General features: G+C 36.8%; 1 long non-coding RNA gene across 2 annotated transcripts; it reads left to right on the top strand.

The window, feature by feature from the left end:
* The first annotated feature begins 30,787 nt into the window (after positions 1-30,787).
* On the top strand, positions 30,788-70,314 carry LOC106901158. Of its 2 annotated transcripts, none has more exons than XR_001414260.1 (6): positions 30,788-30,884; positions 32,560-32,663; positions 44,498-44,554; positions 49,985-50,057; positions 65,488-65,629; positions 69,275-70,314. It is a non-coding gene; the product is annotated as an uncharacterized LOC106901158 (long non-coding RNA). The 2 variants fall into 2 exon arrangements; XR_001414259.1 differs by lacking the exon at positions 69,275-70,314 and adding an exon at positions 66,862-67,883.
* The last annotated feature ends 1,775 nt before the right edge of the window (positions 70,315-72,089 follow it).

The raw sequence follows: 72,089 nt of genomic DNA, 5'->3' as shown, positions 1-72,089 counted from the left end.
ATATGAAATGAAAGTCCTGAATTTCTATTGCTAGTTTTATATTCATGGCCATGAGAACTTCTCTTTACACTAAGCAAATGAATGGTCAAATTAAAACCATAGGTTGGTTTTCAGTCTGAAGAGTCTTAAAACATTTAGAAATACACTATTTTACAACTTCAGTTTCTTTCTCTACTTCATATCACAGCATTAGGAAACCTTATTTTAGGTTGAGAAAATTAGTTAATATTTCAGTTTTCATCTGTTCCATCTCTTCTATAGAAACTTCCACAATATCTTCTTCATTTTATTAGATGAAAATTATAAAATGCTACTGAAGTAATTATTTTGTATTTGACTGTTTATCAACAGTACTCACAAGACTGTATGCATTTAGTTTATATTTTGATGTAATTAGATACCAGGCAACAATTCCCGAAGACTTGTAAATTATTTTAGTATTCAGGTCATTTCTGTCTTGCATGTAGAAGTAAAAAACCCAGACACTCAGCAAAGTTTTAATAAAAACAAAGTCAAAAGGTAAAAGGAGGGAGCTGCTGTGTCAATGTATTTATACCGATATCACCTATGCTTTTTACTTATTTCTAGTTAGCTGGCACATTCTAACAGCATATTGCCTCAGATTTGTATGTGCATTGCTGTATTTCAGGGAAGTGTATTGTAATATATTAACATATTGATTATATGAGTTTAAAATATGAAAATGGCATGTTTTATCTTGTGCATATTTATTAATATAACAATAGGTGTGATGCTACTTATTATAGTATTGTCATTTTTACCACTATAGCTAAGGATTTTTTCAGGATTTACACTATGATTCCCTATTTTCAGGGGCTTATAATTCATCAATAAAACTTTTCCCCGGGCTGAAGGTTGACATGAAAATTCTATGTTCAGGATCATATATTTTGCAACAAAAAGGACACTGTAAAATCAGAAATCATTTTACTGGGGGATTATTTTCCTTTTTTATTATTTTTCAGAACATCTGGTGGTGCTGAAGATGTTATAGAAAAATATCAGTTTATTTCTCCCCACACTTCCATTAATTTATATGCTAAAGGCAGCTGAATCATACTTTATGTAAAACTCATATAATCCATAACAGGTACATGTTGTCACCTCCATTCTCTTGGCAATTCCCTATAGGGTACATATATTCACTTTCACTGCTCGAGTTTCATGCACTAGAAGCATTTTGCTATGTTCTGTAACTTGTAAAGAGTAAGAATGAGATGAATTCACAAGTGTTTGATTTGCCTGGGACCAAACAACTGCTGTCCATTCATTGAAAAACATCCGAAGTAGAGATGAAGAGTTGAGGAAGAAGTAGGAAGGGAACGTGAGATATGAGGTGAAGCATCTGCAGGCAACACACAGGCAGGAGGCTTCCAGGGAGGACACATGACAGCAACTGCACAACGAAATGCGTGATTTTCTGAAGTGATTATCTGAAACTAAGGCAAAAGGAAACCAAGCTGCAGTAGATCAATAGGAATGATGATTAAGCAGTTTCCCCGATTAGCATACTTAAATATTACTTAGACACTTGCACACAATTTTGAACAGCATGTTTCATTGAACTGAATATGTAGATAAGTATTCGTTCTTCTCAAATTGGAGTTCATACAATAAAGTACATATTAAAATCAATACTGGAGTATATGTTCAACTCATCAAAGACATACAGTGCAATCTGCCTCATTTAGACACCATAGACACCACATAGACTTTTACATTTGAGGCAAACAGTGCATAGAAGCAAACATTTCCAGGGCCCTAATTTAGGAGACATTTTGCATTTGGCATTAGTCTGATTTACAGTAAGGTGACTATCACCTTAGAAGTAAGAATTCCTCTATTCTGACTCTGAAGGAAGCCTAGGATAACAAACTCAGATGCAAACACTATAAGTAACTCAAGCTATGTTAGAAGACACCTACTTAACATTGTAATACAGAGAACACATGGTCTGTCATGCCTCTTGCTGTCATAGCTACCACATCATGGATCTAAATTATTGAGTTTTAGAAGCATGGAATTATGGATTCTTCACCTAAGCCAGGGTCTCTTCAACAAACTACTTCACTGAGGTCTCACTCCCCAGTTACTTTTTTGCAGTGTAAGAGAGATACACTACTCTATTTGCTGCATCTTTTCTTCAGTTCATTGACTTCCAGCCTGGCAATAAAATTAAATGAAAATTATATCCACCACAAGGCAGGAAAGAGGATGCCTCTTCAAGTGCCTTACTCCTGAGTCTCTAGCATCTCATTACTTCCTTTGTCCTTTCTCTGCATATACCAGTTGTTATGGAAAACTGAGACATATATTCAAGGTAAGAGCAGTGAATAGTTTCACATGTTTTCTAAGTATGTGGTTGTTCAAACTGTCAGTGTACTAACAGAAGTGGCAATTGATATCTTCATAGTCACAGCCTAATGATCTTAGAGCAAGCAGATTCTACGGATGGTGTTTAACACTGAAGTTTGTAATATAGATTTTAGATTCACTGCAGTGACAATAAAAAGATAAATGAATATTTAAAAAACATGAGCATACAATATGCAAATCAAAATATTTACCTTAGATTTCTCCTTCGATATGACTATATAAATTAATTTCTACATAATTATTTTAGATAGAAAATAAAACCCAGATGTGAAATTATGTGAGCTGTTAGCAAGGAAACAAACAAAGATACTGCATGAAAGGAATGATTGTGTTCTGAATTTTATAGCAACATTAACATTAACATTGTAGCAGAAAAAAAAAGGAAGAAGGAAGAAAGGAAGAAAATAGAAAAGCAACCTAGTTGAATGCCATTGTTCTACTTTATGTCAGTAGTGGCTGTCCATTTTATATGAAGTATCAGTATAACTAAACATTCATTTCACTAAAATAAAAGTAATCAATAATGGCTGGTGACAGAATGCACTCATTTTCTTTTTTATGGTTTCCTAAATTGATGTTGTTCTTTATATTTCTAATACAAAGAACATCTGTTTTGAATAATATCCACTGGTGTTTGAATGCCTCAAACTGAGACAATTGAAGGGAGTGAATTTTCTATTAACTTCAGAGCCAAAGTTAGTGCTGCAGTTAGATTCACTCATCAGACCCACCTGCCTGTATAAATGCAGAAATATCCACAAAGTCTAATCCTTGCTTTGAAACAATAAATCTATTCTTTGGAAACAGCAGAAAAAATCCACTCAAATATATACAACAGGTCCGATTTTCCCTTATCAAGACCTAAAGACAGTAAGGAGACAAAAAATGACCCTCCAAATTATTCTGAAGTATACAGCATACCCTGTCTTACCATTCATAGAAGCGAACCTGTTTGTAATTAGTTGATATAGTCAGAAAATCCTGATCCTATTTGAACTTTATGTTACAGTTTGGTAGTCATTGTAGAATGTAATGGTTTTAATAACAAACACTATTCTTATTTTTCACCACATCCCCTGCATTGATCTTGCTGATCATCCTAGCTAATCAGAACCATGGAATACGTGACCACAAATAGTATCAACAGGTGTAATCTGAAGTATACATACAGAAAGCAAGTGAACATGAGGGCTGAAGTCTTGAATTATAGAAGAAAGCTAACACTTTAGTCCAGGGAGATAAAATTATCTGAGGAGGAGAAAATTCTGAAGCTATTCTCCTTTTCTGTTATAGCGCTTAGAGGCAGAACAAGACACTTTTAACCCTTACATTTTACAAATGCACAATGAAAGAGCAATAAAATATCTTCCTCATCTCCCATATTCCTGTTTTACTGTAAATTATACTCTCTCATTGGAGAAGTAGTAATTTGGAATTAAATCCATGAAAAGGTTTAAGTATTGCAATGGGTAGCATTGTACTGACGCTTTAAAAGAATTTTGCTGCCTAGTGGAACCCTCCCATCCCAGCTCCAGTACTTAGGCTTTCCATAAATGCCCAGAGAAAATTCAGTTCATAGAAATAAGGTCCATAATAAATAGGAGCTCATTTCTAAAGATAAGATCCATAAAAGAAAGCAAGTAGCAAAAGGAGACATTGAGGTACCTAACAAGACACAATGAAAATGGGGCTTGAACCCAGTCAATTCAGGCCCAATTACAGGATACCATTCAGAGTACTCCTGACATTGGCTGCTTATTCTAGCCTTTCTGACAAAACATGGCTGGAAGAGGAAAAGTTTTGTTTTCTGTCCTTTTTCTCGTCTGTTCCCTCCAAGCTTCCACACAATACAACAGCAGCTTATAAAGAAATCAGTTTCCATCACTACTTCCTGTTGAAACTTCCTGTCTTTTCTTTCCCCTATGAAATAAAGACATTTTTGTTGGACCAGCAAACATAAACAGAACAACTTCCTTCCAGTGTATAGCAGCCTCCTTTGAACAAAGAGACCAGGTGCCAGTAAATGATCACTGCTCCGTGTGAAGTATTCAGTAGAGCAGATAATCAAAGATTCTTTCTCTATCCACTAGCCTGTGAAGTCATGCTTAAATAATGAATACTGAACATGTAATCATTTTCTACTGAGTGAAATAGCTAAGCCAGAAGGGACTGGAGTGTTGTTCTTGCCTCACCAGGCTGCAGAACAGAAACAAGCCTGGTGTTAACAACACTGGCACGTGTAGTAGGAGACAAAGATGGGATGGCTTTTTACATGGGACATACCCAAAATAGGGAAAAATGCCTTTCTTTACTGATGAAGCTGGAGTAAACACCATATCCTTTGTGACAGTAACATACTTTGTGTCAGTCAGTAAGTGTGCTATGAATGTCTTTTGAACTTAGCCCAGCACACAGCGTCGAAAAAGGAACAGATATTAGAAGGTTAGAGGTTAGAAGACCTCTAGAGGTCATCTGGTCCCACTGCCCCGCTGAAGCAGGGCCACCTAGAACCAGTTGCCTAGCAGGTTGCTCTAGTCAGGCACCTAAAGGGGTTTTCCAGATAGTTTAGGAGCTTATATCCTTTTATGGGTTAGTCCCACCCTATTAATCTTTTAAACAAATGTCACATACCAGTTGAAATAACTGTCCTCCTATAAGAGGATCATTGCATTGTTCCCAAAGGCAAGAAATAAAATTAGTAAATATAAATGAGTCATATATCAGTTCAGAAATAACAAATACATAGAAATAATTTATTACTATTCCTTCATTTTCTTTCCCAATTCCATTTGATTTCTCTCATCCTAACAGATGGTCCACCAATTTGAAGTTATTCTGTTCAAATACACATGAATCATTGCTGAAAAAACGTTGGTGTGAAATGAATTAAGCATTCATTGATAATCTGAAGCTGAAATCTCTTCCTGTCCCCTCCATAATCTTCTGTGTTTATGTACTCTCTCCTCCAAATTCTAGGGTCAGAGTTTTGAACTGATCTTCTGACCAATGGATGTAACCAATGCTTTCCTCAGAAAGAATCATGAGCAGGGAACTGTCCAGGTGATTGACATGATAGCAGCACCTGAAATGTTGTGAGCCTTTGAGGAGACTTAATCACAGGTGTGCTGACACTGAGGCTATCAGACAATCAAAAATGTCCTGAATAGCTACCTTGCAACTGTGCTGACCGGAACAACTCTGACAAAGCACAGCACACCTTTTGTCGCAGCTCCTGGAACAATACCTGCAGCCTCCTTGTCTGTAGGCAGCCAGACTCCGTGACCATAGCTTCTACCTGGCTTTTTTTGGCTCTCCTAGTGATTGCGAGAAGTCAGTCCAGCTGACTGCTCCTGGTGCGAAAAGCCCATGCCTCAGCTAGATTGCAGGGACAAAGAAGCACACAGGCATTTAATAATGGCAAATATCTATAACAGTGGTGATGGTAATAGAGGTACTAATAATAATATTTTGAACAAAATTGATCTTTATTAGAACATGAAAAAATAATGGTGCTTGGAAAATACCACAGCTGACTTTGGTTTTCAAGTATTTCCATCTTTTAGTAGCTCTTTAAACCTTCTGTCCCTAATTTGTCTCTCATATCCATCACAAGCCAACCTGCTTGGCAGTTCAACTATGCCTTTATGATAAGTTCAAAGTGCTGCTTCTTGCTATTCCTTGTTCTTCTAATCCCAAAAGGTCTTCATGTTGCATGAACCTTTTAGTATTCCTGATGAATGAATGCCCTGGTTCAATAAGGGGTTTCAAAGCTGAAAACTTGTCCTCAGCTGACAGAATTCATGTATTTCATTTTGCTATCTCCATTCAGCAGGATTCACTATTCCAGTGCTGGGAGGCAGCGAGGACTCTCAATCTGATATTCCACTTTTCACCTGCTGCACTCAGTGGCTTGGCTTGGCTTTGCTTTGCTATGCTTGTTTGCTTGCTTCCTTCAAGATAATTCCAGAACAATCTTTTCTCTATGGCTAGGGTTTAATAAGTGGACTGTGGGAAATAACAGATTAGGGACAAAATTGTGTCAGAGACAGTGCAGTACTTCAAGAATAGTATATTGTATATACATAGTATATATAGTATATTCAGTATATATATATATACAGAATATATATAGTATATTCAGTATACTGAATTTAGACTTAGTGGAGCCTTGGAAATTCCCCTCATTCTTCTGTCTCTTCACAAGCTCAGTCTCTCTTTATAAAACATTGTGATTATTTTTTTTTTTGGGGGGGGGGTGTTGTACCATCTAGGCACCATAAAGAGTGTGAAATGTAGACTGTTTTTTCAAAATATATTTTAAAAAATTATGAATATCGCAACATGCCAATATTAGTTTGCTGAAGCTGAGCTCTAAGGAGGTGCTAGAGCTGCTGTCGTGACTGGGGGGGGTTCTTTTAATTTTTTTTTTTGTTTTTGTTTTTTGGGGGGGGGGGGTGTGTGTTTATATTTTTTTATCTTCCCAGAAACAATGGAGCTTTCATTTGAAGACAACAGCTCAGTAACTCATTATGTAGTATATAAACTAGAAGGGTGAATCAATATTAGCAGGGGAAAAGTAAAAAAAAAAAAAAAGAGACCAGCCATTTTATAGTACAAACTACAAATAAAAGAGATTGAATCACCATTATGAGAAATATTTATATCTAGATTTATTTTCATTATATCCCAGCTATTTAGAAAAAGATAAAAAATATGTAAATCTATGATGTAGGAGAAACTGGCATGTTCTTAGTCAAGAATTTTCCACTGTTACTAGTTTGGAATTCTCAAGACAAAATAATATGATCTGCTGGCTCAGAAAGCCCCTAAACTCAATTTTTTGTCTTTCAGTCTTTTAAATGTAGTGATCTGTTGGATATCTTTAGAATATTTTTTTTTTCCCTTTTGGTGTGAGAACTGTAGGAGAAAGAAACAGTTAAAAAAGGTGATAGAATATCCTGCAGTAATAATTCAAAATGGTCATTTGAACATAAGTGAGGATTCATTCAGACTGATATACTCTCTTCGTTTGTGGTGACTCCTAAAGAATGCAATTAAAGAGGCCATAATATGCTTAATTGTGTTATAGTACAGCAGTAAGCATTTCACATCTGTTCCCATAGCAACAACAACACTGCAGAAACAAGTTGTTCAGGCTACAGTCTGTGTCACATTGGTATGGGGAAGCTCTCCTGGGCAGGGTAATAACTATAACTTTCTAGGTTTCAAAATACATTGTTTAAAACTGTGCTACTAAACAATTATGTTACTTAAGAAGAGTCTGGTGTTACCAAAGAAGGAAGAACTACAGATGAGATATACACAGTTCTATTTGTAAAAAGAATTTCGTTTTTCTAGTGACATCACTTTAAAGAAAAACAAAATAATTTTGCTGGGTATAGACACAGTAGAGGTTTTAAAATAACTGTTGAGTTGTGATCACCACACTTTACCTGGAATGCTGTAATAAATCAGAAACAGTAGAAAATTAGAGATGACATTTTGGTTTAGTTAAAACTGCTTTATCCCTTGTAGCATTGCTATTTTTCTATATGTAGCTGAATGTTTATTAGTGATTTGCTTTTAAGAGTTCAGGATTTCGCGATGTACAAGATAAGAGAATAATCACTTTCCCTTGTTAGACTAATTATGTGAACAGAGGTTCTATTCAATATTGAAATTCTTTCCTCAAAAAATAAGCATTTTATTATTGTCTTACCAAATGTTTCCACTATGTTGTATTAGAAGTGAACAGAAAAATTGTTGTGTGAGGGAAAAAAAACAACAAAACACAAACATAAAAGTGAAAAGAATATGAAAATATAAGGACCTTTTTCTGCTTTCTTATGTGGAAATTATTCCCATGAAAACTGCTGGGATTAGTTGGACTACCTAATAGTTCAATAAAAAGTACTGAATTAGAATACTTTATCTTAACACATTTGTTCCATGGTAACAAACATAATAGTTAAGAATCCAAAAGTGTTTCAGATATAACCTCTTATTTTCACACCTGCATAATATTTTAAATTGTCCCTTTCAGGGGAAAATTTCAATATTGTTCTCCATCCAAATTAGCTTATTTTTGTTTGTGGGTTTTTTTTAGGTTCAATGATACTCCAGCCAGCTATCTTCAAGTCAAGGAAGAACATGTTTGTCATTCCAAGAATATTAATTGCATTTGTTTTAAAGCCCTCACTAGAAACGACTGAAATATGAAGATTTTAAAGCTAAGTCCAGGAGGGAGTTGAATTTATCCTGGCAACATAATTAGGCAGGTCAACTGGCAGCCTTGGGACTTGCTCCATCCAGTAGGACATTTTCATTAGGGCTACTACCTTTCTTAAGGAGATTTGAAAAAGTCATAGAGACAGCCAGTTGCTGTGATGGAAAGCAGCTGGGATTTAGAGGTGTTCTTCCTTTTAGAAAGCTGCATATTTCAGGGTTGTAGCTGGGCTATATCAAGAAGAAAGCCTGACTCTTAGGCAAATTTTCATTTTTTTCAGTTCCAGCTGATCTGCATAAGCATCTTTATCTTCAACCTACTGTATACTGCAAATCCTGCTCAAAAGTGCTAACTCACTGAAGGCCACATCTTCAGAAAAGGACACTGAATTATGAGCTTCTGTTTATATTTGACCAATATTTTATGGATTTGAAGACCAATGAAGCGTTATAACTTAAGATGCTGTAATTATTTTCTCTCAGATGATGAATTCTGATCGAACAGGGAGAGGTTTTTTTTTTTATGCACACTAAAATGTTTACAAAGAGCTCGTATAAAGGCTATGTATAGATTGCCTCAGCTAAGAATCTATAGATTGTTTAAACTAACTCTGCCTTTCCTTCCTGCCATACCAAGCAGGGTGAACTTAAACCTATTACTTCCAGAACAAACCCTCTGTTCTGAATTTGTGATAAATCCAGACTTGTCCATTAGAATACACTGACTTTCCAACTCGCCAGATGGTTACATTGATGTGGGGGATGTGAATACAGGCAAAAGGAAAATAGGCAGTTGCTCTGGTGGGAAGGCTGGAGGAATTGCAAAGGCTAATGGTTCAACTTCTTAATGCCAAATGCAATCCACTGCTCAGAGGTAAGTCTCTGGAGTCTATACACAATATACAGAGGTGGTGAGATTCCTGAGGAAAGGAGTCTGAACCTGACACTCCAGTGTGCGGGGAGCCACATAAGCTGCCTGGCTGTTCATGGTGCCCTGGTTCAGTCCCATTTCCTTTGTTCAGATATGTATTTACACGTCGTTCTTCAGGATCATCTTTCCATGGCTTTAGCCATAACTCTGTGATGGAAAGAACACACCATTGAAGATGTTGCTTTATGGTTGTGTCAGGTTCCATCCAGGAGAACAGAATCTTTAAAGGTTGCTTTTAATTACCACCAGTGATTCCTGCACTGGAAATTTTTCAGAAGACACAGCAAAGCAGATTTTCATGATGAGTATAAAAAGCAGTCTTCTGACACACAGCAGCCCCTCCACCAATTCCGAGCCTTCTGCCAAACCGCAGAGTATTAAAGCTGTTAAGGACTAAGATCTCCAGAATTTTTTAACATGCATTACTTTTTGAAATGGCTGAACTACTCTGGCTAAGCTAAAAAAATAAAATAAAATAATAAGTTTGTTCTGAGGCAGGCACTTGGGACATTAAAAAGAAATCAGTCTAAAACATACAAGTTTTATAAAGTTATAATGTAACTGAAAATGTGGCAGTCCAATGGGAATTCTCCAGAAGTTATAAAAGTATATTGCACAATCAGCTCCTTCTTTTACTCAGAAAACAAACGAAAATAGCTGCAGAAATTTGCTAGGAACTTTGGGACATTATAATACCAGATGAGAAAGTGGGGAGAAACACCAGCTAATAACAGAGGACAGAGGAAAAATAAATTTCTTTCACAAGAAAAGTAAAAAACTTAAAATTGTTATTGCAAGTTCATATTGTTAATGGTAAGTTGCAGGAGAAGTTGTTGATAGGGTCAAGAGAGATTAATGACAGTAGACAACTGAAAGAAGTGTGTTCTTTGCCAGTCAATACAAGCTAAAGGATTTGCTGAATAGGTGGGGCTGATAAAAAAAGTTATTATCAGCTTCATTTTCCCTTGGTTCTTAGAGAAACCCGCTACCTCAGTACTTCACCATTATCTGTGTAGTGAAGGCGAGATGAGATTCAGGAGAGTTTATGACTTAGTTTTTCAGCGGTAGTAGTCAAAGTAAAAGGGCAAGAATTGAGCTCAGCATTTTCATTTTCCACATGGGACATTATATATTACATTTGCATTTTATATGTTGCATGCAATTTTCTGAGCGTTTCACTCCTGACATTTATGCCATATGAGATGGTTGAGTATTTGTTCACTTGCATTACTGTTATCACTTTTAAATTATGGTAGATTCTTGCTGACAGGAAGATGCAGACTTTAACATAAAGCAAGCACAGGCAAAAGAGAGAGAGGATGAGAGGAGGGAATAGGGGAAAGAAAAGCAGAAATAGGAGAAATGAAGTGAGGGAGGGAAAGAGGAATGGAGGTAACATTTTTAACAAACGTTCATTCCTTGTTTGTTCCCTAACTTTTTATGTAATGACAAGCTACTTCAGAACCCTCAATCTTAGTTTCTTATCTTCAAATGGCAGATAACTAGTTAAATCAGTTAAATAACTTTCTCCAGTACTTTGAAAAACTGAAATAAAAAGCAGCTTGTACAGGAAAAAGAAAGAAAAATATTTTCATATTTCTGCCAAAGAGCTTCTTTATATCCTTCCACTTGGATATGGAAAAAGCTGTTCCCTCTTACAGTAGAAGGTTGTTGTGAGAGAAGTCAGAGCCATCTGTCTGGGACACTCCTGTTACCTCAGTGTTATTTGCCTCAACTTCAGTCTCTAACAACCTCTGTTGTTTTCCTGACTTCATATTTCTATGAAACTGTTCCTGCATAGACCTTTTCTGGATTTCTTTCTTTCAGATTTCTGTGCATAGAAAGGTATGTTGGTAAGGTAAAAAAATTTATTATTTAACTTACTAAACCTTAAAAAAGGTAATGTCAATTCTAACATATTTTTGGTAATGCTCTCAGGAGGTATTAGAAGAAATGGAGGAAGACAATTTACTAAACCAAGAGTATCTGGAGGTTTTTATAAGTCCACAGACTGGAGAGTGTGACGTGAGTCACAGGGAGTAAAGAGGAGGGGAATGATGGTGCATGGAGGTGGCTCAGCTCAGTGAGAAGTGTCCTTGCTCCAGCAAGAGGAAATCAGTTTCCGCTCACTCTGCTCAGGTGCAGGAGGTTGTCAGAGACATTCACATGATGAACAACAGATCTTTTAATGAGTTTTCTTATGTAGATTTTATTAGCAATAAAACCATTACAGTTTCACAGTTTGCTTCATTACAGTTTAAGAAATATTTGACAGTACATGCCTTGTTGATGTACTGGTTCTTGGGAAGCCAATGAATTTCTGTATCTGTTTGTACATTAGCAAAGATAAAATCCTAATAAATGTTAAGACAAGTGCTTAACTTTTGCTTTCATACTGTTTAAGATGAGGCTACGTAACCTTCCAGAAAAGGCAGAGAAACACGTTCTGTGCTGGATAGCTAAACTCTCCGCTAAATTCTTTTAAACATGAACAAACAAAAGCTGTCTGAGATTTTATTCTTAAGGTAACAAATGTATAATAAAAATGTTTTCCATTTTTAAAATATCGCCTCCCTGCTTCGGAACTAACAAACCATTTTTGTAAGATTTGTTACTGATTACTCTATACTGGGCACTCAAGCTCTTAAATGTCATATTTCATGTCCCTCAAAAATCTTGAAATTTATATAATGAATGCATTTGGGATTCTTTTTCATTCTCTCAATGTTGTCTGTTTATAAAATAGAGAAAATACGAAGAGATCAGTTTGATTAAATCACTCACCCTCCATAGAACTCAGAGGTCAGGTTATTAAGAAGGAATTAAGAAGAACTATAGCACAGATGTGTAGGCACAAAATTATAAGGAAAATCAGGATGTAACAAGAATAAGAGGCAACTATTAAGCAGCAAAAAAAGCATCTTTCAATCATCCTACAAAGATCATAGTAGTCCAATGGAAACAGAGGACTGAGGAAAGGCTTGGTCTGATACCAAACTACAAATCAATGGTAGTATTAAATGGTCTTTTTGTATCAGTTCTCACTACAAAGATTTACTGCCATCATATACCAGCAACATTTTTTCATATTAGTCACGTATTAGCAACCAAGCAGTAAAAATGCAATGTTAAATAATGAAAATAACCATTTAAAAGGGCTCAGAAAGTATGATATATTTCTAGTGATTTGGGTCTTGTTTAAAGGCTTAAAGCACTCTCAGAACTACCGGCATTCTCTAGAGACGAGTAAATTTCCAGACAACTGGAAAAATGCAACCTGGTATTTACTTTTAACAGAGAAAACAACTGAGGAAATGCCAGTTCTGCTAAGGATATGAAATATGTGACAGAGGGTCATATGGTACACAGTCAGCAATTTCCCTCTGGTCTATACTGGAAAGCAAAACAGGAGTAAGGCCAGGAAGTATATAAAGATACATATATATAATACTTTTGCTCTACTCAGCATCTTCCGGTCTATATTCCATTGTTAGACACAGGTAAGTGTGAGAGGGCCCAGGAGCAGTCTGCATAAGATAAAGCGTGAAGGGCAAAGGAGTAGTTACTCAATTTAAGTGCTATCAATGGTGCCTTTCTTCTTTCATGCAAAGAAAATAGTTATGATGCATGTAAAGGCACTGTTTTGCTGTTCCATATCATAATATATACATGTTCACAATGTTTCTTCTGGTAGCAAAGCAGCTTAAAGGCAGGAAATAACTAATTATACAGTTTAATCCAAAGAAGAGGATGGGGAGAAATTTGGGGTCAGATTTATCTGGCTAAATACAGAAGTTTACTGTGCAAATTACATTTTGGTTTGTTGTTTAGACTCCATAGCTTATGCAGACAAATGGTTCTTCTTGTGCAAATTGAACTCATCCAGATGTAGATGTCTAAAGTAAACCCGATAAACAGTTCCCTAGAAGTGTCTCTTTTACTCCATTGATCACAAGGGTAAGTTAGAATGAGCGTCTTGGATATATATACACGGACATTGGAGATACAAAAAGAGAAATGAGAGCATTTCAGCCTTGGGTGTCAAAACACAGGAAAAACAGCAGCAATATCACATGAAAGACAAATGGGAAAAGCTTTATAGTTTAGAATGGGATAAAAGTTGGGCTAAAGATTTTTCTTTGTGCTCTTCCTATTTACCTGGAGAGGAAAAGAAAAAAGAATTGCCACGTTATTCAGAGAAGAGCAGTGGCTTTTTAAAATCAAAATAGATTATTCCAAACTGATTCAGATGCAGGAAACATAGAAAGTTGTCCTGAAGGATCTTCAGTCATCACTTCCCAATGCAATGTGTGGTTTTATAATTTATTTATTTTTTTCACTGCACTAGGCATTAAGTTGAGCAGTGAGGGAAGGAAAAGGATACCTGATTCTTAGGGGGGGTTGAGGCATAGTGTAACAGCAAGTTAAAAGCCATAGTCTGTATACTGTGCTACGGAAAGCACTTGCCTGCGTACTGCAAATCCTAAAAATTCCCTGTGGTTCTCTGACTGCCTGGGTCTACAGTGAATCCCATAAGTGCATTAGGGAGTGCACTCATTCCCTTTTCACTTCTCAGAAACCACAAGTCACTGAGAATTTTTTTTTCCATGGCGCTTGAAGGGATTGCATCAATACCATTTACTGTACCAGAATGCACATTAAGAGAGTGCTCCTGACCTCTGCCTTAAGAGGTGGCAAACAGTTAAGGAAAAAGGACAGACACTAAAACTTGCAGAATTCCCCACTACTCAGCAAACCTTTGCCTCCCTGACTTATGAAAAAGCAGACTGACCATCTAAATCATCACAAGAACTCCCTAACTTTCTAACTCAGCAGTCACAGAATGACTATTAAATACACCTCTGGGAAACTTAAGGTTTATTGATGCATGCTTCATGTGCATTTTAAGTCCAGCTTGTGGTACATGTCTAGAATATTGAGTGACGGATGTGCTCTGCAAAAAATCTTCAAGACCTAAGTTTAATTCTTAGGTGAAGGCTATTATGAGAGACAAAGATTTGCTTTTCAGCATGATCAACTAGAATCAAAGGTAACATCTTGTCCATTAGCAGCCTGAAAACTTCTCTGAGTAAAATGCATGGTTGCAGTTTCCCGTCACTGCCTTTTGATGATTGTAAGTAAAAAAGGAAGAAAGAGTTTGGAAAGAATGGGAAGAGTCTTTTTCTTTTAATGCAGGCTTGGACCCACAACAGACATATCATGCTATCTAAATATTTAGATAAATATAGATTAAAAAGTTCTATAGAATTTATATGTTTTATTTGAGTTTCAGGTCAATATACTGTTTTGAAAATTAGACATTGCTTTAATTGTACTGATTCCTAAGTGAGAGTCATCCTCCAGTCTCTATTAAAAAGAACAGTCGTTGAGTGCTTTGCTATATTCAGAGGATAATTTATGGTTTGTGTGCCACATGATGTCCCAGCCGCAAGTGCCAAGCAATGTCTGCCACTGCAAGGTTATTCTCCACACCAAAAGTATGCTTATACATCATCAACGTGACAGAAAGGCAACTGTTACGCAAGACCAATATCATTCCCTTTTAAATATGCATCATACACAGACAATGACAACCAAGAAGGACTGACAAAGAGCAGACAACAAAGCTATTATTTGGAAGAATGTTAACAAGTGTCTCTTCTTTTCTGGTTTTTGTAACACTCATAAACATGGAGGAGCCTATGCTCATTCCAAGACATTCAGGTCTGGGAAGACTAAAGTTTCTTGGCCTCAAGTGCTGAAGCATTAGAAACAAATTTAATAAGAAAAACATGCTTGGGTGCCAAAAGCAGTGTCAATGCAGATCCACATAGGGGATCTGGTCTAATGTGTCATGTTTTATATCAGACACAGATATACGCTGTTAGCACTATTTCTCAGTTTTCTGCTGTCTGCAGACAAAATACAGACATCTAGATCCACAGCGAAACAGATAAACATCAAAAAGTCCAATAGCACAGAGCTCTAGCTTTTCTTTAACAGAGTTTTCTTAACTTCTTGCTTAACCTCTCCTGTCTTCTGCTAACTGTCTTAAAAAAGTATAAGGAAGAAAAGAAACACGTAATAGACAACAAACTTGTTTAACAGTAGAAGAGAGTGCACAGTCGTACCACCATATTCTTTATTCCTGAAATTTCAGGGGGAAGAAGTACATCACAAGTTGGCACAGGCAGTATATGAACATTATAATTCTTCAATCCATACTAAGATTAGAACAGTTGTGACTGGTGTATTGACTCTTTTGTGTCAATTGTGAAAGTAAGAGTTGAAACAGATGACACTGATGGGTGTTGCTATGGGCACATTTGACAATAAACATGTCATAATGGTTCAAGTTCTTGAATGCTGTCAGTGGCATTTAAAGTTACATGAGTTTACTGATCCACTGGAGTAACAAGCAGTAATGCTCCTGGATTTCCTCACAAGAGAAGTGAAAATAAAATCCTTAAGCATATGCATCATATTAACTGGTGCTCAGATGACACTACAGCCAATTTTTAAGAAGATAGGGAATGGGAAATAGTATGTTTAGTGAATAGTGAAAACCAGCAAATGCAAAAGCTTCAGGACATTGAGCTAGTCCACAGTGTGAGGGAGGGGGAGGACAGTGATATTTTATAGTATGTAGATGTGGTTTTCCCTATAAGCTGTCTGAATGCAAGAACCAAACAAATTTTGTAACTCTGGCAAAAAACAGGATGAGGAAGTTCTGACATATAACAACATTTTAATGGTTGCTTCTGGCTATTGGTCTCTCTTGTGTGGTTATGATGCCCTGAAATCACACAATAACACTCTTTCAGGAGTCAGATTCCAAGGCCTTGTTGCATATCACCAGCTAACACTTCTAAGTTAATTTTCAGTGGAATAAATAAGTAAAGTCTAGAGTTGTTGTGACTGAAGATGCAGAAGTCAGAAACACCAAAGCTACCACTGCATGAAGTATTGAAGGTTTTCATTGTGCTCAGGTCAAAAGAATTGCTGAAAAAAATGTTTAACAAAGCTGTTGTGCATACCACAGCTTCAAAAATTTTAGTATTTTATGGTACTAGGGTTACATGTACCCTAGTACATGGGGTACACGTGGGTGCACAGGGTGCATCAGTAGGAGTGTGACCAGCAGCTCGAGGGAGGTTATCCTGCCCCTGTATTCTGCCATGGTGAGGCCCCATCTGGAGTGCTGTGTCCAGTTCTGGGCTCCCCAGTTCAAGAAAGCCAGGGAACTGCTTGAGAAGGTACAGCAGAGGACTACAAAGATGATTAGGGGCCTGGAGCATCTCTCTTACGAGGAAGGGCTAAGGGACTTGGGTCTTTTTAGACAAGAGAAGAGAAGACTGAGGGAGGATCTCATCAACGCCTATATATACTTAAAGGGAGGGTGTCAAGAGGAAGGGGCCAGTCTTTTTTCAGTGGTGCCCAGTGACAGGACAAGAGGAAACAGGCACAGACTTGAACACAAGAAGTTCCATTTAAACATGAGGAAGAACTTTACTTTGAGGGTGGCAGAGCACCTGGACTCGTTCCTGTGCAATCTGCTCCAGGTGGACCTGCTTTGGCAGGGGGGTTGAACTAGATGATCTCCAGAGGTCCCTCCCAACCCCATATCATTCTGTGATTCTGTGTTTGGGAAGACGGAATTTCCTAAAGAATTATAGAATTCTGGCTTTGGGCACTATTCCAGGATCTATCTATGGGTTAAAATAGTTCTTATTTCCCTTCTTATTTTTAAATATTCCTCCTCTGATGAAAGTTTATTTGTGTGGGGTGCTATGGATTAAATACTTACTGACTCCATTGAGGGCTCCAAAAAAATCAATTAGAGTGAGCCAATGCCAAAACAGCTAGACAACATGGCAATATCAGAAAGTGTGTTCCTGTGGTGTTTGCTTCTGGTAGGTCCTTTTGTTTACTGCTTAGTTGTATTTGGAAAAATGTTTGCTGTCAGTGCTGTATATTTCCTTGTTTCATTGGGTTACTTTCATTGTCTGGCACAGTAAAGAACAGAGGCTTTTCAAGGTGTTTGTAAAAAATGTGTTTACTATTTTCACCAAAATGCAAGCAATCTTAGAAGAAAAAAATAGAAGCTAATTGGTGTTAAACTACACCAAATTATCTCCCAATTACAATGTAATTCAGAGTTACACATCAAAAGGGGGTCACTCTAAATATAAGGTTACGAAAAAGAAAAGTTCAATTTCATGCTTAAGTCATTCATTAGACTCCAATTTTTCCTGCTTTTCTAACTTAATAATAACTTAATGAAAATAAATTTTAAAAGTGTTTTAAAGTATCCAGGTGGATCGTTTACAATGATTATTTTCCAGTTGGGTGGCTGACTTGGAAAAACAAATTACTTTTGCAGTTCCCAACCATATTCTACTTCGTAAGTGACCAGAAGTTAAGATGTGGGAGCAGAGAGAAACAAGGAATGGGCAGAACATTGGCTTCATTTCATCTCTTGGCTTGAATATTGAGGCAAGTGGGATAAACACCATCATTGCACTCACATAAGCAGTGCTAAATAACAACTGGAAAGCAGATTCACCCAGGAGCCTTTTGCAGTACATGTCAACATGAGCTTTATTGGCCCATCAGTCTTACAAGCGGTGTCACATTTTCTCATATCCAACAGACTTCGCACTCACAAGCAGCTATAGCTCCTCTAATAGTCGCTGCTATGGAGCAAGGGTGAAACAGAGAGAAAATTGGGCTTCAGAGACACTGTACCTCCCAGATCACATTTACCTGTGCATTTTACAGGGCAGAATCTAGTTCAATAGGTACATTTGCAGTCATGCAGATGTGCTTCTGGCAGCTATAGGTTCTACAGAGCCTTTGAAAGTAGGGCTTATTATTTTATTGCTGCTGTCTGGAGATCTGGGTACTGAAGGAGTAAAGGTAAACAGGTATGGACCTAGCAATGGCATTTCCAATAAGGCAGGAACATGATAGGACTGCAGCGGAAGGCAGAGACTGCTTAAAAGCTTGACTGATGAAAGTGAGTGAAATCTGGAGAGCTGACACTGAGACGTGACACCAGGAGCCAAAAGATGCCAGAAAACCTGAAAAAAACCCAGTCAGGAATAGCTAAAAGATGTGAACATGAGAAGTTAACAATCTCTGAGAATGGGCAGCCAGAGAATTCAGCAGATATTTGAAGATAAAAAGAGAAGCTGAGGGAACAGAACCCACTGGGAATTTAAACATAGGCAGTACACTGGGGAGGGTGTGGAGCAATGTGAGTAATTAAAATGTTGAATTTACATCTATAAAATAATTCAGAATAAAATATTAATGAGGGCACAATTCTGGGTCGTTAACCTCTGATTGCCTAGAAATTGCTTGTCACTGACAGAAATCCTTCCATTGCTCTTTTTAAAACAATGAATACCTTTTTTTAAAAGAAATTTTATATGTGATTTGAATGTTATTTTCAGTTTTTACTTGAATGTGATTCCAGTGATAGCAGTGGACACTGTGCCAATAAAGATTCAGGGAAGCCTATTGATCACGCATAGAAAGGGGACCACACGTTTATTACAGAATACTCATTCTGGCTTGTTTATACCTGCCATACAATTATTGCAAATGACAGGCTGGATTGGTTGTGATTTTTTTCACCTCAGTCACTGCTTTTAACATAAAGCCGTATTTTTAGGATGTCCACATTTCCTCTTTCTACCAGATCATTGTCTCTATTGCTTACTTTATTAATGTATGAGCTTTTAATACATAAGTAATAACATAGATAAAAAGGTAATTTTCAGCTGATATACAATTACTTGATAAAAACTATCTGTGTAAAAGCAATAATTATTTAAATTGGAGCTAATGTTGGTTACTCAGTGTTTATGAACATTACCTCCATTAGTAGAATATCTGTAAAAGTGAATAATGTTTTTTCAGTAAGGTACATCTTCTGACAGGGAGACAGATCATCATATTGCGTCAGATCATAGACTCTCACATGGCTGTCTTAATACAGCAAGTAGATCAATTCAATCACTACACAGTTCTTTTTTTTTTTTTCCCCCCATACACCAAGGCCAAAATGAATAAGATAATCTTGTTTTTGGAGCTCTACTGTAAATTTCTTGTTTGGTGACAATAACAATAGATTTAATTATTGTAGTTCATGCATGTACATGCTGCCTGAAACCAGAGCTCTAATGTGCTATACATCACACAGGTAAAAGACATATAACAAAAAGTGGAGACTGTTTGCAGAAGGGAGCTGTATAAAAATTCACATTCTCAACTGGAGCTTCAAGCAGGGCTGCAAGTTTCTTATAACTTCACTGCCTTGGTATCATAAAAATGATCCACTGAAGGTGGTCTCAGCATCATGTCCTAAGAGGAGCTCTGTCTAGCAGACTTTCATTAAAAGCCAAAAAACGGGTCAGGGCATGAAAACTATCATATACTTTTGTACTGCATAATCCTGAAGGGGTAAAGAGTAGATATACATGGAATACTGAATGAGTTACAAGAATTCTCATAAAATATAATCTTACCACCACTTTAAAGTCTGTATGATTATGCTTGAACAAGAAGATTAGGATAATCTAATCGCACTCAAGGGTTGTGGTCAATGGCTCAATGTTCAGAGAACAACAGCAAGTGTGGTAAAAGTCTTAAAAACATGATTTACAAAGATTAAATTTGTGATTTCTGGGGTCCTCCTCATGTCTTACTATTTTACTGTCTTCTCTCCATCTTCCACACTGGGAATGCAGGTCCCTTCGGTATCTGTCTTAAGGCAGGTTCCATCACCTCCTCCCTTGTTTTTTTTCCTCCAGGCTCTTCTTTCAAAATAGAATCATAGAATCATCAGGGTTGGAAAGGACCTTCAAGGTCATCTAGTCCAACCGCCCCGCAGTCAGCAGGGACACCCCCAGCTAGACCAAAATAATTTATTTCCTGTTTGCTGTTTTAGTTCTTGTCACATGTATATTTGGTTATTATAATCACCAAGATGATAGTTTATTCCTTGATGTCTGTAACTAAGCAGAGTTACTGAAAACAGAAGAGAGAGATGGTCAATACAAGGTATTAAGATGGAGTGAAAGGAAAATCTCACAGCATGTGAAATCTCTGACAGTTTTGACAGTTAATAAAACACTATAAAGCATATACTAGGAAATCACCACATAATTGGTACATTAAGTCTTATGAGAATAAAAAATGTCCACTCCCTCTTTCATATTCCCAGTCCTTGCTCTCATGGTATGTATTTCTTACAGAAAAGGCCAGCCACATTTTTACATGTCAAAGAAAAATAAATAAATGAAATTCAGCCGGAGGCAGATACCTAGCATGAAAAAACTCAACTCAAACAATTTAAGCTTAGTAACCTTGTAAATAACTGAAAGCAAAGCCTTATAATGGAAAGTGTTGAGCAATCCTAGTAAAAGGCACTCAATGTCACAAGCTCTACCTGTAATAATTTTTCCTTACGGTAACTGTGTCCTATCCTTCAGCTCTCCAGCTGGAGGCTCATTTCATAGTTATCTTTGTCATTCTGAATAAAGTTCAATGACAACAATTTCATGAGAACAGTGGGTGTTTATAAACAGAAGTTCAGGGAATAACTGTGGTAAGAGTATTTCTTATTCATCTCTCTGGAGTTGGAAGAATATAATTTTTTTTCAGGTCTTCAAAGAAAAATGTTATCTTTTTTTTAAGTTGAAGTCTGCTGTTTTTAAATGATGACCCACTGCTGCACTCCTGAGGAAAACAAACAAAAAAAAAAATAAAAGCAAACAACAAAAAAACCCAATTAAAAATGAAATGCCATTCTGGCAAATGGAGAAAAAGAATAATTTCAGGTATTACATGGAGATTACAGAGGGATATGGTGAAGAATATAAGCTATCTTCTGTTGTGCATCAGAATATGTGCAGGGACAATTAAGGCTGTGTGAGACTTTATTGTTCCACTTCAGCTGGTGCTATACAATAGAGAATGAATACAACTGTGGAGTGGTTTGCCCCCCTTCTCTAGGTGGGGATTCAGAGGGATCTTTGAGTTTTGTGTTCTTCCAGGCAATGGAAATAAGACCCCAACATTTCTGGTAACATTTCTGTCTGGGCTAAATTGTGCTATTTGCCTTCTTGTTTGCTGCTCTAAAACAAAATTTGTCTTGGTTGCAGTTTTGTTCTTGCCTTGCTCTGCCATTTTTCACCTTTATAACCTTATATAGTTTTAATGACAAAAGTATATGTATCTTATACAAAGACCAGATTGTAAAATGTATTTCAACAACTTTCTGTTAAAACATAGTATAGACAATCAGATGATCCCTATAAAACTGTTGCATCTTTTACCAAGGTCAGTGCCTCACCATCAAAAACTCTTTGACTTCTTTTGTTTGATTTATAAACTTTGCTCATGCAAAAGGAGCAAAATTCTTGCATATATGAAATATGAAAAGCTACCTTGTCATTTGCCTTATAATTGGCATACATGTATGAACACATACGTACATTTAGACTGATGTATCTGGGGTCCATTTTGTGTAATATGGTGTTCTAATGTTAATCCACAGAAATATTTCCTTAAAGTATCTTTGTTAGAAGGAAGGCCTGAACATAAAATATGACAAAACTGAAGTGATTTCTTTTGACCAAGTATTGAAACTGTGTAAGCAGATTATTAGTTGTCAGGATATTTAACAAAGGACTTTTTTCTTCAGTTTAGACATTTGTTTTATGAACAGTGGCTTGTGAGATAAACATATAAAAAGGCTAGGAAGATAAGAAGAAAAGGAATACACATTTTTATTCTTGTAATCTCATCTGGGAAATAAGTGGTTAACTGTAGACATCAACCAAGCCACTTTCTCCACACCAGCTTACTTATTGTGTAGTAAAAACGTTACAATTATACAGATTAATTTCTCATTTTGCCAGGCTGCTCAGAAAGCAAGGAAAAGTTACGTGAAAGAAAAGGTCTTTAAAGGTAATGAAATAATTCGTTTGCATTTTTTGTCCGTTTTACCTTAAATATCATGAACTCATCAACAGAATCTTCAACTTTTTGCATTGTCATACTATGGGAAATAGAACCAGATTCAAAATCTTGTAGTCAATCTGCAAGATATTCAATGAGCATGTGGATAACACCATTTAAGGGCCTCTGGTTGAAGAGTTTCTCTTATAATAAAAATAAACCATATGCAAGAAAACTAAAATCTGACTGAAGGTTGAAGACCATCTGAGACCATAGAACGAACTGCAACAAAGACAAAAATCCCTGACAAAATTAATCTTCTCCAAGCAGAATTCACCCGTCTATAAAATTGGAGGGGTTTTTTGGTTGTTTTTTTTTTTTGTGTGTTTGGTTTTTGTGTTTCTTTGGTGCTTTTTTTCCTTCTACTGGGAATCCATAGTAACAACCTTACACAAAACAATAATATTATTAGCCCAAATTAGCCATTTCTCCACCTGGGGAAAAAAAAAAAAAAAGATGATAAATTGCAGATGATCTCTTAGTTGTGTCACAATCCAGCTGGTGGGTGTTCAACTCTTCTGATGAGCACTATAAAGCCTGGATGAAACAGAATAAGAACAGAACTTAACCAAATACAAAAATAAGGTTTGACTGCCACTAATATCTAGTAAGTGTTGTCGATGGCTTCCTTGTTACTCAGGTGTCATGCAATTAGTACATGTCTTTTGGACTCAGAGGTTATGTAAAAGCCTGTCCTTGACAGTTTTACCTACAGTAGAGCCCTTAGTATTATTTGTTCATTTATGACCCTTTCCCCCTGCCCTATGGATCATTTATGAGGACTGCAAATAAAAGAACAACTCATGTAGATGCACAGTGGAAGCAGCTTTTGAATATTTGATGCAGATAACCTTCTAGGGTATTGCTATGGGTACTAGAAATGTAAAACTATAGTTAGATCTAGCGAACAGAATAATGGTCAAGATGCTTATATATTTTCCCACTACTAACACTTTCAGCTGAGCTATAAAGTATGTATTGTTTGCAGGAACTCAAAGACCTTTGTATGGCTGTATATTTGTGAAATACTCTTCTTAATGGGCAGTGAGACATTACAACCTGTAAGCTGATACAAGCAGCTATTCTTGGACTGGAGTTTGGAACCACTGTTGCTGAACAATAGCAGGAATAAAATATCTTTTTTTTTTTTTTAACATTGTAGTTCTACAAATAAAAAACATAGGCTTAATTTTTCAATATATAGCAAGAATGGGAGGGATGCAAAGAAGCACCCATAAAATGGAAATCATGAGAAATAAAGGAACTTTATTAATCTATTCAAGAACTGGGATCCCCACATTAAGTAATTTACAAATATTTTTTACCTCTGAAGCAGGGAAAGTAAAAGAAAACAGGGCTTGGTTAATCTAATGCTGACATTGTGCTCTTCAGAAGAACTAATAAAATTTGGGAACATGCCTAACAGACTGTTTTGCCTTGTGACACATACAGTATGAAGACAGTAGGCTGTCAAAAGCACAAGAATTCTGGCTAATCAGTATATGTCATTTTGGACAGGTCAAAAACCTGTTATTTCTATCTAAAAATACATAAAAGACAAAATTTCAATTCAACAACATTTTTAAATAAAGCTTACATAGCTCTGAAGCATTTATTCCAAATTTGAAATATTTGCTTTACTTTTTGGAAAAGAAATTATAGGTTTAGAGGTTTTCGTTTGATTATTTGTTTATCTTAAGAAATATGTCCTTGGTGCATTGTCCTTTCAGTTCAAATTGCACTCAAGATACAAGGTTAGTCAATCTTTCTGACAGCAAGATTTATGTTTGTACAGAAAATGCCACAGCAGATATTCATTGTTTAAGTTCTTGCTGATAGGAAAGGAGGTAAATTAATCATATTTCTGTAATGCTGAAATTATGGAACTCTTCTTAAGGTGATCTTGTTGCAAATAATCATCAGCTGCTTATTCTCAAAATACAAAATGACATTTTTTGTAGTTAAATGGTAAAGTCATAATCACAATATTATAAACAAACCGATGGATCAAAAAGAAAGAAGCACTCCAGCAGATCATACTAATAGCAGTCATTAAGGTTCTTACAAAACTGACCTTTGGAAGTTCGAAAGCAGTTCTCAAATATTTGGAAAAGCTGGTGTAAAATGTAAAAATGCATATTTTTATGATCTGTGTTCTAAGTTTATGTTGAAATCTATAGCTACTACTGTTAACTATTTTAACTTCTAGCACTATAAAATATATAATTATCATAAGTAAAATCTTTCTTGTCAACTTATCCAGTGTTATGAGCAAATAGCGTGCATTTCCTCTATATGTCATAGCAATAATCTTTGTAGGTTTTTTTACAAACATCTGTGGTAAAAGCAATTCTAAATGTAGCACTAATTGAAAATTTATTTAATTACTATTGAAGAATTAGCATAAGATTCCCAGACCTCTAAATGAGAAACAACATACCCATTCTGTTTAGCAAAGAGTTGTTTGAAGAGATTGAAGAGAGAAAACGTTTGCTTTGAGGTAAAGACAGTTTAATAGGTAAACCAATGGAACATAAGAAATAAATTCACTACTTCCTGTCAGCAAGTGTTTAGCTATTTCCAGGAAAACAGGGCTCCATCATGAATAATGGTTACTTGAGAAGACAAATGCCATAATTCCAAACATTCTCCCTTTATGCAGATTTTATTGCTGAGCATGAACATTGCATGGTCTGGAATATCCTTTTGGACAGTTGGGGTCAACAGTCCCAGCTGTGCTGCCTCCCAAATTCTTATCATAGAATCATAGAATCATAGAATCATAGAATCGTAGAATCATCTAGGTTGGAAAAGACCCTTGGGATCTTCAAGTCCAACCCTAGTCTACAAAGTTCTCCTCTACACCATATCCCCCAACACCACATCTAAACGACTCTTAAACACATTCAGGGATCGTGACTCAACCACCTCCCCAGGCAGCCTATTCCAATGCCTGACCACTCTTTCTGTGAAAAATTCTTTCCTAATGTTCAGTCTAAACCTACTCTGTTGGAGCTTGAAGCCATTCCCTCTCGTTCTGTCACTAGTTACCTGCGAGAAGAGACCAGCACCAACCTCTCTACAGTGTCCTTTCAATTAGTTGTAGAGAGTGATGAGGTCTCCCCTCAGCCTCCTCTTCCTCAAACTAAACAGTCCCAATGTACCACCTGTCTACTCACTGGTGGGGAAAAAGAAGAGAAGAAAAAAAAAAAAGGCTTTGATGATGTGTAAGAGCTATTCAGCAATATCTAAAACATGAGCATGTTATCAATATTGTTTTGGTGACAAATCGAAAACATATCTTCACGCAAGCCACCATGAAGAAAATTAACTTAATCCCAGCCAAAACCAGCACACCCAGTAGTGTAGTGAAACAGAGTGTAGAGCAGAGAGCACCAGCCTAATAGTTTCCATAAACTGCTCCCTGACTGCATGCTTGCTGCAAACGTTCGTGCTATCATTACCATCTGCAGTTTCTTTTTCTTCATTAGTGTGGTCACATCGTCTTTCCTTGCACTTTTTTGTACATATAACAACCTTTGCAGGCTTCCACCTTGTGCTTTAGGTATTCTGCTTACATTTTAAATTATTATGCAAAGTTTTATAACTGAACAATCATACCTTCCCTTATCTTGAAACCACTCCTATGCCAAATGCTGTGTGAAAAAATAAAAGATCCTATTTTCAAGGCCTTCATAATATGTAGTCTAGTCTGCTGTTTCACCACTGATGGTCAAATTTACAGATGTTACTACTACTTCTGCCAAGTGCTATATTAGGTGCACTTCATACCACTGGAATCTATCATTTAATATTTTTTGCCCTTTGCATGCAAATTCCAGTTTGCCATCATATGCGCTTACAAGATGTATCAGGATCTTTCTCTAAAGCATTTGTTACCTTTTATGTTATCAACATTACTTTCTCATACACTATGAATGACATCATAGTTTGTGTCATTTTCTAGAATCTTAGCTATTACATATATCGTTTTGCCTTAAAATTTCAGCAGATGCTAACACTGTATAATTTGCACTAATAGGGCCACATTAAAATGTGAACTCTGGTAGCTGCAGAATCTGCAACTCTAGATGCAGAATGTCTACATAAGCAATTCATTGATACCCCTCTGAAAATGAACATGCAAAGGCTTTGGTGGTTACTTCCAGATAAATCAGCATAAGCTGGGTGCGAATATTAAACATGGAGCTCAATGTAAAAAAAAAGTGGTCACTGATGAGAAATAAGCTTGCCGTTTCAGAACAGTTTATGTGAATGCCTTCCCCATGTTGAAGCATGGGGCATCTGTGGTTTAGGATCATAGCACGAAAGAGACATCAGCTTTAAAGGATACTGAGAGCGACTGGATTAGCACATTAAGGAAATCGATACCACCCGCCCTCATCAAATGCCAGATAATATAGCAGAAGTGGGAAGAGGGAGAAGGGACTCACATGACGTGACAAAAATATAAACTTATTTGGAGGGTTGACCCAGGCTGGATGCCAGGTACCCACCAAGGTGCTCTCTCACTCTCCCTGCTCATCAGGACAGGGAGAGAAAATTAGACAAAAACGCCAGTGGGTTGAGATAAGGACAGGGAGATCGCTCACTGATCACTGTCACGGGCAAAATAGACTTGACTTGCAGAAGATTAAATTAGTTTATTCCCAATTTAAAAAGAAAAAAAAAATAGAGTAAGATAGACAGAAACAAAGACAAAACTAAAAGTGCTTTCCCTCCACCCCACTCTTTCTTCCCAGGCTCAACTTCAGTCCTTTGTTCCCAGCTCTTCTACCTCATCCCCATTCTGCTATCAGTGCAGGGGAGATGTGGAATGTTTTGGTCAGTTCACAGTCCTATGTCTCTGCTGCTCCTTCCTCCTCACTCTCTTTCTCTGCTCCAGCCTGGGGTCTGTCCCATGGGATACAGTCCTTCATGAACTGCTCCATTGTGGGTTCTTCCTACAGGCTGCAGTTCTTCAAGAACTGCTCCAGCCTAGGTCCCTACCACAGGGTACAATCCCTCAGGAACAAACTGCTCCAGTGTGGGTCCATGGGCCACAGTTCCTACCAGAAAACCTGTTCCACATGGGCTCCTCTCCACAGACCACAGCTCTTCCCAGGAGACTGCTCCTACATGGTCTCTCTGTAAGCTGCAGCTTCCATCAGGGCATGTCCACCTGCTCTGGTGTGCGGTTGTCCATGGGCTGCAAGGGGACAACCATGGTCTCTCCACTGGCTGGAGGGGAATCTCTGCTCTGCTGCCTAAGTACCTCCTTCCCTCCTTCTCCACTGACTTTAGTGTCTGCAAGGCTGTTTCTCTCACATTTTTCTCACTCCTCTCTCTCACAGGTGCCATATCTCAAAGACATTGTCCCTGTGGTGCTGCCAGCATTGCTGACAGGCTCAGCTTTGGCCAGTAGCGGGTCTGTTTTGGAGCCAGCTGGAACTGACTGTCTGACATGGGGGCTGCTCCTGGTGTCTTCTTACAGATGTCACTTTTGAGGCTCCCCCACTGCCAAAACCTTGCCACATAAAACTGATACATCCCCTAACTACATCATACTGTGAACTAAGGAATTTTTTCTGGACAGATTTGTGGCACCACAGATCCTTTATGTGATAGAGGATACACATTTCAGGTGTAAGATCACCAAGAAATCCTCTTTTAAACTCAGTGCACTGAGAGCTTTGCCCATAATAAATAATAGCTGAGCATATCTTTCTACTCAACTTCTAACTCGCAGTTTTCCATGCAAACTTTCCTAATATAATTCTTAATTGCTGGAAGACCAGATAAGCTGGAATTAAGTATGACATAAATAAAAGCAGGAGGGGGGAGCAAGACTAGAGCCTAGAGCCTAGAGCTTGTTCAGCTCTTGTAAAGAGACGTGAAAACAATTTAACTTTGCTTCAGTACTGATGTGGAAACTAGTCTGGAATAGATGCTTCCCCAGACTCTAATTAGAAAAGAAAAAATGGAAGCAATGAAGGTCATTGTTGAAAAGGCATGTTCTTATTGATAACAATATAATTTGTAGCCGCTTTCAAGCTAAAGTATGCTTAAATGGCTAATTAGAACATCCAAATAAACACTTTTAGAGTAAAAAGCCTTTCCTTCCTGTAGATGCATTTCTCAGGGATGTCTTTAACGCTGACTGTTCTTCAGGGAATTCATGTTTAAACAGTTAGATAATTAACAATATGTCTAAATATCCCTGATTTTTGTTATGCTTATCTTTTGATTAGCTTTAATCCTTATCTTTGCTTCATGTCTGTCTTTAATACCCTGCAGAACTCTCCTGAAATGCATTTCTACAAAATTGTATCTGGGCAAATATTGCAACTTAGTAAGTATGAATATTTCTTTGAATTTAAAAGAACTGTTTTCTTCAACCACACTATGATTTTAAATTAAATATTTAAACAACTGTCTTTTCACTTGTTTAGATCTTTTTCCTGAATAGCTTTTTATACAAGCATTCTCTTACACAAGCGTAAATATGTACTTAGTTTTATCACTGGTTCTTCCATATAATTTGGTATTATAATTTTCTCCCATTTTATTAAGTATGACAAATAATACAACAATATATATATTAGAAATTAGACAGAAGAAGACGTGTGCGAGACCGTTGGCTCAAAATAGACTATAAGCTGTAATATATTTCTTCAAACCACACAGATGTATTTAGACTGCTTATGAAATAAACCAACATATTTTGAAACTAGGATTGTTTTTTTAGGAACGTCTAAATTTATTGGACAGTTTATTTGTAGTGAGTAAATACAGCTTCTCTACTACAGTACTTAGCATGTAGCTCTTTAAATCAAAGAGCTGAGAAAATGGGACTCATCCTCTAAGTATTTAAATAATTTTATTGCTCTAATTTTTGCTTTTTTCCTATATTCAGTTATTTGCTGCACTGTTGGTTTGCTAGGTGAGGGTATTCACACAATTCAGTTTTAGTCATGACTAACAAAAGGGATCACTGAACAGCCAGTGGTCCCTTTATGAACAGATGGCAGAAACTGATGCTGTTAGCATCAGACCACCCATTAAACTCTGGTGAGACCACAGGGGCTAATTCTGAATCCATCCCTCTAGAATATCACTCCTCAATGCACTCATTTAACTATGCATGAGAAAACTGAAAGCAACTGCAGGAGAAGGTGGTTTTTTTCCCTTTGATCATTTGAGCTTCAGATATGCTAAGAGACTACCATCCACTGGTAGAGTGAAAAATTCAGTTGGATGTAAGAACTTAAAAAGGAGAGCTGTACCTAGCATCCTATTAAGGGTATAAATAAATACATCATCCGTGCAGAGGAGAAAATTTTTGTTGTTAAACAGTATATTTTAAGATAGTTGAATCCTCCACCTATTTTCCAGTAGAGAAGACAGACCTATGGCTTTAAGTGGAAACATTAAACTATGTTGTAGAACCCACTGCCAAGGCCTGTGATTAGAAAGTGAAATCCTTACTTGTCCACTTTTTCCAAACTTTCATATATTTTTTTTAATTTCTGCATGCCTCTGCGCTTTGAGCTACATGTTTTCTCTCAACGATTATTTATTTCTACAATACAGGCTCTGTAAAACCCTGCTGCTGGGGAACTGGTCCACAGTAAGTTAATCATGCACATTATACTGCAGTTACACTATGACCCTGCCTGCTTTTCCACCTTGTCAAAAGTGATTTAAATTTTCACCTTACAGTTACCAGTAGTTGGGCATGATTTCCTTGTGAAAGTTTTATACATATCTGGTCATTCCCTGAAGTAAATTGCTACATATTTGTTTAATGCTTTCTTGGCATATGGATTAATTCCCAAACTGACAAGCTCTTTAGCACTCACGGTCTGGATTTTAGAATTCATTGCCAAAAATATATCAAAACATTGACTCCTTCTTATCACAAGGAGGAAATGCTACTTCCTCAAGAACCATTTACATTGGCTTTAACTGCATATTCTTGGTATATTTTGAAATAAGATGTTTTATCAAACAGTATATTGTCTAACTTAGTTTTGACAGCATCTATAATGAAAAATGATGGCAGACACTTTAAAAAGAACAGACTGTATTGTAGACAACTTTCACACAATATGTTGTGTACTATGGCATGCATGTCATTGAATTTTGAACAAGCTAGAAGAATGTGACTGAAATAGCAAAGATTTATAAAAATTTCTTTAGGAATGCAAGTGTGAATGAAGAGAATGAAGAACTTTTTACCACACTGAACAGACACTGTGATTTGCATACAAGTTAAAATGGGAGTCAGCACTCACAAGTAAGAGAATGTACCCAATTCTGTAGTCATATCTTAAGGAAATCTTTTGAAGGAACTCAGACTGGGAAACAGCATTTAAGATAATTATTACAGAAATTAATTTCTGGGCTAAGCTACAAGTATATATTGCCGAAACTGCTTTCCACAGACTTATTGAGGTCAAGTGGGAATGGCTTCCATAACAAAGCTTTATTAGTGCTTACAGGACTGCTACCTACAGGATAAATCAGGTTGCATTAACAAAAGGAGAGGTTTTTTCTGCAAGACTCTGAGTATTTCAAGGTGTATGTAACTTGTCGGCTAAACAGGCTGTTAATGTCTGTACCAAGAAGGTTATTGAGCCATATTGCCACTTGTTCTGGACCTGTGTGCTTGGGTTTCCTCTGCACAGAAAAGCAGCAGTGGGAGCAGGAAGAACAGAAAGGAAGGTTAAGAGAACAGTGCATGCCCATATCCTGTGCTGTTGTGGATCTGGAATACAGCTGAGAAGTCTTCAGGTCAAAGCCCATCTCAGCATGGTCTTGTGATTCTCTTAATGGGTCTTATTTTGCTTCTTATTTTGCTTAACCAAGCTTGTAAATATAACTTAAATTAACCAAAATTTTAATATACTGCACGATCATTTATCAACAGGACAAAACCAGTACTTTTTTGTGAAACAGAGAGAATCCTGGAGAACCATATGACTAAGAGCTGGCTCCAAATATCTTCTTCAGGCACCCATATTATTCAAAGACTGGTTTTGCTTCTGAATATCAAAAGACTCTATGCCTTAAAACATCTTAAATTTTCTGTGGACTTATGAGAGATTTTGTTGGGAAACAGTAATGCTATTTAGGTGTTAGAATTTTCTGGATGGGTGTTCCTTGGATTGCATTGCCTTAGGTACATGCTCAAAAGGTTTCAACCTGCATAAAGGACTACAAAGAACAAAATTTTAGACTTATGTGTGTGTCTTCATCAGTCAATGATTACTTCCATTATCCCAGCCTATGGAAGACTCCAGTTCAAACTTCTACATTATTCGATACTTGTCAGTGACTAGTTCAGTCTGCAACGTGCAGGTAACCCAGATAATGACATATAGATTCTTACTGCAATGTCACTGGTTGCTCTGTTGTGAGTGTCTTTGCATTTTCACTGCTGAAAAAGCTTGAATGTGCAGAAATTATATTTATTTGTATTAATAAAACAATGCTTCCCAATTCTAATGGGGAGGTAAGTTATGTGGATATATGGAGTTTAATTTAAGTTTTTTTTTTTTTTAAAAAAAAAGGTATAAAGGTATTTGTACAAAATGGATCAGATTCAGCTTGAAATTTCTACACATACCCTCTTGGAAGGATTAATATAGTTAACAAATTTTGAAAGGGGGTATAAATTGTAATGTTCTCCTTGAAATCTCCTCCTTATGAATTTATGAGGCTCCTTGTCAATTTTGACCATCCCTCTGAATTCCCATCTTGGATATTTCTCTCTTGCTGTGCCTTGTATAAGGGCACATAAGCCACAGCTCAGGCAGGTTTCAGTATTACAAATTCCTTTGCACATCTAGGCTTCATCCAGACAAAGTCCCTGGCTCTCAGTACTTTTGAAAACACATTGACTATACCACAGTTTTAAATTCACTTCAAGGATATAATGTTCTGTTCCTCCAATGTTTCTATTTTCACAGGATTATGCAACCAATGATTACTCCTGGACATAACTAAACACACAACTTAATGCACACAACTTTATTATTTATTGAGAATGCTGTCATCACATAATTAATTATCAGTAAGTTTTTATGTCTTTATGTATGCATGCTCATCCCTCTTCAATACTCAAAGTGAATGTAGCCAATTCAAATTCACAAGTAAAAATGTAGAAATAAGCTGGAGTGACAGGAAAGCTTAGGTTCCGACTTTTGAAGTTAGGATCCCTATCTGTGAGGATTTTTAGTATATTATTCATAGTTGTGTTTTTTATCTTGTTTCTCTACAGCTAGACTGTAAACATCAACAACTCAGAATTAGTTCAAAAGTATAATTTTACCATAGTATATAAACAAGTTGATATAAAGCTGATGCCATGAACAGAAAGATTTATTAACCTGTACAGATTACAGGAGCATCCATCTGGACTTGGTAGTCCTTTTTAAAGCTAAGCATGGTAATCACAGAATTAAAATTAAACTACTGTAATCTATTCCCCTACTCATTATGTCAAAAGCACATGATGTGAAATCTAAATACAAGTCAAAAATTCTGCCCAATTTTCATTTATTACCTCCCTAAATGGTCATGAAAACAATAGATGAGCTAACATATCTAGTCCCCCTCCCTCATCAAGGTGCACTGCAAAAGCATTTCTCTTTCAAATTGAATCCCTTCCCTACAGTATTAAAGCTCTTATTGATATGAAGTGAATGCATAGGAGGCAAGCAGCCTCAGTTCCTTAACAGAAAAATCCCAAAGAAGTCAAACGTATCTTTTGAGAAGAAAAATGAAAGATTCTACTGGAAACTACAAGCTGCTGATTTTGTGTCTCATTTGAGTGTTATTCATGATGCCTAAATTTACCCCAGAGAATATGGTTGGAATCAACAAACAGGTAACAGGGATGGGCAGAATTTTTGAACTGTTTTGATTAAGCTGCCAGCCAAAAAGATGACAGAGATATTTTCAGTATTTCAAAATGAACAAGAAATATGGGAGGTGATTTGGCATGTCAATAAATCTGTGGAAGTGAGCTGCTTCTCTGACAAATATTTACTGGTCATTATAACATTATGGAAAAGGTTTCAGTATCGCATTTGCAGAAACCAGTTCTGTTATTCCCTGCTTTCACCCTGCCCATGCCCCTCCCAAATGATCAAAGTACATATCAGGATATTAGTTTCTTCATAAACTTTTATTGGTGGAAACTTTACACCATTAAAGACAATGCCATTAACTTTACTTAGCCTAAGAGTGCACTATAGTTCTTTAGAGCTTCATCTAATGTGCACTGCTCTTTTACGTAATAGCAGAAGTGAGGTATCAGATGCTCATGCACTACCCCCACCACGGATGACATTTTGACAGAAATGAAAGGCAGCAGCCCATTTTAGATCAGGAGAGGAACAGTCACAAGTGGTGCATTTGCAGAAGTGTTTTAGTCTTGTAAAACACAACCCTACTAAGTCTATCTTCCTTGTCTCTGCTCTGTTAAGGTAGTCCACTTGTTCTGCTACCTCCTTTTATATGTAGCAGTCACGTTTTCTGATGTTTAAAACTACGTATTACTCACAGCCAACCTTCCTTCTTTCATGCACTCACACAGGTCCTCAAGTGAATTGAAAAACCATGCTGTAAGCAAACACTCAGAGTGTAAACTACAAATTCACTCTAAAATCTGTCTCAGGTATGCGTTTCCATTTCTAACAGAAAACAATTAACTGGTAACTGAACACACCAATTCCAACTTGATTATATACTTACATGTTGTGATAAGAAAACTTGGAAATTTGCATTTGAGCACGTGTTTGCTAGTTCCATTACAAAGCAGAAAAAGACTTCACAGAGTTATCTATCAATATGTTGTCTATAAATTTTAGTGTTTTAAAGTGTTTAAAGTATCTGAGGTCTTTGCAAGTACAGTACATGTAAGAATGCTGGACTGAGAGAAAACTGAGATAGAATTATAAGGAACTGAGTGGCAAAAACAGAAACAAACTTTCTTTTGCCCTGGTATTATCCAGTACTTTCATAGAATAGAATCATAGAATTGTCTAGGTTGGAAGCGACCTTGAAGATCATCGAGTCCAATCATTAACCCAAAATTGCAGGCACATGGAACTAGTGCTGTCATATCAGAACTCAGCAGCAAGAGATGTTTTCAGAGCAGAATTGTCCTACTGTGACATCAAATGATTGTTTCCAAAAGATATTGACAGATGGAGTTGCATAAAATAAAATCTTCCTAATGAATCTGAGTGAAACTTTTATGTAAATTCAAAAAGTTAAATTAAAGTAGGTTTTAACCTGAAATATTATTTTCTGTTTGGATCAATAAATGGTGAAACAATTAAAAAATGCTGAACATGCAATATTTTAAGACTAGTTTGACTGTCTAAATGCTGGAAACTTTGCTAAGATTCTTCTCCTGTCATTTTTATACCAGTTTTAAAATATGGAAGCAGGAAACTTTGAAGTTTTGGAAATGTATTATACTATTTGGCTGAATATGAAAATTGCAACCAAGCTCTTCAGCCCTTTTAAGTTGGCTCTTCAGTGAGTGATGAAAAACAACAGAAAGAACAAGATATCCCAAGAATAGAAGGGGCAATACTTTTTTCCTCCTACCTGGACACTTTCTCAAATTTAACCATCTGTAATTTTCAACCTTTTGCCATCCTTTGCCATATGTATTTATACGTAAACTCACTTTCATCACTATTCTTTTTACTGCACTGCAAGAATGGTTAATATTTTAATATCTTTTTTTTCCTCTTCTTTTATTCTCTGATAGGTATCCTATCTGCTGCATGCAACTATTATCATCCCTTAGTTTAGCAATCTGCCTCCTTGTTCTGAAGAATATTTTCCCTATGAACAGATGTATAAAGCTTATGATGCCTCCCAGAAAATAGAAAGAAGAGTCCATTTTTATTAGTAAAGCATCATCATCTGTACTATCTTCTTATAAAATAACCCTTTCTACATAGGAATTTTGCATTTTATTTTCAATTAGTGTTTTCCTCAACAGATGTTAAATATGAGACAGTGACACATTTATTTTGTTAAAATAAATGAATAAGGAGGGAGGAGAGAGACTTTGCATGTATTACTAATTTTGAGATTCCCAGTCCGCAGCAATGCTGGAGTTGGGTGCTGCAGACAAAGCTAGGTGTTATCATAGTAAAACAAACCCCTTATGTTCCCTTTGCATCCCTTTTGTCTTTCTTCTCAGAGTATTATAGGACTTGTGTTCAGTCTGCAATTTTCAGCAAATCATTTGCACATCGACAGTGTTAACCATCACATACACTGTGACAATTGCTGAAGTCTTATTTTCAGGAAAACACATTTTGCTCCCCTCCACATGCAAACATTTCCACATATGCTTCTGCTGTCACATTTACAAAAAATATCAGTTAATGTAAAATTACCATATGTTCCTGACAGGATGGAATCCTTCCTAGTAATTCTTCACCAGATTTTCAATTTCTGATATTGAAATCCAAATAATATATATCTTAAAGAAGAGACATTGTTTTACCTGCTGTGTCAGGTAGTTAAGCTCGGATGTCATCCCTAATAATAAACAGCAACAGTTTATTTGTGAATTGGCCATTGCAATAAAATAGGGTGTATCTGGATTTTCCAGTACATTGAACCCTATGATTCCATTGCTTACATCCTAAATGCACTGAATCTGAATATTTGGCCTTTTTTCTAGGTATACGCTGCTTGAACTTGCATCCTGTAATAAGAAGCAAATTATATAGTAGAACCAGGAACTGAATCCGTTGCATGAGTCCTTACTTCTCAGAAAGGAAATTTTAGAAGTGCTCAATATAGGGTAGAATAACCAATTTTCAGTTCATAAGAGCCAGAAGCAATTTAAAGGTGCTGTTGAATGTCATTACTCCATCAAGTTGTCATTAAGAAAGATTGACACTCCAGCCCTCACCTAGTGGACAAGCTGATGCTTGGGTGCAGGGAGAGTTTATATGCAAGTCCAAGTTCGTGAAGGGATCTTCAAAGAGTGACGCCTCATTTATCATGCAGTGTCATGCCCATGACTAATGCCCAAACAGTAACAGATTACAGAAATCACAGCTAGACCAAGTTTACCCAACAAGACATGCTACCATTTCCTGAATCTAATGTTAAAATTCCAGTACAAATCATTCCTTACTCAGGATGGAAAATATAAACTTCCACAATGTATTTTACCAATTTGGCAACACATTCTTTGAAGTACTAAGCTTAGCCATGCTTACCCATCCCTGCTCGCTTCCTCCAGCCCTCCTTCCCCACTCCAAGGTCCAGGTAGAAAATTTAAGATTATGTCTAACGTAGGCATTTTTGTTAGTTGCCACTCAGAGCACAATGTGAAAGCCTTACTCATGTGCTGCTTCTAAGCAGAATAGAATTATCATGTCCTTTCTTGCTATCAGTAGCAGCAGTAACAACAGCTTCCAGCTTCACTTTATTGTTGTTCTTTCCCAAGTCACCCAAAACAGAGAAGAAGGTAGAAAGACGGGGGGACAGAGAAGCAGCAGTTCTTCACTACTGAAAGCAAAGGAACAGGGAAAGAAAGGAAAAGAAGAACTGCAGTTAGAAATGCTACTAAGTGATATTATGCTTGCTTTCTAGCTGAACCCTGTCCCTTCCATCCCCCTAGAATCCTGATGTCACTCATCACTTAGTAAAGTAAATGGTTTATTAATCAAGTAGACTAATTTGTTTACTATTACTTGCTTTACTTTACTTGTTACTAGTAATCTAAAACCAAGTTCTGAAAACAGTCAGCAGAATCATCTGACATTCTATAGCCACATACAAAAAGGAAAGGAAGCTAAAACGGGGGAAGATTTGATCAACTTATCAGAATGGAAAAAAGGTGTAGCTTTACTGACGTCTCTGACGATAGGCCTGCTTACAGCTAACATGGCTGGGTTGGGCACCTCTGTTCTTGTTAATGAAAAAAACAATAGCTGCTGGATTTCTGTGTATAGGAATATTCAAGGATCATTTACCATTTCAAATCTCCTTTGAATTTTACTGATCTTTTCCCTTGAAACTCAAAATATTACTATGAAAAAATTCCTTCTGAAAACAACATTGCAAGATAGCAGTTTGATATATCCCTGGTGAATCAAAAATTCAGATGAGAGTACTCATCAGCTGGCTTCATTGTAGTATTTTGCTATTAAAAAAAAACAATAATAGCTAAGAAAACATGATTCTTGAATAAGTAAAATAATGACTTAGTATTATTGTCCCTTTTTAATTATTGTTATGTGATTACTAAATTCTAAGGTGCCATCAACAAAAGTTAAAAACAGTGTTCTTCATATCAGAAAGAGCTTCCTGGTGCTCATTCTGTTGTCTCAGGATTAGCTCCAGAAGTAAGGCTTTTCTTTAATTAACTGTACCACTTGGGAATCTGTTCTGCTTCAAAAACATCTCTGATCCCATAAAATGCAGATGATCTTTCCACAGCTTTGTTGATTCATCTTTTATCTGGTTGTAACCCAACAGATGACAGCAGAGGCTTCTGTATGGAGCAGTTCTGACTGGCCTGAAATGAAGAGAGGGACAAGGTGCCAGCAGTGCATCACCACTAGTGTTATTGTAGCTTACAGGTGCGTGCAACTGCCTCCAAACCCCAGTCGCCCCAGGCTTTAACAATGCTTAAAGCCACAGGAGTCCAACAGTCTAAGTCGCTATTGGCCTGCTCTGTTTTCTGTCTAAGGTAATTTCCAGTTTGTTACTGGCCATTAATGGCTGGCAGGAGACAATAACCTTTAAGTTATTGGACAGCTATAAGCAGCAGAACTTATTTTTTCTAAATTGTTAGCACATCTGAAATAGATGCCATGTCACAATTAATATAACAGTAATGACACCTCTCCAGGGCATTCCAAAACAGTATATTCAAAGTTCACATTGTTTAATGGAACAATTAATGCAATAATTTTGACTCTAATATGTCTTCACTTGTAAATCATCAAGCCATTAACCTTAATAAAGCCAACCTGCTGTCATTTATCATGCTCATCTAAATTGCTTGATACTGCAATAACAGAATACTTCACAGTAAGAAACATTTGAATGCCCCAGTGAAACCTTATAAATACAGCAACCTTTTAATGCACTGGGAGTATTTTGTAAAGAGCAAAGGCAAACTGGAAAGATACAAGAAAGAAAATTGGGCCAAAAATGCAGGCACAGTTAAACATAAAGAAATGGAAGGCGCTGATGGCAAACATAGTTCCTGCATTATAACTAAAACCAGACATGTAAAGAGCCGGGTAGGAAAACAGAAAATCTTGGCACACAAAAATAAGCTAAATCAAATAGCTAGGGAGTGTAGACAATAGATATATAAGTATCCCCTTGTGACTGAGCCAAACAGCCACGAAGTTTGAGTATGATTCAATACCTGGGGCATACCGTGTTAGTCACATTATAAAGCAATTTGAAGCAAGACTAGGGAATGCTCAGCAAGATGAGGTAGTAGATGAGAGACACAATTTTATTTACACATGAGAATCAGTCCTTTTACAGTAATTTGTGAGAATTTGGCCCAGAAAATTTTGGTCAGAAAAACTGCATCACTTAATTGTAAGGCAGATACCATCTTAACTCTTATCAGGTCAAACTCTCCTCTCTACTGAAAATGCTTAATTACAGTGCAGATTTTCTATTTCAGTTGCTTTCTTAATGATGAGCTAACTCTTAATGTGTTTTGTTTGCCAGTAGTTTTTGATTTATATATTCAAAAAGCACTAAATAGCTCCCAAATGAAATAACAAAAAAGTCGCAACACATAAGGATGGTCATTATAAGTTATTGTAATATGTGGATGGGTCAAAGAGCAACTTAAATCCAGTGAACAATTTAGGAACTGTTTAACAACACCATGAGGAATAATTTCAGAATTAAATGACCAAAATAAGGTTAAAAAATAAAAAGTTCAAAAGGAATTAACAGATTGTTAAAACAATAGCTGTCCATTACATACAAAAATGACACAGGTGAAAATGACTATACTCCAGACTATTTTGAGGAGAAAGCAAGCTCTGGAAGTGAAAGAAAAATACCTTAATCATACTTTTCATTTTACATCCCCAAATCATCAACTATGAGTATTACCTCACCTCATGTTTAAAAAGCTGTACCGGTCATACACTAGCCTGTAAGAAAATCTTGAATAACTAGTTCTAGAGAACACAGAATACTATTTAAAGTTGCTTGCACTGATCAGCAGCTGGCCTATATCACTGTAGTTCTGCTTAAATCAACACATCCTAGGTATCTGACTCAGAATTTCCAGAGGGAATATCAGCCTGGCATTGTCTCCTGGTTTATAGGAAAGGTCTATAATTGGGCAGACTCCCAATTTAGATATTTTAAAGTTTCTGAGATATTGGCTCAAGCTAAAAGTACAACTGTTACTATCTATAACAGACACTTGGCAAACTTACCTCAACAAAAATAACAGATTTAATATTTCATACGAAATGATGATTTGCAGTAGTACAAGGCGGAGTAACCCTCATACTATTCAGTCCCACAGTAGGAGAGAATAGTTTGTTCCAAACTAACATTCGAGTTGCATTACAGGTAAATTATGTGCAATAACTGTAAACACATCTTTATTTTAGACCATACATTTCACAATATTTAGTGTTCTACCCACATTTATCTTCCACACTAGCTGTGATCTCATTAGTTTATGTGTTTCAGTTAAACAAAGTGAAAAAATAGAAATGTCATTAATAATATATCCCCATTACCCATAGTCATCTAAGTGGACTGCTTGGTTTTTTTCCCCATGTCTATTATAATCAGCAGATAAATAGAATCAGCTTCACAAAACATTGAAAACCTTACTCTAGGTACTAACTCTGCATTGGAATGTCCAGTGAGATAACAGAATTAGAAAGAAGTGCCCTTGGAGGGTTAAAGCCATGGGATTTTTGGTTGCATTAGCCAGCTGCATCACCAACTATGAAGTTCTGTTTTGGCAACGTAACATAGCATTACCCTAATTATAAATAAATTGTTTCAGAAAAAGAGAACCCTTCCAACCCCCTTCCCAGTGTCCTTTAGTGCATTCACTGAATTTCAACCAAAGAGCTTTCTTGGTAACAATATCGTAATTATGTTTTTGCATTTGGCAAAGTTCTGTCACTCCTGAAAGTGAATTTCTGCTCTTTCAAGTGCCCATAAAATGAGATCAGAGGCATATTGCACACCTACGCTCCCCAGTGGGGTAGGATGCAAAATCACCTGCATGTCAGTTTGGCACATGGCAGTACCATGTAGGGGGTCCACTTTGGTCTGGAAAACATCAGAGATATCTTGAAGCAGAACTGACTGCTCTGCTAATGCAAACACTGTTTCTGGCTCTATAGCCAGCTTAGTGAGGATCTCAGCATCGCGTGGTATCAGTATGGATGGGTCCAGACACACCTGAAACTCCTGGAAACACAACCTATGTCTGTTGATTAGCACACTGGTCCTGGGAAGGGCGGAAGGAGTTCAGGCTGTGAGTCACAGACGTGTGGGATTGGCAAGTGAGCTCCAAAACACTGAGAGCTCTGCAGTCAAAAGCTACCGAAGCACTGCCAGTCCCCCTGGAGCAGACAAATGAAGCTGGAAATCTCTGTTTTCCTGAAAAATTGTAAGATCTTCCAAGGGGCTTTTAATTTGACAAATGAAGTACTTCAATAAACCAATTTCCAAAACTTAGAAGACAAGAAGTACAACACAAAAACAGAATAGAAAGTTTTAGTTTGGAAATTCTTGTTTTTGACATACATTTCTGTTCTTTGCCTGTTAAATACATAGAATGTAATCACTGATAAATATGTGTTCAAAAGAAAAATGAGAGGCAAGTAAATTCAAAACAACCATAAAATTCAAAGTGTAAAGGTCTTAAAATGGCAAGCCAAAACCAGAACTTAAAGAACAAGTATTCAAGTTTAATAAAACATAATAAATGTACATAATAAAACATCTATTTTACCACATTTTCTACTATTTCTGATGTTTATGATAGCAATAAATATCAGTTGTATCCTAATTATTAATGTGCCTCGGAGCTAAAATTTTCACAACAGCATGGGTGAGATTTAGATGTGATTGTATTTATTTATTTATTTATTTATTTATTGTAATAGCAATGACTTTGGTCTGTCTTCTTGTGCACAGCCTGGAAATTTTACTTTCAAGCATTTATTGTGAATCATCCATCATTTCCTTTCATTTTTCTCCTATTTATGTTTGGTCTTTTTAGGAGCACACGATACTTCTACTAGCATGTGCACACCACAGGAATCTATTGTGATTTATGTTTTCCTTTTACTGTGCAACTGTCATTAGTAAACTCATAATTTCAAAATTGTTTCCAGCAGTTCATTAAAATTCCCACATACTAGCCCTCAAATCTAATTGTTAAAAAGAGAGTTGATATTAAAGATGACTGAGTACACTACTGACAAACCATTAGATAAAAACACTGCTCATAGTTGTTTCCTCAATGACATTAGAATAAAAATAAATCTACTTAATTCAGTAGAGTTTAGATAGTATGCAGCTATGTAAACAGAATGATCAGATATAAATGCAAACACTATACGAAGTTGTAGAAAAGTGCATGAAAGTGTACAAAAATGTGGACAGTTTTTTAAAGGCAACCCAGAGCAGTGACATCCTCAGAACCTGCTGAAATTCCACTGCTGTGAAAGTCCATAGATACTTTTGATAAATTTCACTTTTGTGAATGCCACAGAGATCTAAATCTGCTCTTTTTTCGTGCTCATGAATGCGTTACTTCACAAGCAGTTCTTCTATTTTCCTATTTCCCTTGAGAAATTCTTTCTCAGAGTGTCTCATTCCTCCTATATTCATCTGTCTCCTTCTAACTATCTCATCATCTTGTATTTGCCACCCAGCTGCTCAAATTTTGGAAATCCTACCAACTTCATAATCTATCATTTTATTTTTTTTAATATATATATTCATTATATATATTCATGTATATATCAATTTATCTTTTTCTTAGGATGTCTTGTCTTCCTCTTGCTTTTCTTTCTATACATTTGCACTCATTTGCTCTTCTGTGTCTTTTGGGCTGCTTGGATTAATATCTACTGAAAATGGTATGTTCTGTTAAGTCTTCTACCTTCTGGCTACCTTGCTTTGCCCTCTAAAGACTATGGATATTCATCTCTGCTGATGGTGGTCTGTGACTTTCCTACCAGTGTTTCAGAAAGTATGACCAGTTTCTGTAGGCTAGAACTGCATATTTGAGGAAATCATGCAGAGAGTAACTTTAGCAGATAGCCCAAGCAATTTTTGAAAGCTGGAAACTGCTGGCATTAAAGAACAAAATCAGAAAATATGATAAGGATAATAGACAAATCAATCATAATAGTCATTGAAAATTCTATTAATCAAAAATATTTTTTCTATGCTAAACATAAATCCCTATTAGTCCTTTGTACCTAGCTGAGAGACAATCTGAGTTTACTGCAAGATTTCAGTGAAAATACCAGAATTCTAGAGTAACAGGAAGAATGAGAGACTAGAGAACCCTATTTGTCTTAAGTTCAGAGTATTTGTTGTTTGCTGGAAGAATTATTTCATGGATCATTTATTTGAATATTAGCCTTTTTACAAGGTTTTATTTCCTAGATATTCATGCTTGCTTCAGAGATAGGCTGTATTCAGGATGATAGCTCTGAAAGAAGTGCAGGAAGGAATATTAGTTTTTGTCCATGGTCTTCTGCCTTTTATAAGGAAGAATAAATCATGTGAGAGAAAAAAAAAAAAAAAAAAAAAAAAAAAAAAAAAAAAAAAAAAAAAAAAAAAAAAAAAAAAAAAAAAAAAAAAAAAAAAGGTGACTTTATGTGAGCCCCAGTATTAGAGCAAACTGTTTTGTGATGGTTGTTTGAACACAACTAAGAACCAGTTTTCCACATTAAATGAAACTGTCTTTCTTTTCCTAGACTTTACCACAGTGATTTAATAATATGATACTTTGATAAGTAGAAATGTTCTGAAGCACACAGAAATAATATCAGTAGTGACAGCATTCTTTTCAGTACATAAAACCACTTTGGATATTAATTCTTTTTCTGGGGTAAAAAACCATAATTTGCAAAATATGTAAAATGATCTTTGCTAGGCAAATTAAAAATTATCTGCTTACAAGAAAGCTTGAAATTGTAGTGGAATAATCCTACATATAGGACTTTACAAGCTGAAAAGGGATTAATCTTTACAATTTAATTCCAAAGAAACTGAGTAAAATTCTTCTTAGGATATAGGAAATGGATTTTAGAGATTCACAAGGAATTTTTTGGGATAGTTTTCTTGCTTGCTTCTGTTTTTTTTCCCCAAGAAATTCTGACAATCGAAACAGTTGCCTGATCCAACTATCTCACTTAAAACACACTTCATAAATATTGTAAATATCTTCCCCTGATGCGAAACAAATCCGAATAAAAGATGGAATTGATACTAAAACACACCCAATCTCGTTTTGGTATTTGAATTTTATCAGTTCTTATAACTGTGTTACTGTGTGGCTGAGGAGTCCCCCTTCCATGAGCCTGTTAACTATGACAAGGTGGCTTACTTTGTCTGGTGAAATCTGATCTACCTGAAGTGCCAGAATTCCAAGAGAGAGAGCACAGGTTAAAATCCTGTTATGGCATAGGTCTTTAATTACTTGCAAAGAGCAGAGCCTTCTAACTACAGCAGAGGGACAGAAAATGAGTTGGATGTATTGCTTCTTGATTACTGTGCTCTGAGCTGAGTTTTGAGCAGATTGTTCTTCCAGAGCCTTGCTAACAAAAGCCGATTTATTTTCCACTACCCCACATAAATCTGTATCTTTTACAGAACACAGAGAAGCTCCCTAATGACACAGAGCCAGGATCACCACCAGCTGATAGAATGGTAAGAGAGGTCTGTCACCAGAGACTGACCCGGTCTTTTATTGTATTATAGAGGCAAAGTTATACTTTGACTGACTCAGAGAATATAAGATAGAGTTTCTAGATAGCTATTAATGTTGATATCTATATTGATATAGAATTAGAATTTTATAAAAAACCTATAGACCCTCCTTTTTCCTGTCTCATGCAGAGGTTGAACAATCAAATCCCTAAAACACAGATTTTATGCAAAGTAGCACAAAACCACACACATTTCACAGACCCTAAACAGAGTAAATGTGAAAGCATCTTCACTTGTGCGGATGGAGCTCAAGCTGTTGAAAATCAGCCAACTAAAGAGAGCTAGATTCTCTCAAAAATTTTATCCTATAATTTACTTATTTTCCTGCTCAAATGAGATGAGGGAATTTTGAAAGCAATAGAACCCCAAAATGTGTAATACTGTTGACAAACTGCCAGGCACCACACTCAAGTAATTATCCCTGTATCCATCGTTACTCACTGCAGTGGGCAATGACATAATCTATCAACTTGAAAAATAAACACCAAGGAGAGTTCAAAATAGCCTTAGAGAAGCTTTAAGAAAGCTGCCAGTTGGTATTTCATACCAGCTTGCTCATTTAATATGCTAGAACACCACCTACAAAGTCCATGGTCATTTATATTAATTGACTCATTTCCATGGCATCTTTCTGAAAGCAATCATGTGATTCAGGGCAGTGATTAAATCAAGTGGCAGGCACAAACAGATATTCATAATCAACAGAAAATAAATGGTCCTGATGTTATGTTCTGAGGTCTTGCAGATTGCAGAGGAAGCTGGCATGGAAATACCCTTGATAACTGAACTCTGGCAATTTGCAGAAATTACTAAAATGTCAATGATTACTCCAGTCATTCAGATTTTGGAGTATAAGTGACTGTTCGTACTTGCCCTCCAGTTCCATGACTGCAGTATGAATGCCTTAAGTAAGCACAGATCTGGATCTGTGACCTCAAAGCAACCCACATCTTTCAGAAGTTTAGCAGCTTTATTCTGCATTAAAAGAAATCTCTGGTGGTATTCTAAGGTAGTTCTAATGGGAATGTAATCCAGACATCAGTTTAATATTTAAAACATAAAGTGACAGTTGTAAAGTCATCAATTAAGAGGGTTAGCTTCATTTTTCAATTGTAAATGACATCATCTAAAAATCTTAGATACTATAATATTGACTTTGTATCATTTACATGCCTGGCATAGAATAAAAATAGATGTTTCAAGATTTGAATTGGTGAGTCCATGAGCAATGCTAGCTCTAACACAACCCTGAGACTGTAAGAAATTAAACACAATCTCTGTCTATATACTCTCCAGAAAAAGCCAGTTTTTCTTTGGGATTTTGTTTTTCCTCTTCCTCTAATACTAGAAACCTATTTCTGTAGTACGTACAAAGCAACAGCTTCATTGATTTGCTTGTAGTGCTGTAACAAGCTGCTCTCAGTGTGATAGTACCAGTTATCTAACAAAAAATCTTCTTGCACTTATTTGAATACATATATCAACAGGGTTGATGGGGGGAGAGGGGGGCAGAAAATAGTTTCTTTACTATTAAGATAAAAAATGATTTTGTCTCCAAAACCAAAGAAACAGAAAAAAAGCATTTGACTAAGTGTAATGTAACAAATTTGATCCTGAAAAATTTGTCCTGAGTGAAGACCAAGCACAGCATGCAGTTCATGTAGCTTGAATGACAAATTTATAGATATTGGAAATGAAAGAACAGGTTAAGAAAATGAATAATGGTAAAAAAGATTTTTTGAGTTTGTTTTCCTCTGGACAATAGAAAATTATTTGCACTGGATAAATTTTAAGGGCAAAAGTCTGCTCTTTAGAATCAAATATGAACCTCAAGAACAAAAGAAGTGTCTGATAATGCACATAAGACTTAACAGATGCTGAGAAAATGCAACAATCAAAGGTTTATTGATACCTTAGATTTTCCTACAATCATAGAACAGTTTGGGTTGGAAGGGACCTTTAAGGGCCATCTAGTCCAAACTCCCCTGCAATGAGCAGGGACATCTTCAACCAGATCAGGGTGCTCAGAATCCTGTCCAATGTTATTTTGAATGTTTCCAGGGATGGCGCGTCTCCCACCCAGTGACAGTGTTTCACCACCCTCATTGTAAAAAACTTCTTCCTTATATTTAGTCTTAATCTTCCCTCTTTCAGTTTAATGTCATTCATTTTTTACCCTTTTAAGTTTTAGTCAGATGCAGTGGAATAGATCCAATGCCTTGAAATAGTGAAATACAATACCTAATGAAAGTAGGATGAACGTTGTTGCAAGGAGCTGGTATCTTGAAGCAAATGTTTATGAGACTGAGATTTTTCTTTTTAATCATACTTGTAATTAATTGCATCAGTAGCCACAAGAATCCCACTTTCTCTAAAAAAATGTGAAGCAGCAGCTCAACAGAGAAACTGCTCTCCGAGACAAGTCGAATTCCTCAGGAAAACTTGGCTGAGACGTGATTATATACAGTGCTCCCAGGCTAGCTGGTTGTTTTTTGTTCTATTTAGTTCATTCCTCAGTGACTCAGGATATTGTTGCTGTTGCTTGAAACTATAAGTTCCATCATATTGACCAACAATTTATTAGAAGAACTTTTAAGTATGGCTCTTGCTACTAAGCAGTTTTCTTTAACAAAAGCAGGTGATTTTACTTGTCAGACAGGACTCCTCCAGACCTGTAAACACAGATTTTCAATCCACCCTGTATCATCCCTGTTTATTCACACTATTTCCATACATTTTTGCATGGAAATGTGATTATCTTTTTTATTGCTGTTGTTGGGTGTAGCAGGAGTACAACAGTAGCAATATTTTTGTCCATTTCGCTTGAGGCTATAAAAAGAAAAATATATATGTAAAATGGTATAAAAATATGCACATATGTATGTTACAGGTGTGAGAATTCAATCTCAAGGCCTACATGTGCAGAGAGTGGGATGTTATCTTCCCTCTTTTTTTGTTAAATTTCTAAAACCAATGATCTGAGTTCATCCCACCTTCTCTTAGTTACTTAATGGAGACAATCAAATTAGAAACCTAGTTACTCTTATGGAATAAGAGTTATAGACATCTTGACAGAATGATTCATATCTTACACAAGCTGACTCATTTTTTGGAAATTAATATCTTTTTGCACTAATGATAGAGGGAGCCTAAGGTGAACAGACTCCCAACTTAGGCGGCCCAAAAACAGATGAGTGAAGTTCACCTAATTTATCTCTAGTTGTCTAAGACAGTCTCTGTCAAAATTACCTCATACTTGTGTCACAAAATTGAGAGCATTTTTAAATACAGGAATGGTTTTAACATAATTTAAACAAAAACAAGAACAAGGTATTTCCAGTTTGGAAAACACTTTTTAGCTTGAAAATTCCTGACTCTTTTAGTGATTAAAAGGCTTTCTTATCTTTTTTTAAACTTGGACAAGAAAAAGCACAGTGCTTTAGTTGTGGAAGTTCTATCATTGCCTCCAGCGTACAGCCAGTCAATCAAAAGTCTCTAAGCTGTCAGAGTAATGAAGCAAAATGAGAAGAAAGAGCTGAAAAGGGGGACAGCATCAGGGGATGGAGTGCTTTCTCATTTGGAATTGCAGAGTTGAGAGTAAGGTTTAAATACTTGAAAAGCAGGAAAAGAGGAACAGATCCTTGATGAGATGTTTATATGTATATGAAAAGACTAAAGGACAGAATTATAGGAAAGGGAACTTTTCTGAAAAGTTCTACAGTACATGTAGTTGACTAGCTCTGGTTAATGGCAGGGCTGTAACTCCAACTCTAACATCACAGTTTTTCTTGTTCAACTTTCCAGAGAAAGACCAGTTGACCACTAGAAATGTCAGGAAGACTCAAGGCCATTTTTAAGTTTTAAAATTATGTCGTGACCTTTGCATGCAGGAACACACACACAAGCAAAGCAACAAATTTTTTATGGATAGGAACCAAGGAACAGAGATACGCTATCCAAGTTTTTCGACCTATGCAGTCCTAACTGGAACTCCATTTGCCAATGATTTGTGAGAAGAGATATTGCGATGCTAGCTTAATGGCATGGTTGCTTTTAGACACAGGTAAATATAAAGAATTTAGGCAAGGACCTCCAGTTATTTGAATTTGCATTCAAAAACACATTTTAAACTCATTTTTGGAGCATGGTAAGAAATCCAAAACCACTTTTGCTTACATTTGTCCATAATGATCTGTAGGAGATAAGTTTTCACACAGAAGTACAAGTTCTAACACCAAATTGGCAAAACACTAACTTTCAAAGATGTAATTTCATATCTTGAGATGTTTTCATGTGTAGTTTTTGTAGAAAGGTCCTGAAAGAGAAAAAAAGACTTAAATAAAAGTGCTTGCAGGAGAAGGAGTTGAAAATACATGCTTCTATTCCTTACTGTTTTACTCTAAAGGAAAAGTGAAAAATCAAAAACAAACAAAACACAGCAAACTTGAGATTCAACTTACTTTTTTCCACAAGCTTAAAGGAAACACTCTTTTAATCTGTGTAGCAGTGTTTCCTCCCTCAAATATATGTATAAGATTATTTGGTTTCTACGGACTGACTGGGTTTTAACACTATTTTGTACTTTCTCTTAAAGGTTTTACTCACAAACTTGATTGTGAGTAGATTGTTTACAGGATTCCCTCCTGTAAACAAACTACCGTAGTCTCAGACTTTACATTCCCACGTCTTGATATGTAAATGGTGTGGGCTATGCAGAGCAGAAATTTGTCTTCATGTCTTTAATCTAGTATTTTAGAAAAGGATTTGAACACAATTAAAACCTTTTAACTGGGAACTTTCCAAAACTTTCAAATACTATCATCTTCCTATACTTACATTGGTCCCCATCAACAGCATGTGGCATAAATTGATAAGAGTTAATTCTAGGGGCATAATATTGTCAGATTTATCAGACATCTTTGATTATGTAAGAAGTTAAAATCTTATTTACTATATTTTTCACAATTCCAAATGTAGGCATCATATTATGGGAAAAGAAGGAATGCTATAAAAGCCAAGAGAACCTCTATAAATAGCATTTATTTATTTATTTATTTGAATCTTTCTCACAGGTGGTTTTTGTTGGTTTTCTTTTTTTTTTTTGCTATATGTTATCATAAATATTATATCCATTTAAAAATATTTGAAGAATAATATTGTATTCATTTAGTTTAATAACAACTGTTCTGAGATCACACCATGTGCAAAGAACATTTAATATATGCCTGAGCATTCAGAACTTCCATTTGCTTGTAAGGATGCAAAGGCAAAAATATTTACTAAATAGCCACAATATTCACTAAATATATCAGAATATAATATTCATTTAGTCAGTAGATTTTTAATGACTGTATGACTTTCTTCCCCTAGGTATGCAAAGACTGACTGAGAATTATAGTTTGGGAACAGAATGCAAGTTTAAAGAAACACCACTGCATTTTATGTGAGTGACTTGAAAAAAAAAAAGAAAGATGTTAAAGATGCATATTGGGATTTAATGTTTTGCTGTTTCCTCTAGGACACGAGACACTACTCAAAACACAAATACTTGTAGAGTAGGATAATGTTAGTCAAGTTTGAAACTATACAGAGAAATATACAATTAATATCCATGCAGGAAAAACATTTGTGTGAGAACAAGCTAAAATTTATAAAGTGTCAAGGTCATGACTTGATGCTCTGTAACTTTAGGCTTCAGTGAAGAAGTTTGGTGCACAGGGAGTGGTAACACTTTTCAAGCTGGGCAGGACTTTTAAGCAGAACTGTTAGACCTGCTCCATAATGTAGGATACCACTGCAGCAGTCTCTAAAGTTGTGATCAAAGAGCAAAGCAATCACTCTCAATGAGAAAACTCGTACCTCCAGGGAAAGTCTATCTCCTGCCCGCTACAGCTGCAGTCAGGAGTTTTCTTCCAGCCTGACTTTCTAATTGGCAGCGCTCAGTATCTTCCTGAGTCAGTCAAACTCCATTCATTCCTCTTAGATCACTTCTTCCCTTGACTACTGAGATCCCTTCTCCCTACTTGATAATCTCCCAGCCAAGCAAACTCAGTCCCTTAGAAAAAGGGCACAATTAACTCATTATGCATAAAGCAGGATAGAACTATCCTTCTCTTCAGTTGCCCCAAATCTTTCTAAAAAAGAACATAGTAGACTGTAAACTGTAAGGAAGCAAATATAAAACATATATGCTCCTACACCAACTTTCTCTAGCCTACATCTGCAGAAAATGGCAAAAGATTAATGTTGTCAGATGTCTCACAATGTTTACATTAGACACCTGCCCTGAATTACTCCTGTAGGAATCCACCCTTTTTGTTGACTGTGGAAAGCTTCTAGACAAAACATCCCCCCAGTAAACACTAGATTTGTGAGTACACAGCTGTACACCTACCAAGCTCTATCTGCCCATGAACTTAAGGTCTTACAGAGCCACTGTGCATTTCTCCAGTAGTGCTATATAGCAACAACCATTATTTACTGCAATAGGTGGGTGGGTCTGTGTTTTAACACCTGGCAGCTCATAAACCAACTGCTTGCGTGTACTAGAAATCAGAAGTTCCTTTTCCCAGCTCTTTCTATTTCCTTTACTGATGGGGGCACTGACAGGATCTAATAATGAAGTGGTTACTTCTGTGGTACAAGTTTTTCTTCTGCTTTGCAACATTTCTTATAATACAAAGCTCCAATTTGCATATTTGCAGATCTTTTCTTTTATCCATTTTGCTGGTACACCTCGCACTTTTGATTTATTATTTTCAATTTTTATATAGCATAAATATTGAACGAACCTATCTTTTCTTCTCTCATTTGGATGTTATTTTGAACCAAAATATTGCCTGCAGTGAACGTTCATTCTTTGAATCACAAAACAAAGTTTATTTCTTCTATCCATTGTCCTGCAGCTTTTTTTCTGCAAAAAGGCTTTCATTTTTTTTTCTTCTTTCTTTTTCAGCTTTGTAAATTAACACTTGTATTGCAGACAGTCTCAGGAAAAGAAACATAAAAAACAGTTATGATTAGACTTTGGGGACCACGAGTTGATAAATGAAATTGCTTCAGTTTGTTTTTAATATTTATGAAGAAGCAATCTGTTTGTTAGAATGCTTACAATGTAGCAAAAATTAACAAAACATTAGAATGGTTTGGAACCTAAATTACTAGCCATAATTACAGTGGGACTTTGCATTCACATGAAAGGACTAGAAGACTGCAAAGAAGCCCATGGGACCTTTTATTCCTTAGCTAAAAGCTGATTATGAACTTATTTGTTATTTCTTTAAGGGATGTGTTATCCCACTGTAGGTGTCTGCAAATGCTTATTAAAGATATGTTAGTTCAAGGTCTAGATTACTGTGCTCACATTCCCTAGTCTCTTGTAGAAAGATCTTATCTTTCTCCTTTACATGGATATTTTATGACAGATTTTTTTTTTTCACAAATATAGCTTCCATTTTTTAAAGCAGTATTCAGATACCATTATAGACGTCCTCAGACAGCAGCAACCAAAAAGAGATTTAAAAAAAACCCAAAACACCAGAGGACCACTTTTTTACATTCAAATAATTATAAATGAGAAAACTACAAAATCATCTTGTCAGTATATGTTTGGATTTCCTTGTGTACATATACATACATTTAACAGCACCCATATACCATTATGATTAAAAGAGTGAAAGTTGTATTTAAGTATACAGTGCACAGTCTAAAATGTATGTCTTCTCCTGTCTTCAGTGGTGTGACAGGAGAAGGAAGGATGAAATGTTGTGGTGGGGGAGAAAAACAAGGTTTAGATGGGCAGGAAGAGGAGCAAGTGAAAAGCAAAAACTTTTCTTGCTTGTGAATGAGGGGGACTCACAAAACCTAAGATGGGAAACAGTAGTTCTGAGACAACAGACAAAAAGAGATTTTTTCAGAGCAAGTATTTTGGTTCCCCAATCCAGTAAATGAAGTTCTTCATATCTACTTCACAGAGGAACATAACCTCCCAGTCCACAAGGCATGGGTGTAAGTTCAGAGAAGCTGCCCCAGGAATCCTTCCAGCCATGCCCGGTATAAATGAAGAATATTAATAAGCCATTCTACTTCCACTCACTCCTGCTGTAGGCCCTTCACCATTCACACACTTATTTAAATCTATCTGTGACCAAGGTATTTTTTGATATATACATCAAACCTGTAGAATATGTGTGTGTGTGGCTATAGTACTTAGCTGGTGAAATATGGAGAAATGAGGCGCTAATGTTAGATTTCTATTAATGGATCCTCCCTTAAAAGAAGTTTAGGCATCTGCATAACTTAGTAAATGTTAATACTGAAAAAAAACGCAAACCACCAACTCTCACAGAAAATTTTATAGTCTTCTTTAGAAATTGCATAAACTATTTAAATTAAATTTAAATTTTAGTATGAAACAGACTGATGATTCTATTCTAAGTTGAAGCCTCAATGTACTCTGAACATTTGATCTGCTATCACTGCATCTATAATGTAGAAAACTATGAGACAGCATGATTAACAACTTTAATTGGCTATAAGCAAAAAGACCATAAAAGAAATATAAATAACATGTTGTAATTAAGCAGTAAGTAATATTAGTCTTTGAAAAAATGCAACATGTTTCTCTAAGCGGTTAGATGACTGAAGGTACAGACTTTCTTTTTTTTCATGTACTTATGTACTGTTCATGATTCGTTTGTTAGGGTTATAGCTCAGCAGCTTTGTATGCTGTTGAAAACAAAGAGAAAAAAAACGGTTTGGAATAACCATGCAATGGACAGAAGCTATGAAGCTAAGTTAGGTTTAAAACTCAGACTCTGAAAACCGTTTTTTATTTTTGTCTCTGATACACATCTTCCACGATATTGTTCATAGACCCCACCAAAAATGTTATTCTTGTTGCAAATCAACCAGCTTGGTGGCATTATGCCAGCTATGATTTTAGATTCTTTCTCTAAATGTCTGTAAAATATGGTTTAGAAACAGAAGTGCAGATAGCATAACAAGGAAGAGATTGATTATCTAACCGAAGATTTGCTATGGCTTGCTACAGTTTGTAGCAGTAGTGATTCTGCACTGTCATTTGAGATTACTTTCCAAGCACTCAGTGGTCACTATAAATATTTCTTACACTCCATTTGTGGTACTTAGTGTTTCAGACTGGGTTCCTCTGTAACAGTAAATTACATGTCACTGGAAATGGGAGTGACTATTACTCAGGAAAAAAAAAATCCACACCAAAAATCAAGTGAACACGAAAAAAACCTCCTTTCATTGGAATACAATATTTAATTGGAATACAAGTCTTCTTACTTTGTTACTATCTCTTCTAGGAAAACTTGGAAAAATGTTTTAGACACAGCGAAAAACTGGAGTGAGCTCTTACTAACATCATAAAGCTGCCTTGTCTATGAAGTCATGCAGGTTTACAAACAATCGAGTGCTGTGGGAATGACAGGGAAGAATAACAAATACTTGAATAATGGAGTGCTTGGATATTAAAATGCCTGAAAAAGGGAAATAACAGTAAAGGGATGAACTGAAAGTAAGGCAATTTTGAGGCAGTGTTTTGAGTTCAGCAATCCTAATACAACTGAGAGCAATTTTTTCTCTTTTCCTCTGTGTCCTTTACACAGTGTGCAAATTCCCATAGACTATGTGTTTGGTATGGAAAGGAATGGCATGAACAATCCTCAGATTAATGAAATTATTTTACAGGATCCTGGATTTTTTCTACAATTATTAAAGGAGGTGTCCTAGTGCTGTTTTTATCACATTCATTTAACTATTATGGCTACTTAGAAGTGGTCATTTTACATTTCATCTTATTTAGACTCTTTCAGGAAACCAAATTCACCACATGATTTGTGTGGTTTTCTGTAGTACTTCTGTCCTTCCTGCACAGACAGAATACTCTGAAAAACTAGGTGCCATTGTTTATCTCCACCTTCCATGGAGACTTAAGCAATATCTTTTATCATAACGCCTATTATTATATTTTCTTCAGCTGTTTATTCTATCATTATACAGTAGAAGCTCTGAGTATCATCAAAGCCTACCAACCTTCATTAGATCATAACAGCACAAAGATGTAGGTTACATTCTCCAGTTATTTTAAGAGTTGCTTGACTTGCTGAAAGTACCTCACTTGTACATCCAGCATGGGATTCGCGTGATCCGATGTAGGCATCTGCAATACAGATGTCTATGCCTGAGCCAGCAGTGTATATTCCCTTTATAGCCAAAGGAGAGAAACAAGCATTTCTAGAATGCATCTCACAGCCTCTTAATGCAAATTCCCAATTAGGTCAGATGAATCACACCTTAAATATTGCTATACGCCTCCATTGTCTGTTAAGCATGTCAGGTCACTGGTTCAGATATATATAAATGATAAGCATTCTTCTCTTTCCAAACCTGCCGAAGCTTGTTTCCCTCATTCTTTTCAAGGAAAAAAATCCTATGGATCTTCTTTTTGTAACTTCAACATTATTTTTTAATAAATTTTATCTTAGCTTTACTTTCCACAATAGTGGTAGTTAATTACATTTAATTTATTGACTGACTGTTTAAGACTAGTATTAGCTCCAGAGTAGATACAGAGGAAGAAAGAGTTTCAGTAGGCAATTTCATAGCCTAATTAAAGACATAAATGGGAATAAATTAAAGTGTGAATTTATAAATGTTCTTTGACTGGCCCTCTCCTGAGACTACTGCTTTCTGTGGGAGAGCAGCTTCCAGCTATCCTTTCAAAGACTGGAATGAAGTTTGCTCTTTGAAAAGAGAGAGAAAGAAATTACATCATGATGACATCATCGTTTTAAAAAAGAGTCTAGTAGTTTAGTGTGTAATGGCTACTTTGGATGAGTTCTTTGAAAATCCTCAGATTAAAAAGAAAATTGAATCCAGGTGCTCAGAGTATTATGTTATTCTGTAACAGATGAGTGTCATTTCTTCCTAGAAGAGAACAGCAACAAGCAGGCTGAGCTGTTTTGTGTACATTAGCCTGTTCTTATTCATGCGATTCATGTGATCTCCTCAATCCACATGTGATTGAGGAGCCAACAAGGAAAGGCTCTCTCCTGGACCTGATACTTACAAACAGCCTTGGCTGCAGCGATGATGTTCAAGATCCTAAAAGGAAGGAGCAGGGCAAAAAGCAGGACTGCAATCCTGGCTTTCAGGAGAGCAGGCTTTCGCCTCTTCAGGGACCTGCTTGGAAGAATCCCATGGGAGACAGTCCATGAAAGAAGTGCAGGAGAGCTGGTTGATATTCAAGGATCACTTCTTCCAAGCTCAAGAAAGAGTCATACTGATAAGCAGGAAATCGAGCAAAGGCAGCATGTGAACTGCATGGATAAGCAAGGAGTTTTAATTGAACGTAGACATAAAAAAGGAAGAGTATCAGAGGTGGACATGGGGGTAAATGACCCAGAAGGAGTCTATAGTCGCTACCCAATCTTGTGGGAACAGGGTTAGGAAAGCCAAGGATGACCTGGGGTTGAATCTGGCAAGGAATGTGAAAATAAACAAGAAAGGATTCTACAAATATGTAAACAGGAACAGAAAGACTAGGTAAAACACAGCCCACATGCTGAGTGGGACAGGGGATTTGGTGACAAATGACATGGGAAATGCTGAGGCTCAATGCCTTTTTTACCTCAGTCTTTACCAGTAAGACTTGCATTCAGGAGTCCCAGGCACCTGAGATCAGGTGGAAAGTTTGGAGCAAGAAAGCTTTACCCTAAGTAGAAAAGGACAAGATTAGGGAGTACTTAAACAAATTGGGCATTGGGGAGGCTCCATTCAGGGATATATTCAAAAATCTGACTGAACACAGTACTGGTCACCCTGCTTCAGATGACGTATCTTGCTCTGGGAGTTGAACTAAGTGATCTCAAAACGGGCCTTCCAACCTCAAAAATTCTATGATTCTGTAATTCCAGCTATAGGCACCAGCCTATAGTGGTGGATAGAGTCAATTTAGGTTCAAACTAAAGCTGAACTGAGGTAGATGCAAAGATTTCCGGGCACACACAAAACCACATCTTCTATACATAAAAGTTAGCCTCAATTGGCTGGACCTGACCTGTGTAGGTTTCTGACACAGCTAATGGAAAGAGAACTTTCTTCAGAGAAAATTCAGGGTGGAAAATTTGCTGTAAGAATTGTGACTCCCTTCTGGAAGGAGTCACTTGCTTTCGTGACCAGAGGGACCCCTAAGAAAACATACAAACCCATGGAGGTTATACAGCAACCAAACAGGGGCTTTTCAGTTACTGCTTTAGAATTCATTGTTAAATTTCACCAAGCTTCAGTTCCCTTTTTTTGGATCTAACCCAGAAAACTTTCTTCAAAGCCTGAATGGTGAATGAGAGAAAATCTTTGAGCATAGTTGTCTCATTAAGCACCAAGCTGCTAGGGTTTAAGTTCAGAAATATTAGTCCGATGTCCTTTCATCTGCATAAATACATTTTTACAGGACATTTGGCCTTTTTCATTCCTCCAGTTTTCTAATAAAGATTGACCTTCACAGGAAGAGAGAAGGGCAGAGAGTCTGATTGAGAGGAAAGAGTAACACAGGGAGAGTAACTCTCTCTATAAATTGAATCTCTCTGACTCAGATTGTTATATATATGATATCAAGAGCAGAATGATTGACATTGCAAAAAGAGAAAAAGACAGAAACACCTCCAGAATACCATAGCATTCACTTGCTATTTTAAATTATATGAACATTCTTGATTTAGTTAAGTAAGAAACATACTTAGGTTTAAAAGATATACAATGAATATGACCAGAAGTCATAGGTTACCTTTTACATTGCAATTTTTTCCCTGTGTTTAAAAATATGCTATTCATTATTATTACAGCCAGACATTTCTAATTGGGGAGAAAAATAGATAAGAGCCACTTGGACCTATTCTTCGTATCTGAGCCTTTTCCAAACAAATCTTCAGTGAAACATATCCATCAACCCAATACTTCTGCAATCACAACCATCCCTCTTGTCCTACATTGTGATGGTGTTGTGCCTTTATTTGGTAGACAGTTGGATAATTTCAGTCAACATGCTCAAAACTCATATATTGAAGGTTTTTGTTTTCAATTCCATTAAAAATTTAAGTTAAAAAACCCTCAAATTTAATTACCCGATTTCTTTTTTTTTCCCTTTCTCTTTTTGTGGGATGGGATGTACTTGCCCAGTGACAGTGGTAGAGCTGCATAGAAAGTTTAATCAGTTCAAAATTGTACTCATAAGTTAGCTGTGAAGAAAAATATGGGGTTGAGGAAAGCATGAGTATTTTTAATGGGTTTGTTTTTAAGCTTTTTTGTAGTAGTTATGGATTTTTTTCAAAAATGAGGAATACTTAAAACTGACTCTTATAAATATAATGAACGCAATTAAACCAGACAATGACTTAAAAGAAGAAAGCATATAAGTATTCATAAATGCGTGATTTACTTGGTGGATTGTTGCTTGGTTGTGGCAGCCAAGAACCCCCACAGCCACTCATTCTCTCCCCTCTGACCATCCTCCAACCCCACATGATGGAGACAAGTGGGGAGAACAAGGGCAAGAAAGCTCATGGGTCAAGATGACGACAGGGAAATCATTCACATATTATTGTTACGGGCAAAACAATGTGGGGAATGTGACTTAATTTACTGCCAGTTAATATAAAAATTTAGTCCTTGATTCAGGTAATGGAAACAAAGAAGATAAATTTAAACACTTAGGGAAAACTTGTTTTTCTAAACTTCACTCAGACACCTCTCTTCCCCCTCTCCTGTTAACACTCCCCTGTTATCACTGCAGGTAACAGTCCCTTTGTTAAGGTGAAAGATAGTGCAGGGGGTTGGGTCAGTGTGTGGTAGTTTCTTTCCATTGCTCATCATTTATCATCCTGTTCTTCCACTACTCCTTCCATCTCACTTGTTTCCTCTGCACTCGTATGAGTCCTCCAGAGCCTGTAGATACTTTGAAGCTTGTCCATGGGCCACAGTCCCTCTTAGTTTTTTCCAGTTCCATTACTGATCGCCTCCTACTGCTCTGGCTGTATTATTCTTTTTCCTTAGCATTGTCTCTCCTTTCCTAAATATGTTTTCATAGAGGTGCCACCACCTTGGCAGATGGGCTCAGCTGTGTCCTCTAGTGTGTCCACTGAAAATGGGCAGATGGTCTCTGCTGTGTCCTCTAGTGGGTCCACTGAAAGTGGCTGGAACCAGCTGTGTCTTGCATGGAGCAACCTCTGGCTTCTTCTCACAGAGGCCACCCCTGCAGCCCCCCCGCTGCCAACACCTTACCATTTATTCCCAATACATTACTTTAATATAAATAAATGTATTTTATTTAAATATACATATGAAATACATATCTTTTGTGGTAAAGCATTTATTTCACAATTACATAAAAACCCCTTCTAACAGTCTTAAAATGAGATGTAAAAGTAAATGCCTACTCAGTAACTGATTATCAAGTAACACCCTCAGACTTTAAGAGTCATAAGGGGAGGGAACAGAACAAGGTGAAATAAGTAAGAGAAGAGAAGGAGTAGGAAGGATATGAAATAAAAAAAAATGATGAATTCATAAAAATTTCAAACTGCAGGCTGTTGCATTTATTCAAAATCTGACACGTGAAGAATCTATTTACAAAGGAGCTGACCTGTATTGCTTAAGTGAAATGCTTTAGAGTAGTGTTAAAGTAACTCTATAGCAAGATGCCGTAGTCCATGAGCCATTGAAATCATCAGCATTTTAATGGTTCATGGACTAACACCTGAAAAATTTTCTTATCCAGTGTCTATTTGAGGGCTTATGAGTCAACAGAGATACAGGGGACCACAGGTATCGTAGTCACAGGCACATTGCTGGCTTTCATTTGGAATTCAGAGTTCTCTCATTTACAATATCACAACAGCTTTAAAGTCTTTTCCTCAACATGGAAAAATGCAAAGAATGTCTGGCTCAGAAGTGTGGCTGAAACATGGTGGAGTTTGTTTCATTTTGGTTTAATAGCAACACCAAAGTGCATGCAGGATTTTGTTCCTTGCAAAACTTAACTTTTGAGACTTTCTATTTTAAAATATGGTTGATTGCTTCTTCATTCAGATTTCACCAAGCATAATACTCCCTCACTAGCTAAATCTAATTCCAAATGCTAAGTGCTAAGCCAAGCCCTGCTCAACAATCAGTAAATTGCGATGCAACCATCAAAGGATATGGTCCCTACACTTAGTTTTCCTGATGCCTCTCAGTTGTATAGAGGCTGTCATTATATGTAGTGGGGATCTAATTGAACCAGTGCATAGTGGCGGAAAATTACAGTCCTGATAGTGAAATAAGACCTGATACGATTTTGCAGCAGTACCAGCACTATTCAAATCTCATAATGTTAGAGGAAGGTAATTGCCAGGATTGATGGAGGATGCTCAAATGTATGTTGAACTTTGCATGTTTGATATCTACTCTTAAAAATGGAACTTTTATAATCGGGACCTCTCAAAACTGCTGGTGCATTACTCATAGATAAAACTTTTTTCTTCAGTGTCATTGGCAATCATCACAATAGGTCCCTGAGAACTCAAAACATTTGGGGATATTTTTCTAAATCTGAGGATTCTTCCAAATTGCATTATTGCTCCTTTTGTGTTGTTGGACTTGTGCTTCCATAAATCTCTAGAAATACAGGAAGAAGACATTTCAGATTATCTGACTTTTCACATTTTTCACTTTGCCTAGTGACCATAACTAAAACAAAGATATTAATGCCTCTACAAGTTTCAAAATCCTTAAGTGTTACTTTGAATTAATCCTTAAACTGGTAGTTCAGCACACGTTTTCAAAATATCAGTGAAGAAAATAAAACCAGTTATACACTTCTACTCTTCCTGTTAGACTTAATAGCTGATCGTATTCATAGACAGTATTTTCCCATAATAGCAAAATACTGCGTACTCCCTATATCTGAAATTTTGGGATATGTTGAATTAAGCTTTGGAGTAGGTTTGTTACAAATCTCTTGCTGGCATAGAGTGGCATAAAACAGTCAAATGTTAGATGTGAATGGAGACAACAAATGGTAGCCGATGGCATAAGGTTTTGTGCAGGATAATGAGTTGACATGGAATTCAGAGAATGAAGTATCACCAGCGTAACAGGTTCTTTGTAAGTAAGAATAAGAAGTCTTAACCTTGGGAGTGCCAAGGTTCATATCTATTAATATATGGGAGGCTTCATGATACAAATTTTAAGATCTGTAAACATTGCTAAGCTTAACTCCTAATCCTTTCAAGAGGAACTAATTGTATACATAGGTTCCTAAATATCATGGCCAAAGGGCTTCTGAGGTAGGCACCCAGAAGGAAATACAAAGTTATGTACAAAACTTTCCTCTGTCATATGCAGATTTGGGTGTCTCTGAACAATGCCTCAGAGCATCATGGTGAGGAGCTGCCTAGATATTCCACAGAGGAAATGATCAGAATTGGGAGTTATCTGAAAAGAACTTGGGTGCCTCTATTCTCTTGAGATCCAGTGTCCATAAATCCTCTTTAGTTTGAGAACCTGTAAAAATAGAAGAGATCCTAATGTGAGGAAAATGCAGTCTCACCTTTTGCATTATTACTGAGACACAGGTCCTATAGCTTACTTGCTTTTTAGATATTCAGACTTCTATCTCATTCATTGAGAAAATGCACTCTCCATCAGAGGGCTGCTCTTTCAGCATTCCTTCTGAATCTGTGTTACTCTGCAGCAAAGAAGAGATGCTGCACAGGGAGAGCGGGTGCCTTAGAAGGGTATCCCAGCAAGCCAGCACATTGAAATACGAGGCATCGAGCAAGAAAGATGTGCTTCATAGCCCAGAGATTAGGATACTAAGGAAAGCGTCCTGGGTTCTACTCCTGTGAATATAAATGCATTTTAGATCAAATACGTCAGAACCAGTTATTGTCAGACACAAAGGTACCTTCTGACATTTAACTCTCATGTTAGTAACTTTCACTTGCAGAGAAAAAATTGTACTGTTTAAAACTTCTTCACATACCTCCTTTACTTAAGGAATGTTTCAACACTGATGAGGCCTTATGCTTCTCCCTTATTTCCCCCTTATTTTAATTTATTGCTAGCCAATGTTCAGGGTGACCTCAGAATCATGGGTTTTCACAGAGGTATGCATTCTTTAGAAGGTGAACTCCACAAAATCAGTTGTAAACTCTTAAATAAAAATCGACCCTGTGTCATATAAGAAGCTACACAACAAAACAACCAATTCCATGCTATGCTCATAAAAGCCTCTCAAACATAACCCTCAGCACAGAGTTGTGCAAAGCTGCTCAAAAAGGAAATTCATATATCATGGAAAGCACTTGAACTGTTTTGTGTTTGCTCTTGAATCAAGTTGACAGGATGGCAAAAAAATACTTCTCTTTGTTCTCACCATATCTAGAGATGGTAATGTCTCTTGTGCACAAAAAAACCCACCTAATAGAAATTATTGCTTCCCACTACAATTTCCCCTCATTGTTCTGTCACTGCTGAACTAATCAGGTCACTGCACAGAATACCACAGCAGCGTTGCAGCCATGCACTGAGTTAATACGGGCAGAGTTGTAACAACATTTACCTCATAGGAATCTATGAAAGTGTTAAAGTGTTGTGTAACCTTTTTAGACTAGTAAAAAAAAACAAAACCAAAAACCCTCTGGAGCTATGAAAAAATATATTCTGTGTTTAAGCACAGTGATGATGCTCCAAAGGTACAATGGACAAATGTTATGCTAAGCAGTTTCAACTGCATATTCAAGAACTCCTTTGAAAGCCCTTTGTACAGCTGCATAGTTTAGAGAAGTAATACAATTAAGAGAAGCAACTGAAGCTTTAGAGTCTGCCTACTAAATTTTACTTTTCAAAATTAAGATGCCATAAAAGTGCTTGAAATCTCAAAAATTTAATGTTTTGCCAATTACTAAATCAAAATGACAAATAGCTAAATAGAGCTATTTAAATCTCCTCAACTGACAGGCTATATTTCAGTCTCATGAAATCTGAAGCTGCAGAAATACTAACATCATCCAAAAGAATATTAACAAAAAGAATGTCAGTGGAGTTTGTGCTAGATTGCTGCTGCCAGTGGCAGAAATGTTTCAAGGTTTTTCTAGACTGGCCATTTCAGAACTAATACTACTCTAATGCTAATTAATTTAGTTTAAAATTTGCTTTTAAAATTTATTTAAGTGAGTATACTCAGCACTAGAAACTCCCTGACAGCTATACCTCAATATTTATGATTTGTCTAAAGACTTTTCTAGGTAAGTTTTTTTCATTAGTCTCTACTGCATTAAATGTAAAGTCAGTTCATTGTTTCTATTCCATTTTCACACTTGACATGTCCATGTGCAGTGCTCTATTGATTTTAAGCAGCTTTGCACCTTTGATTGTATTTTCCTTTTGTTCAAAAGTCAGATTTCTTTCCTTCATTATTAAGAAACAGTTTAACCTTTCAGAGACAGAGGGGACAAGAAAGTTGGGATTTTAGACCCGCCACAACAAATGGTTAAATGGTTACATTAACAGACATAAGATGCCTCCATCTTGTGAGAATATTTGCTATGAGTCTTGGTAGAACAGCTGACTAGAGCAACTCACCCTTTTAGAAAAACAGGCAATCCCTGCCATATTGTCAATCCCTGACATATTATTTCATGTGTTTGCCTTCAATGCAGTTGAATTTAAGCAGGCAGGTCTATCTGTTCTGGGAGGCTTACTGCCTTTCTATAGTCTACAAAATATCTCCTCCCCATTATAGTTGCAAATATTCCTGATACAGTCCAAAGCACACTCGTCACCATGTAAATAATTTGTAAAGTGTTGTGGAATAGCTTTGGATGAATTTTATCCTGTAAGCTTGTTATTTTCCCCTTCATTTTCTGCTCAGTATTTTTCTTCATGGCAATTTGTTTTGTAGCTTTTTACTAGACTGCTTTCATAGTGAAAGTAATGGAACTATGCTGGGCTGGTTTCTAAAGCTTCCCATTGATCATATCCATTCCTACAACTTTATCTGTTGAAGTAAGCGTCTCTCTGTTACCGAGTGTACTAGCAACTCATTGTCAGCTGCTGAAGAACTAATCTTAGCCTTGAATGAACACATCTAGCAACATACACAACATCTGGAGAGAAAAGTGTGGATTTTACAAAGAAAGAGAAGAAGACAAGCACCAGGAAGCCCACACAGTTGCAGCATCTTTCTAAACTATATGCTTAATTTCCAAAACAGATTATTTTTATAACAGAATTTGTACGAGGTTTGGTTTGGTCCAGCTAACAGGTCACAGCTGGGTATCTAACTGTCTGCCACAACTTGGCAATCCCATTGCCACCTCCCTGTCTCTTGGCTAAGGTGTCTTTGTCCCGGTCTGCTATGGCCCAGGCTTGTCACAGCAGGTGGCTCACACCACCCCGCACTGCCTTAGGTCACATTTGTACTCAGTGACACTGATCTTTTAGGACAAAAATGGGGGAAGAAGGGATTTAATTCTCTTCTCCATTGATAAAGTCCCACCCCAATGAAAGCTTCAAGGTTGGCTGACAGGCAGCTGTTGAAGAATTCAGGCATCAAACCAGTGAATCTACCCCACAGGACTTTACTTCTAATTACTTTTTTCTGTGTTACCATAACTATTCAGGAAGAAATCTCACTTATGGCAATTACTCAATAATTTTTAGTTTGGTTCTAGTAATCCTTCCTCTCTGCCATTTTCTTATTACTTTTGTGATCTTGTTGTACTTCAACATAAACAAGCAGTAAGCTTTGATGTATCTGTATTTGGCTATATATCTATTTTAGTACCTTCTGCAACAAAGTTCTTTTTTATTTCCTTGTCAGATTCTAGTACAATATGAATACATCATTGTAATAATTTTAACCTGCCTTGTGTGTTTTTTTATTTCTTGCATTTAACTTATTTATTTGAAATATCTTCCAAGTGTGCTGATTTTTGTCCTTTTCCCACACTTTCCTTCACAACTTTTTTCTACATCCTCTTCACTTGTTTTTATAGTCTCCCTTGTCTTCTTTCCTCCAGACAAGTTTGCATTATTCACACAGATTGACTACCTTAAGTACACTTTACCTGATTATTTAGGAATACTGCATTTTGGTACAAGTTGTGTGTCTCTCCTTTTTAGTTACTGACATGAATTTTGCTTGTACCTCCTGATATAATACCATTTTCCAATATATCTTTCTCATCCATTATTGTCCTTCATAGTACTATCTTCCTTAGCTTTCAATTTCTTTCAACATTTTATTTTCTTAGGAGAAATATTTATCACTGAGGAATCCTTCACATAGTTTGTGTTTAAAACTGAAGGGTATATATCAGAGATTAGAGGTGGGCATGTAATGGTTAGTCTATGTGATTAAAGGCTCATCTCCATGAACCCAAAGGAGTTCAGTGAAACAATGACAGTTGGGGGGACCCCAACAACCTCATCAGAGCAAAGGGAACCCCCAACATGGCTCCATCTCATGGCCCCAGGACAGCACCCACCAGCCTGATGCCTCAGTCAATCAATGGGAGGTGATTATGGACTTTGGGGATGTGGGAGTCATTACAGGATGTCAGGAAAAGCCTTCTGCAATTGTGAAAAATGTATTGTTCAGGGGAAAGATCAAAGGTGAGGAAAAGAAGGGATAAAAGATGACTGGTGAGGAACAAGCAAGAGAAAACAAAGGAAAAATGGGATAAAAAGGATCAGTTGTGTGCCGTGGGCTGGTCAGCACAGTTGTCTGGCCATTCCCTAGACCTGGTCACCGCAATCTGTCCTGTCTTCTCATTACAATCCATTTCTAACTATTTTCCTAGGTGCAGAGATTTCTGTCCTGTGTGCACATGTGTGCCTGGGGACTTGACTGCTGCAGCTGGAGTGGGAACAGGGGCCTCAGGGACCAGCATGTCTAAGGTGGCAGCAACTGGAGAGACCACAGAACGTGTGCATTGTGCGCAGGTGTGTAAGTCAGTGGGTAATCACTGGTGTGCCTCAAGCTGGACTATCCAGTGAATGGGATAAGGGGCTCAGTGGATGGGTACTGGAGCAGCCATAAGTCTGGTCTGGATGCTGAGGAGACCAGGGGGTCTGACAGCTGGCTCCTGAGGGACCAGGGGTTCCATGCCAGGTACTGGAAAGACCATGGGGTCTGGAGTGGGCTACTGGAGGGTTCATAGATCTGAACCAGCTAGTAGAGTGTTTATTGCATGTGTTGCATGTGTGCACGTGTCTATGTATGAGCCATCTGGGGAAACAGGGTATCCAGGGACAGCTACTGAACAAGGCAAGCATGCAATGGTGGCTACTGGAGGGATCTATATTGTGTGGGAATGTGTGTGCACGTGTGTGCATACAGGATAGCACACCAGCAACTGGAGTGGGGTTGTGGCCTCGGAGGCTCCTATGTCCAGGTGCCAGTTACCGGGAAGCCTGAGTGCCTGACCCCAGCTGCTGGAGGGATACAAGTTGTGTACTTTCATCCTGATTAGCTAGAAAGGAGAACAGAATGAGTTCATTCATGCTGTTTATGTTTGCATGAGTGCAGTGTTTTCTGTCTGTGTTGATCCATGTGGCCAGTGGTGTAAATGTATTTGCATGGGTGTCTATTGAGAAGCTGGATCTGGGACCATGGAGCTGTAGCAGTTTCCCTCTGTTTGGTTGCTGAATTAGGCAGATCCTCACAGAAACACCAGAGAACAGTGTATTCTGAGTAGGATTTGCAAAAGCCCCTTAATGTACTCTTAAATGAACGGGGAATTTATCATGGGCTTCAATAGTAGTGGATTCCAGCCAGGAAAGAGATTTTAGAATCAAATAATTTTTCAAACTACATTTTTTAGAAAACATCTACCACCTGTTCAAAAAGTGCAGTCTCTCACATTTACACCCTATACTCATGCTATTTTGGGCTTCACACTCCTTTTTTTACAATCTGTGTATAATAGAATAATTCTTGATTTATACCAGCATATCAGAGAAAAGAATCAGTTCCCAAGTGTTTTTTATTAACTAACTGATAGAAAGCATATATGAATTATAACAGGGCAAGTTAATAACAGGAGCTTTAGTTGTCTGTGGTTTTAACAAGAAGGCTGCTATTATTCATACTGCATTTATGCCATATGAATACTACTAGTGTTCTCAGATGTTCCAAGCTATACAAGATATTTTCTTTTGCTTGCTTTTATCAGCACTACAAAATAGATGGGGAAATGTGATCATCTTGTGTACAGCAAGAATCAAAAAATCATTTCTGTTCCTTCTCTGCAAAACCTGAAAATTCATTACTGATTCATAGAATCATAGAATATCTCAAGTTGGAAGGGAACCATAAAGATCATGGAGTCCAATTCCCTGCTCCTTGCAGAACTACCTAAAGCTAAACCATATGACTAAGAGCGTTGTCCAGATGCTCCTTGAATTCTAACAGGCTTGGTGTCGTCACCACTTCCCCGAGGAGTCTGTTCCAGTGACCGATCAATCCTGAAATGTGTTGGCATCATTCAATATATCTGTAGAGGGTAAATTTAGACATGGAAATATAAATTACTATTTATTCATCTGATGTTTTACAGTGTTGCACATTGCAACATTTGGGTTGTCTTTATTGACAGTTTTAAGAGATACTTCTCTCTCTCTCTCTTCATGCATATATACATGTGTGGTTCTCAAAGATTATGGTAGTTCTAATGATTATTTTAGTTCCTTATTTAAATATATAAAATGTCAGTCTAATTGCAGACATTTCTGGAGTTTTATATTTTCTGTCAATATAGCAGAGTCTCAGAATGTCAAGAAAAAAAATTCCTAGTTATAGAACCTCAGAAACACAGGTCCAGAACACCTGTTTTGTTTAAACTTTCTTTATAATTTCCATTTATATAATGATTTTAAATATATATTTTTGTCTCTGTGTATATATATAATTTTCCATGACTGAGAGTAACTTTACATGGAACAGTGATAAATCTGCAGTTGCAACTTTGAAGTGCTTGAAGTTTAGAATGTAAGAATGAATAATAATTCCTAAGTGGAGTCCCGTGATTTTATTGAAAATAATTTCTTAATTCAATGTCTTTGTTTTTAAAGATAGCATGATAAGATTGAAAATATTTTGGTTATGTCCAATGTGTTTGCATTTTATTTGCTTCTTACTTGCTTAAGAATATATTTTGGGGTTCCACATTTGCAAGTTATGTGTCAAGCCGGAAGTTTTGCATATTTGTATAGCAAGGAGAATTAGTATTTTCATTGTTATAACAATTTAACTTTCCATATTTATTAAAAATGGATGTCAATTGAGAAATTAATAAATCATTAATGTCCAGAAAGTTCTTCTCAAACTTCAAAATAAAAGTGTCACCTCTTCCAAAGCTTTCTAATGTCTCTTGAGTCTGAAAATGTAAAAAAATATTCATTACACAAGTGTCTCTCCTTGAAATTTAAAAAAAAGCAACAGAAACTTGAGTGTACATTTTTGAGCTGAAGGAACAGATGAAGGAGCTCTTCTTTAATTACTATGACAGCATTTGTTCCAACCCTCTCAAACGTTCAGCTAATTCCCCAGCAGAGATGTTAACTGAGAAGGTAAGATCACATCATCAGCTTCCTATATCACACCCCACACTTCCTCAGCTATAATCTGGCTATCCTGCTCACCAAAATCAGCCTAACTGCAGTAGCACAGACTTCAGCAGTGTGTGATTTAATCCTGGGAAGGCACACGCAGGCACATTTGGCACATGGCAAGGGAGGAAGGAGCAGGAGGTGGACCCAGTCAGCTGCAGCTGGGATCCAAAACGTAGTGTGAGAAGTTGCCTGCTGAGCAGTAAATCTCACAGGTAGGCTGAGCAGATGTGTGCCTAGCTTCCAGTTTAACTCACGCACAGGGAGCATGAGTGATCAGGAGCTCTGCCATCAGGATGTGCAGGCTAATGCAAGGGAATTAATGTGGGGATTGGCATGGGAGGGGGTGCATAGGGGTCCATGGTTGCTACTCAGTGTTGCCAAAGTCAGTGCTGGGGTGGTGCTGAGATGCCAATGGATGGTGTCCCCTGAAGGTGAGGAATGTTATCCCTTGCAGTCTATGGCACATCAGAACCCAGACTGCACTCCCAGGGAAGTGCCAGGGAGTGGCGGAGTATATAGATTTTTATTACTGAGGGTATATAGGCACATATTGCTAAAGGAAGTATACCAGTCACTGTATATACTTACCTTAAATTCAGATTTAGAAGGAAGAATTTGGAACTGAAAAGGCTCTCCTGAAGCATGAAGACGAGCCCCAACTGCTATAGCAGGCGGCAATTTCTTCATCATAATTCCTTTAGCTATCTTCAAGATTGAGCTTAATCAGTTTATTAGGTTTGAATTCCCCCTCCTCCCCCTGCCCTGAATGTCACTCCTCTGATGGTTAGAAGTGTTATAATTTACAACCTAATTTAATTTATGGGCAGTTTATATTCATCATGTTCTTGTGTCAACATCATCCTTTACCTTAAATAGGGTGCTTTTTTTTCTCCCTGGAGTTTATGCATGTGATGGAGGCTGTGGGACAGTGATTTATCTCCTTGGTTATATCTTCTCTTACCCTTTGTTTTGCAGGCAAAAGAAGGAAAGCCATTTTTCTTCTTCCAAATAGGCATCCTGTTCCCCACATGTTCCTGGAAGCATTATTGTGTTGAATCTACTGCAGTATGAATGAATCTTTTGTAAACATGGGTGGCCAGTACTGTATATATCACCAAAGCTTTTTATATAAATGTATTTTTTCACTTGTCTCTTCTGAAAATGCCTTTCCTGGATGCAGTCTTTGATGTCTTTTGTCTTTTTCTTTTTCACATTCTGATCTACCAGCATATTGAGATTTGTTCTTTGTTATTTGTAATGATCTTGTGCTTGTCCTTATTTGAACAGCATCCAATATTTTCTTAGACCATACCTCCACTTTTTAAAAAATATTTTGGATTATTTACTATTCTTGCTACCTTATTAGTGTCCTGCAACATGCCTGTCACCCTTCTTAATTTCTTGTTATCTGAAACGTAGATATTGAAAAATATTAATGAAAAGCAAAGCGTCAAACCAGACCACCGTGGAAACCTGCCATTCTCATTGATAATCAGTGCCTGAATATAGCTTTGCACCCATTCTTTCTGAAATCTAGACCCTGCTTCCTAAGTTTGTTTATGAAATGACGTGTGAAACAACGTCAAAAGCCTTACTAACCCCGAGATATTTGACATCCACTTTTCTTCCGGTATTCGCAATGCCTGTTATCCTCTCATAAAAGCAAGTCATATTGGTCTGACGCTACCTGACTTTGGCAGAACCATGTAGGCGCTTACTCACCGCCTTGTCCTTTTGTAAGGGCTTACCAAACTGTTTGATTATTTATGCCATTACTTTTTCTAGGAATTGAGGTTCAGCTATGGGTTTATAAATACCCAGATCCTTCTTTTTTTTTTTGCTTTTAACAGATGGGCACTGCTTTTTTGCCTCTTGTGTTACTGTTGAAAACTGCAAAGTCATTAAATACAGTTTCTATTTCACCATTACTGACATTAAGGAAATAAACCAGCACCCAGAACAGACGCATTTATAAACCTGATGCACAACTACCTCCCTGATAACAGCAGGTGGTGGGAGAGGGAAGTTCAAAAAAGCAAAAGATTTATTCAAGGACAGACATTCCAGAAATGAGAGGAGTGTGACAAAATTTTTGTTATTTTCCTCAAAATTACTATGCAGAAAGGTTTTGCAGCAGAATATTGTTTCAAAATGGGTGCCAGCATTTATGTATACATGATGCAGTCAGTGCCTCTCTGAAAATGCTAGCTATAAATTAAAATAGTATCAATGTCAGGACATTATTAACAGAACTTAAACATTACTACTCAAAGACACAACATTTGACCAATACGTCAGGGAGCGCAATATAAAAATATTCTTATATTCAAAATAAGAAACAGAGTGTTATAGATTGTTAATCACAAAGTCCTGAGAAGAAGTAATGAGAAATGGATAGGAAATCTGACACAATCATATGGCTGTGGAGACTTATATCTTGCTTCATGGAGGTGAGAGGCGATTGGTTAGGCTTTGTGGAGTATGACACACGTCAAGCCAGCCAACAACTGCTGTAATTACTGGAAAATAGCCTGCTAGAGTACAATACAGATGAAAATTTAGAAAAAAAGATACTAGGATCAAGGCCTTTCTGAAATGTCTCTGTGGACTCATGTCTCAAAACACCGTTTGGAAAGTGAGTTGAAATATTCTTTTATTCAGAGAACTATATATATAATAAAGAGCAGCTTTTAGAGCAGCTGAGAGAATTTTAGAGCAGTTAAAATCCACCTTTCAACTCCCAGCCCTAGGATTCTCATATTTTGTGTTAAGGAATCACTGGATAAAATCCACAAACTAGGCTAGGTAGGAATTGGGAACCATGATTCACTATCCCTTTGAGAAAATTCAAACTACTTATTCACCAACTCATACTATCTCTGGGTCTGTGAATTTTAAATTCATTTATTTGCTCATGGTATTGCAAAGGAGAAATCATATTTAATCTTTTTATCAAAGCCATAGGACAGGACTTTGGATCTTCTTTCTTGAGAGGAAAAACTGAGTTTGCTGATTCTTGGGGAGATGAACTAGCCATGGTCATCTATGAAAGGCTGATGCCATAAAAATAATTTTCATGGAAAGCACTGGCTACAATTGCACCCATGTTCACTACTTGCATTCAGGTCAATCCCCTCAAGAGCCTTGGGTCATGGAAACCTGAGTATGTGGATCTATTTCTAAACAGGCTTAGGTGTGAGGTAAATTGTTGTGCTACACAGAAAGGGGCGATTCTGAATATTGACATGGGTAGCTTGGAGCTGATGGCAGCCGAACAGAGGTTTTCTGGTTTGCAGCTTCTGTTTATCATTACAATTACATTTTAAAAGCCATTGTGTGTAGCCTTTAGTGAAAATAATTTACTTTTCACTTACCTTTTCCTGCACATAAACTGCTTAAGGTTGCCTGCAATCAACAGAGTTCACCAGTCTTGATGTAAGATTGCTGTTGCACTAATAAATTCATTTAGGCCAGCTGTGTTTGTGTGACTGCCTGTACCAGCAACTGGAGTGGGGTTGCTGCTTCAGGGGCCCATATGTCCAGGTGCCAGCAACTGGAGAGAATGGGGTGCAGGGGAAGCTACTGGGAAGACTGAGTAAACGCAGCTGCTGGAGACCCATATTGTATGTATATATGTGTATATATATTTCTCACCACTGGACCTCTACTCTGTCAAGCTAAAGAAGGGAGCAGAATGAGGCTGTGGGTGCTCCCTGATTTGTGTGTGTGTTCTGCATATCTGTCTGATCTGTGGCCGACCATGAATATGTACATATGTATATATACATGT

This window comes from Calidris pugnax, unplaced genomic scaffold (assembly GCF_001431845.1).
Source record: "Calidris pugnax isolate Ruff unplaced genomic scaffold, ASM143184v1 scaffold44, whole genome shotgun sequence".
Lineage (NCBI taxonomy): Eukaryota > Metazoa > Chordata > Aves > Charadriiformes > Scolopacidae > Calidris > Calidris pugnax.
This window is presented reverse-complemented; position numbering and strand designations above follow the sequence as displayed.